This window comes from Phocoena sinus, chromosome 21, assembly GCF_008692025.1.
Source record: "Phocoena sinus isolate mPhoSin1 chromosome 21, mPhoSin1.pri, whole genome shotgun sequence".
In the NCBI taxonomy this organism is placed as follows: Eukaryota; Metazoa; Chordata; class Mammalia; order Artiodactyla; family Phocoenidae; genus Phocoena; species Phocoena sinus.
Genome location: NC_045783.1, coordinates 16,816,060 through 16,888,148, shown reverse-complemented (window position 1 = coordinate 16,888,148; position 72,089 = coordinate 16,816,060).

Genomic DNA, 72,089 nt, shown 5'->3' with positions numbered 1-72,089 from the left:
GTTGTTGTACATATGCATGCATGCATACACACACACACACACACACACACACAGATGACAGGCCATGACATACATTATGTTCCAAAGGAATGGGGCACACAAGTGCCACATTATTGAGGAGACAGAACAGTGAGGACAGTGGAGGCTGGACAGGCTTGACCAAGTATGTAGGGCTTAAACCTGACATTGAGGGATGAGATGTCCTCAGTAGTGAAAAGAGTCCAGGAGGACGAGAAGTTCAGCCAAGTTGTATCTGAGTAGTATATATATATTTTTTCTATGCAAAAATCTCCTCCCAAAGGGTCATGTGGAGGAATGAACACAGCATGTACTAGAGAGAATAATAGGCTCTTTTGGCATAGAGTGTTAGTTTAGGTGAATAGTGGCACAATTTTGGGGATAGTGGGTTGTATCTTGAAGTGTTGTAAGTTTTGACCTTTGGCAGTAGGGAGCCATTGGAGGTTTGATCCAAGGTTTATGGGCATTTGACCAGAGCCCATTTCACCATGGGATGGTATGCGTCTACTGTAAATGATTGGGCTTCTAATTTGATCACCAGTTCTCTAACTTATGCATAACACTGGTAAAATTTGTGAAGGACTAGCAGTATTCTCTCATCTGACTGTGGCACAGACCAGCCTCTCTAGACTTCTGTGTGCCCACCGATCTTTGTTAGTATTAGAATAGTTATAAAACTGTAGTTCTATAGTATTAGTGTAGCTACAGAACATGCTACTATTTATATGCTTTTATACTAAACTCTGTATGTTTGTCTGAGCTTCTTTCAGGTGGGAACTGAATCACACTTACATTTTTATCTTCCACGTTTAGTAAAGTCTATACCTTAAAAAGTGTGTGCTAAATGAAAGAGCAAATGCACCAATTTTGTAATTTCTAAAAGAGAACTGATCATTTATATTACAAGGGATTAAAATCATGGAAATGATTCAAAATGCTTTAGAACATAGAGACCAAGTCTCCATGACCATGGCAAAACAAAAGTTTAAGATGTTTTTTCAGATAATTTAAGCAAAATATCTGTTTCCATCTGAACCACTGCAATTTCCCACTTTGCCTGGTTGAGAAAACTCATTTTAAAGAGAGACAATGCTCATTAGGGACAATATTAAAAAAAGAAAATTAGGGAAGGTCATGGGACATTTTGTTTTACTTTACAAAACAGTTTGTAATTTGAGGGCAAATCTCTTGGATCTATGGATAGTCTTGAAACTGTCTCTAGCATAACTATTTTAATACTTATGTTTATGTAATAAGTATTTTAATACTTATGTCTATGTATTTTCTGTAATACCCAGAAAATAATATTCATCAGAGTTATTGGCCAATGGATTTTACTCTGTGATAATATAACAATTCCATTTCATTTGATTCGGCGTAATTTATAGAGTTCCTCTAATGTACTATGTGTGTTTATTACAAGGCCAAGTTCCTACCCTGTCCATTTAGTAGTTTGGGTAAAATGCAGCATGAACATTTACTGTGTCATTTCACATCCCCTCCCTTTATTTTCAGGTAACATGTGATTTTAAATTTTGCCAGAAGTGTATCAAGTATTGTTTTCAGATTTTTTAAACTCAAGAGCCTTCATTTAGATGATTTATTTGCTTACCTGTGCTTTGTTTGATTGTGGTTCCTAAATATTAAGAACTTGAATGGATTTTCAGGAATTTGTTTTGGGATTTATTCCTCAAGCCCCTGACAATTAATTACCCTTGGTGTATTTCCCCCTCTCTTCCTTAAATTTAGATGAAATCTCCCCTTAGTGTTGGTTTATTTTGTATTCAGTCACCTGATAGAGAAAACACTCAGTGTTTTTCAAGTTAAGTGTTCTATCTTTTTCATTGGTATGATGCTTTGATTGCACTGCTTAAATTGAGGGTTGAAATTCTGTTAAGAAATTGTAAATTATTCCAGTTCAACAGGAAGGAGGATGGTTTTTCAACTACACATATGAGGCTACAGTTGAGAGACCATGGGAAACATTTGAGGCATTAAGAATTAGACAACTGTAATGTTTTATCACTTCTGATATTTCATTTGGTATTTACAAGATATACCCAAAGGGACTCTCATCTGTTTTGCCATATGGAAAGTTTATAAATGTTAGAGTACAGAGCAAGAACAAAATGGGAACAAGAAAGAATTTTAAGGTGGTTTAGGTACTCAAGAGCAGCGGCCTTTTGTTGAGAGAAACAGCTGTTGCTTTAGCGGAAGGTAAGCACAAATTATTTTCCTCCTTGTTCCTTTGGGGTCTGGTAAAATATCAGAGAATAAACATCCCCACCATCTATTTTATTTTCTGTCATTTTCTAAAGGTGACTTTATTCCATGAGAAAGAGCTAACTGATGGAATCAGTCATGTCAAATCATTTAAGTGGAGAATTTTTATTTATTTCTTAGTTAAAATAAAGGAAGAAGAAAGTCAGGTATTTAAAGCCAATTTCCGAATTACATTTCCTGTCTGTACATTGAAGCTGGCATCATCTAGAAAAATATTTTAAAAGAAAAGAAATTGAAGGTGGGACTAAATTTCTGAACATAAAACAAAAAAATTATCTAAAAACTAAGAAAACTGAGTATCCAATACAAGTCTATCCAAAAAGAAACAAAATATCAGTTTAAATGCGGGAAAAATGTTTCATTTACAATTTAGAGGTGTTGAGATCAAATCAATAAACAGAAACACTAATACATGTTTCATAAAAAGGACAAATGTCAAAACATGATATAATATGTTTCACAGGAAAATACTTGCCTCTATTAAGAGATGTGACTTCCAAAGCTTCTGAGAATTTGTAAAAATTCGAAGTCATATAAAGTGTTGACGATTGCTGAAGTAAAGTGAAAAATTCTACCTAGGATTTAGAAGGATTGGCTTTTTTTTTTTCTATCAGCAGCAATTCTAGTTTCTTTTAATAGTTTTGTTTTCAAACAATTCCACCAGTTTTCATGTATTTATAATTTCTTTCAGAGACTGACCTGAGACATTTTTCATTTCTGTTCTGTTGAATATTCATTCAACACATATATTTTTTAATTTTCTTTACTTAAAAAAAATTTTTTTAGACATCTTTATTGGAGTATAATTACTTTACAATGTTGTGTTAGTTTCTGTTGTATAACAACATGAACGAGCTATACGTATACATGTGTCCCCATATCCCCTCCCTCTTGCATCTCCCTCCCATCCTCCCTATCCCATCCCTCTAGGTGGTCACAAAGCACCAAGCTGATCTCCCTGCCCTGTGCTATGCTGCTTCTTCCCACTAGCTAACTATTTTACATTTGGTAGTGTATATATGTCAACCACTCTCTCACTTCATCCCAGCTTACCCTTTCCCCTCCCCGTGTCCTCAAGTCCATTCTCTATGTCTGCGTCTTTATTCCTGTCCTGCCCCTAGGTTCTTCAGAACCATTATTTTTTTAGATTCCATATATATGTGGAGTTAAGTGTTTTTCCACTACAGGATCTTCCTGTTATCTTTATGTGAATAACACCCCCCACCCCTCCAACACACACATGCATGTGCACGTTTCTGCAATTGACTTGGAGTCAGATCAAATTTTTATTGTTATTCTTTTGGCTATGGCTCTATTGCTTAGTATATTATTTCAGCATATCTATATGTTAATAGATAATGCAACCGACTGCCTTTGATATTTTGTACAAATTAATACAGTATTATCTTTTCTCAGTACATGCTGGTAGAATGTTCAGAAGGTAATTGGTATATGAGAGACTGTCTTTAAGAACCTATCTACCATCTAAGTCTTGTCAGCGTTTTTCTTTACTCATGTCGGGGGGAAATCCCTCAGAAGAGGCACAGCAAACATAAAAGTTTTTATTACAAAGCTGCCAGCATTTGACCTTAAGAGCAGGTCCAATTGACAAAGGAGCTGCAGGATATGAAACATTCTCATTACGATGTCATGGCAACATTACTGAAATTATTAACTATCCAAGTGGTATGATGGATGTTATAAGGTGGCAATGTCCTTGGCAGAACATATTGCTTAATTATCCTCTTTTAGTACCAGCACACACTCACGTTCCTATGATCAAGTACTATTACAAACAAATATGAAACGAATTCATAAGGAGAGAATATTTAAAGATCTTACCCAATAAAAGAGCAGATTAAATGTCAGATCTTCATTAAAGGTTCTTTAATCAAAATTCTTTTTGTGGTTTTATGACAAATTCTTCCATTTTGACACTTGAACCAAACACCCCTACATCTGAAAGAAACTGTTCTGTCACTTGAGGTAAAGGGTAAATTAATGATTTTTAAAAGTGGAATTTACGGTCTGGCAGGTAGGACTCATGAGTAGAATCTGGAAAGCCTTTAATTTTAGTGCTGGAATTAACATCTCCTATCTCTGATCTTTTATACAGCTATGAATCCCTGTGTCTTAGTTTCCCCATATGTTAAAATCAGAATACAATAAAATAGTCTGAATACTTATAATGTTATATATAGTAACATTTGTCAAGTTCCATCAAGATTCTTAACAGTTTGTGGTTGACTTACGTAATTTGGAAAAAATACTGTGCATTTAAACAAGTTACTTAATGTAATTGTCTATTTTAATTAGCGACTCAGCTAGTTAATATTAGTTGAGTAATGTTTAAAATGGAATGGCCAGTGGGATATGATTTTATTCAGACTGCAACAAAACAGAATTCAGTAGAATTGTGTTTTTTAAACGAGAAGTATGTTACATAGTAAGGAAAGTCCCAACAACAGGGAGCTTCAAGAACACGCACCCTACGGAGCCTCCATGTAGTCTTGAGGTATCAGATCCAAATATAGCACAGCTTTACCAAAGAGTGAGCTCATTTAGTGGAAGAATGCTTTTGTGATACTGAAATTGGAAATAATTTATTATCTATTTGCCTTTGTGCAGCTGGTTGTAGGAATGTAGAAATAAACCTGGGAAGTCAAGTAAGTTGGTTATCTGAAGCCAAACCTACGTGTCAGTCAGTTCCATACCTTGGGAAATTGTATGCTTTCAAAGCTAAAGTTAAGTATTTGACTTAACTGAAAAGTTTTGTGAGAGAGATTACAACATAAAAACCACTATATTGGGTTTAAATATGGGAGAAGTAGTCTTATTGAAAACTCTCTTTTGTCTATTAACTTGTATTGTTAAAAAATGATTAAAGAAGACAATTTAGGTGATTAATATAAACTTTATTTAATACCACATGAAGTGGAGAACTGCAAACTGGAGTGGGAGGTAAGAAGCTTTTATAGGATAAAGAATAAAGAACCAGGAAGAGAAAAATAGAAAATATCTGATTGGCTGGGGCCAGAGTCAACCTTGCTTGGGGTGAGAAGACCCAGAGTTGGCTTGGCATTTGGGGATTGGCTGACTGGATATACTTCATTTCTGGTCAAACAATGTTGCTATTAATTATGGCTTAGGACGAAACAATATTCAGGCAATTATTTTAGGCAAAGTAATCAAATTCTAAATCATCGAGGCTAATGATTTATTCTCAATTGAGTATGTTAATTAAATTTTAGTTTTTCTGAAACCAGGAATCCATATCTGATAAATATTTATTAAATAATATATTTTGATTAATGAAAACATCCCAGTCCTAGATTCTTGGTACACAGGTTTTGGTGCTTTTGAAGATCAAATGAAATCAAATAGATTGTTAATTTTGAAGAGATTATAAAATATAAAAATTTTATAAAACAATATTATATAAGGACCTAAAATAGAAAATACTGAGCAGCTAGAACCCATTTGAGTTTGCATTGTCATTAAATCAAAACATTTTTTTAATGGTATACTGCTCCCATAGATCAAATATGGCATCTGAGAAAGTCTCATATGCTTTCCTTGTGAACTAATTGTAGAAATATGGGCTGGCATATAATACATTTACAGAGGTTTCATCCCATTTGAACAGCTGTATTCAGGATGTGTTGATGAATCAATATTAGTTTTAGGGGAGTGTCCAGTTCTTTGATCATGTTCCATTCAATGTGTATTTTTTTAGTATACTTTGATTATTGAAGGTACTCAATTAATATGTGTTCAATCAACAGTGGATGATTTATATAAAGTATAGAAGGTATGCTTATTAGATGATGAGAGTCAAAGAAGTAGATAATAGAATTCAGAATGCTATTTTCAGGTTGGAATAAGAGAGTGAGATGAACCAGGTAAAATTTTATAGGGATAGAAGCAAAGTTGTGACTATAGTTTAAAAAAAATAATGTAAATATCAGGTAGTAACTTGACAGCAGTTCCTTTGAATAAGACCCAGAAGATGGAGGCAGTTTGTGACTCAGCTGCTAAAATTGTTAACTTACAGGGTCCAAGACTTAATTGTATTTTAATCATTAGAAACTAGACCAGTGCCTAGGACATAAAGGACACTCATCAAAGGATTGCTGAGTGCAGCAGACTGAAGTTTCCGAAGGTGATCACAACAATATCTTCTATCCCACCTGCTCTTCTGTAGTGTGACCCCATCAAGAAATAAAGACCCACCCCCTTCTCCACCCACTTCAGTGTGGACAGGTGTGGTTACTGCTTTGACCAGTAAAATAAACATGGTCAAAATGACATTGTACCAGCTCTGGACATAGCCCTTAAATGCTCTCACAACTCTGCTTCTTGCTTCTTAGAGGTCAGCTGCCATGTTAGAAGTATGACTACCTTGGGACCATCAAGCAATGAAGAGTTCATGCCAAATGATAATTCCCTTAGAGACAGAGAAGGCAGGTGGGGAGAGGGAGAGAGAGGGGGCAAAGATCAGTGAGGTGAGCAAAGAAGCCACATTGAACATACATCCCACTTGAGCCTTCAGATGATTACAGCCCCAGCTGCATTCTGACTTGCAGCAACTTGGCAGACCTTAATCAAGAACTGCAGATAAGGCTGGTCAAACTACAGAACTGTAAAATGAGATAACATATGGTTGTTTTAACTCACTAATGTTTGGGGTTGGTTTTTATGTAGAAGTAGATAACTGGAACACTGAATGATTGAAACAATGTATAATTAGATTCTAGATGGGCCTTGATGCTGATGGCATCCATCTTCAATCTCTTTTTTCTAGGGAAAGAGAAGAAAAATGGGAAAGACAGTATGCTAATGGTATTACATTGTAAAGGGCCCTTAGTGAGAGACTGGGTAGATTTGGTTGGCTTTACTCCATAGGGCAGAACTGAGAGCATGAATAAAATATGCTGGGAGGCATCTGCCCTTAAGAAGAAGATGGAGCGTTGTGATGACTAGACTTATTGCTAATGAAACCAGCTGCTTTGCCAGTCTGTGAGTTACTTGTCAGGGGATTTTTATCTACCTAAGACTTAAAGGGTCACCAACCTTTAAGATGCAGAAGAAAGGAGTGCTTTATAGGGTGGAGAGTTGACAGGTGGGGGTGTGGGAAGGGTGAGCCAAGGCATAAAGCCATGATAATGCTAATTAATTCTAGAAAAAGTGTGTTCACATTTAAGTTGCAAAGTACATTGTTGATCTCACCTCAGAATGTTGAAGATTTCCCATTTAGACATAATCTATTACATATATATTTCATCTGTAAAGAAATGATAACTTACAGAAACCATATTTCCTGTCTGTTAATTTGTTTATGTGAAGCCCAAATATTATATTACTTTGTGAAATAAAAAATTAAGGCAATTATCTTAAAAACTTAGACTTAAGTACACTTTCATTTTTCTATGGAAAATGTAGTATAGCTCAATTGTTTTCAAACTTTGGTGCACATAGAATTAGTAGAGGAGATTTTTAAAAAGATCCCAATCCCAGGTAGTAGCCACACTAATTAAATCAGAACCTCTCAAAATATATACAGTTGATCCTTGAATAACGTGGGAGTTAGAGGTGCCGAGCCTCCAAGCAGTCGGAAATCGGAGTATAATCTATAGTCAGTCCTCTGTGTTAATGCAGTTTCTCCATACCCGGGGTTCCATATCCATGGATTCAACCAACTGTGGATCATGTATTGAAAAAAAATGCATATATGTGGACCCATACAGTTCTAACCCATGTTGTTCAAAGGTCAATTGTAGTAAGAAAGAAAGGAATAGTATTGTTAAAAATAATATCCACAAAGCTTGTAAAGAAGGTCTTCAAGGAGATAATTATGACCACATTGGAGGAATGCACTCCTGAAAACAAAGACCCACAACCATTTAAATTTTTTGGAAATTTCTCTCTTCTAAGAGATTCCTTTGTAGCAAGAAACAAGCTGAAGCTCAGGGCTGCAATGAAAAGCATTAGACAAAATGCTTGGGTTTTTATTCATTTTACCTCTGTCTTCTATTTTTCATATCTGCAAATGTAGATTATTGGTGTTACCACTTGGGATACGATGAAAGTCAGTGTTTTAACGTTTTTGAGATTCTTCGAACCACCTTATTATGAGGAACATGTAGGAACACACATGCCCCATTAAGCAAGGTGGTGGACTCAGCCCACTAAATTTTTTTTAAGAGTTGATGTTCATGGTATTTTAAAACATAATGACTTCTAATAATTTTAGCATGAACTATGTTGTTCAATGCTTTATGTTTTTCCCCTAACACTAAATGGCCTTCAAAGACTGCTTTATTTTGCATTTAAGAGCTCGCCTGTGTAAGTTGTTAACCAAACATTTCTGTAAGTGAATATTGTTTTTTTGTTGAAATAATCATTCCCACACATGCATAAACTGTGGCTTTTTTAGCTGATAGCAATTCCTTTAACTCGTGCATTACTTTAAGAACTACACATATTTTCTTAGTTATGTATTAACATGCTAGAAGAGTTATTTATTTGAGACAAGTTTAAAAGCTAAAGATTGAAAAACAGGCAGTGTTTGTTTTAAGTGTAATTTTGCCTTGGCATCAACTCTCTTTTCAATATTTTGAAGATTAAATAAGATAATTTATGTTGCAAGGAAAAACTAAACCAAATTTACATGACAATGTAATTTAAAAATGACTTATTTCAGTAATAAGACAAGTTTAATTTAGACTCTGTCTCCTATAATCTAGTCTTACCTGAGAACTCATCTTTCCTGCTTTACTAATGCTGACTAGATGGGCTGCTGATGAAGGAATTGGGAAATGTGTTTTGAAATCTACTAGTAATTTTTTTTTTTTTAGTTTTATGTCAAGAGTCAGCTTCCATTCCCTCCCAACAACTATAGTATACTTCACAGGTCAGAACTACATAGATCCTTTTGTGAAAGGAGGAACTATCCCAAGATTGGCATTTGACTTTGATGTGTAAATGCTTTTTAATTCCAATGAATGCCATCGTTAACTTAAACAGTATTTGTTGGAGCCATGGATAGACTCAAATAGCTCTAATATCAATAGTACATAGGAAGTAATAATAGGTATTAGCCAAAATAGCTTCAGAAGAATGAATCATTTGCCTAGAGGTAAAAGATTAAGAAGTCTGCAGTGCTTCTTTAATGGACTCAGTGTACTATCAATGTTTTCCCAAAATTTGATTTGAAAACTAGATCTTTAGTAGGTTGTCATGTTAATACACAAAGAATACTTGGTGTTGTATCAGCATCCACTTTATTGGTAAAACCTGACTCATGATTTCTTCAGTGTTTTTAACAGACATAGAACTAACATTAAACATAATTCCTAAAAATATTATTAAAATCGAATGGTTAACATTTTGTAAACTTTAAAATTTTTAGAAGAGGGTAGATTTCACTGAAATGGACTCAGAACTCTTCATGTAGTGCCAAATACTTAACACATACTCCTATTCTTTGATTTTCTTTAGATGTCGTGTTGCATTTAACTTCTAGCATATGGTGTCCCTATCACCTAGAATAGTGCTTGTCTATCTACCATGTAGATAGATAAAAGTTGTTTGTGTAATGAATGAGAAAAATAATTCATTGGCTATGCAATCCTATTAACAGATCTAACATGCATTTGAATTGAAGCAGGTTCAGAAACTACACGGCCAAACTTTAGAATGACAAATAGTAAACTAGTGAATTTTTTTTATACAAGCTCCCAGTCATCACAAACACTCTGCTTTATAAAGGTGAAAAAGAAAAAAAAAACACACAATGGTAAGAAGATGGCAAACTAACTTTCAGGAGTAAGAAAGTCTCCTGTGATATAGTTTGAACACCATATTTTGTTGACACTTTTCTGAGTGATATTAGAAGCACAGATATAGAGCATTTCTGGCCAAACAACCATGACATACACTGTAGATTTGGAATGAATGCTCTTAAGATAACATGTTTCTCTCTCTCAAGGGGCAGCTGACCATGTGTATCACCTCTTTTACTTTATCATCAAGAATGACTGGGAGTGTTGGGGCCAACAATTTTGATGGGCATTGATCTGTTTCAGAAATGAATTAACTCAGAGTTTTAAGGACTGAGAAATGACTTTAGGCTTTCCCTTTCAAAATGATGAAATCTCATTTTCTGAGTTCAGAGATGAGAAAAGAGAAGTGGACATTGAGAGAAGCAAGGTTAAAACTCACTTTGAATTAAGTCTGAAGGAGAATTTTTGTTTCCTCCTATATTGTATTTACCAGCTGATAATCCTACAGTGGAAGTTCATGTTTTCCACCTAGTGAGAGTTAGGACAGGAATATGGATTGTTAATTTGAAAATTACCCCTGTCATAATATTTTTTTCATTTTGCTCCCTTCCCCCTCAATATAACCAAAAAATATATAGCTTTCATAAAATACTATAGTGAACATAACCCTGGAATTCTAGTCTTATAACTACTTTCAGATGGAGTTATAAAAATGATATTTCAAAATGTTAAAAATAATCAGTGTGAGTAAAAATTAGACATTGAATATTTGACTGCAGTGTTATTACTTCCTCTCGGTGGTGTGTTTCCAATTTTAGGGGCTGTGGGGGAAAGACGAACTGCACGTGAACGTGATCTCCCAATATTGGCTCCAATCCTTCAGAAGAGCTAATGGTTTTATTTTCAGGCTTAATGCCCTTGAGATTCCTTAATAATTTCACATTCCATCAGAAATGCCCTTACCTTCAAAACCATGTATAATGGATTCATTTCTTTTGATTTGTAGAGTGGCAGAGGATATAAAATTAATACTTATCACAAATATTGCAAAACACCTTCATTAAGCCAATTACTAAGAATGGCTTTAATGGATAGTGTTTGGGCACCCATGGTCTCCATCTATTTCTCCTACTCTCACTGTTGGAACTAGAGTGTGGCTCACTGAACAAAAGGATTAGTATGTTCAGACTTTCTAGCTGACCTATTCAAGGAGAATGGGCTGTGAGACGAGAGAAGACGATGAATGATCAAAGTAGATTATAAAGGGAATGTTTAAACCTTAAAAATATGGCACAATTATTACAAACACTGAAAGCTACTAAAAGTGATATATAATAAAAATGTTCTGGAGACATAGAAAAGCACATTTTAGAGGCAAATGAAGAGAACCAAAATGACAAAATAGAGAGCAAAACAACAAAACTTAAAATTTAGGTGTGTCTGTATGTCAATAAATCTCTTCTCCAGTTTGAAAACCAACTAAGTGTCTATGTGTATTACATTATATTATGTTAAAAAGTTTTTAGAGTTCAGGGACTCTTTTTTCAAGTCATATACACTTCCTTGCCTAATATTTTATCATTTACTTACTTTGTAAATCTATTGTATTGATTATACTGTGTTAAGCACTTGAATCTCACACACATTATCATAATTCTGATTGAACTCTCCTATAAAATATTGCTGAAATACAAATGTTGCCGTTGTACTTTTTGAATTTTATTCAGGAATAAAATTTCAACAAGCCTGCTGAATAGATCAGTTTTTTAGAAGACTAAGGCTTTCCTTGAAATAGAAAGTTGCAGAGTTTTCCTTTTAAAAGTTTCTTGCATGTATACATCACTGGGTGTTTCTTTTCCTTCATTATCAGAGATAGCTGTGACTCTAGCCTAATGTCAGAGGCATCTGTTTGAACTAGGCACGCTTTATCAAAGTCAGGAGAGTGGAATAAGGCTGGTTTTCACCGAGTGTATTTGTTAGGTTCTTGAATATTAAGTCACAAGCTGAATCATTGTCTAATTTCTTTCATTCTTTCCTTCGTTTTTTTTGGCAAGTCAGGAAATGGCTCTGCAGAGATAAATTCTGAATTATCCATTAATGGGTCACAATTTGTACTGAAACCTGTCTCTTTTCACCTTTCAAAAGGAAGCTCATCTTCATTAATGTGATTTTTCTATGAGGTACATGAAATAATCAAAATGCTACAAGAAGATGCATGCCTTGGGTGACCCATGAAGCATCATCAGTATGTAGCAGCATTACCTCAAACACGGAATATAATCGCTACATTGTAATACCAGGGAAGCAGAACATCTAATTTGTGCACTCCTGGGCTGTTAGGAGATTTTTGTTCCATATACCAATTTGTTGAAATAGACAGTAAACATATATTCGGTTTTCCACAGACACTTCGGCAACTCTTTTCCCAGGTACAGTTGAAAAGATTAGGCCCTGTTTTGCTGTCACTGCACTCTAAACTTTATACCCTTCCTTTAGCATACTGACTATCCATCTGGATGTTGGCTGACTGATTTCTCAATAAATTTCCTGTTCAAACCGTGGGTTGCCAAATTGAATGCACTGTATGGAGTGTGCAGTATTATCTGCAGGAATCCAACATTGACACTTAGAAGTGTCATCTGAGCAGGGCGAAGGTAACATATTGGCATTTGCTCTCCTTAGAAATATCTTAGGAAAGAAGTTGTTAGTGTTTTTGAAATATTGTTTGCATCTTAGTGCATGCCTTTTAACATATCCCTCTCACCAAATAATGATAATAGTAATAACAACAATAATATAAAAGTTAAAAAAAAAGAGATCTATAGCTTCCATCGTGAAACTACAATTAATTGCAATTAACAATTTGTTCCTATAATGAGAAACAATTGAGTGATAGTAGTGGTCACAGTTCACACACTGCGGTGAGCTGGGGATAAAAGTTGAAGGTACTTCGAACAAGGCAGTACTCTTCTTGAGTACTATTTTGAGCAAGGTATTTTTCTTAATTATATTTTGTTCTAAGTGGGTATGGGAGAAGTAAGGCTGCATACTTCCTCCTGAGCTGCAGTGTCTTGAGGGGACAGATCCTCACTCTTTTCGAGTCCCTGTTGGTGCTGGCTGTTCATTCTCAATATCATTCCCCAGAAGCCCTAACCCCGTTCCCCAGGAGCCATTTATAAAGTCTTGGTAACTCAATTTTTCCCAAAGACAGAATCAATTGTGGCTTCCCAGAGCAAACAAACTTCCTTCCCAAATATCCCCAGAAATAAACAGTATTTATCTGAATCCTGGAACACACTGGGATGATGCTGAGAGTTAGGAACTGCAGAGGCAAGTCTAGGAGTTTATGATGTGCTCAGCTGCAGATCCAATCAGTGAGATCCCCACAGTTGTCCTTGGTGTACGTACAGGGACTTACATCATTTGAATTTCCTTCGAATCCAGAGTCTAAAGGAGGCTGGGTTCCTCAGAGGCAGGTAATAAACATCAAAAAGCAATTTTTTGAGCTAGTCATTAAACATTCTCACAGGAATACTGAACTTCTGGAGTGAGGGAGGAGAATGAATGAATGAAGTCACACACATGGTTAACTCTGATCACTGAAGACGGGTGTTCTAAAGTATAAGAACGACCCTCTGACAAGGAAAGATCAGCATCTTTCAGAGAGGGAGGAGGTGAGATGTCCCAATCTAGCAAAGCCCATTTCTTGTGTCCTTACCTTTAATTCTCTGAGTCTTCATTTTGTTCAGTCCCAGCACTGGCCTAAGTTATCAGCTTCCCATTGAATGACTTCCTTTTTTAATAGGTTGTGCTGGGTAACAGCAGTAACCTCCCAGGTCTCAACAGCTTCACTCATTCTTTCCCACCACCTTTTCATTCCTTAGCCTGCAAGTTCACTCATAATTTGGCCTTAAACTCCAGGTAGGAGTGGCTCACCTAGAGTCCATGGACCACTGATGGGTTCATAGTTAAAACTGTACTTTCAGGTAATTGGTTCTCATCTTGGTCCTATGTATTTTATTTTACACATTTATAAACATTGTTCTAAGAAATGTTATACTCGCTTCACCAGACTACCAAAAGATGCTCATGGGCCCCCAAAAGTTGTATCTCCCTCTCCTCACTGTGACACTGCTTTGGTAACTGGTGTCCTTCCATCTTACAATCAGCCTTCATTCCTCAGAGTCTTTTTTTAAAATTGAGGTATTTACAATATTATATTAGTTTCAGGTGTACAACATAATGATTCAATGTTTTTATAGATTATATTACACTTAAAGTTATTATGAAATAATGGCTATCTTTCCCTGTGCTATACCATATATCTTTGTAGCTTATTTTATACATAGTAATTTGTGCCTATTAATCCTCTACCCTCTCCCTGCTGGTAACCACTAGTTTGTTCTCTACATCTGTGAGTCTGTTTCTGTTTTGTTACATCCATTTGTTTTATTTTTTAGATTCCACATATAAGTGATATCATACAGTAATTGTTTTCCTCTAACTTATTTCACTAAGCATATACCCTCTAGGTCCATCCATGTTGTTGCAAATGGCAAAATTTCATTCTTTTTTATGGCTGAGTTGTAGTCCATTGCATATATAAGTATGTGTGTGTGTGTGTGTGTGTGTGTGTGTGCATGTGTATGTATAAACACACCCACCCACCACGTCTTTATCCATTCATCTGTTGGTGGACACTTAGATTGGTTCCATATCTTGTCTATTGTAAATATTGCTGCTGCGAACATTGGGTGCATGTATCTGTTTTTTTTTAAGGATATTTTAATTAATTTATTTACTTTGGCTGCAACACATGTCACGTGGGATCTTAGTTCCCCAACTGGGGACTGAACCCATGCCCCCTGCATTGGGAGCTTGGAGTCTTAACCACTGGACTGCCAGGGAAGTCCCGGGTGCATGTATCTTTTAGAATTAGTGTTTTCATTTTTTCAGATATATATACCCAGGAGTGGAATTGCTGGATTATATGGTAGTTCTACTTTTAGCTTTTTGAGGAACTTCCATACTGTTTTCCATAGTGGGCTGCACCGATTTATATTCAGAGTCTTTATTAACAGAGGTCTGTGGCCTAAAAGATATCCTTCCATCCTCCAAGGTAGAGCTCAAATGCCACCAAAACTTACCTGTTGCTTGATTTTGTCTTTATCTCATTTTTACGAGTTGTTTTTATATTCCTCTTTTCAGCAATAGTATAAAGTTTTATGTCTGGGGTCACATCTAATTCATCTTCATTTTCTGGTCATTGCTTGGTACAAACTAAGAGCTCAATCAAAATTTGATGAATATTTTAATGATAAATCATCTTGTAGTAATGTAAGAACCTGATTTTCCTTTCCTCCTAGTGGACGATTATCAGTCCTGTAGCTGCCAGCTCCAACTTGAGCCAAGCTGTGATTCTGGGTCCTCCTGGGCGTTCCTGGAGAGCCTAAGCCGGATAAACAAGATAGAGTAGGGAAATGGCATAGGAGAAGAAGAAGACAATGACAAGACAGAGAAATAGGAAACAGAGAAAAAAGGAAAGAAATTGTGGAGTAGAGGAATACCCTGCTCTCTGTCTCAGGGACAGAATTAAGTTTCTTCTCCCAGTTCACACACAGACGTTTCTGATTTCAGAGACCTTTCCCCATTGTTCATAATTATGTTTCATGTATTCCTTAAGAAACTTAAAAAAAAACCCTGTGGACCTCTAACAATCTGTACAGAATGCCAGATAAAAAGATGAGATTTACTTTCCTGTATTTAAAAAGCCTCCAACATAAGTGTTGTCAACAGTGTGGTGTGGTTCATACATCCTTTGCCTCTCTTCAAGGCCCCTACATGCCACTGTGGATGGAACGTGAAATCTGTTGTCAGTTTTATCTGAGACTGGTCTTACCTAGAGGCTGGATGACTATTTTGGCATAATCTGGACATTGACAGAAAGCTGGTTTTTCCCCCTAAATATCTGTAGTTTTCACTCCAGTCTGAAATTGTGTCAATCATGGTATACTATGATTGATGCTTCCTACAGATCACCCAGTCACCTGCTAATACATAAATACACTTGCAAGAACTAACATAATAGCCTCCATGGCTCCTTTCTAACACCCGGGGCCACTCAGGCATGTCCATGGAATCCTTGGCTTTTGTTAGAGGCCCTGGGACAGGAGAGTGAGAGCAGAGGAGTGACGCTGGCGAGGACAGCTCAATGCCTTACTTTAAGAAAGTCTAGAAAACCAAATGATACTATATGTTATCCTAAGTAATAAGGGATAAGACACTGTAGAAGGTGGGAGAGCACTGGAGAAACATTAACTTCAATTTTACCCTGATTTTCTGCACAAAGTTTGGGTAATGTTGAGATCTAAGACTTTGAAAACCATACCTGTCTTTTTTTTAAGTTAAAAAAGAGAAGTGGGATGATAAATTAAAAGAGAAAATAAGACATTTCTTCTCTTTCCTTTATGTGGCAGGTAGGGGTAGTAGAGAGTTAAACATGTATAATTCAAAAGGCCTCTGATTTTTAAAAGGAAATGGTTGCAATTGTTAATCTGGGCAAGTTCTTTCTGTAATTTCTGGACATGTAAAACAGTTGAGGTTTGAATTTCAGCTTCAGCCCCGTGTTTCCATGTTAGAGTTGTATGCCTGTGTGTGTGGGTGTTAAAGAAGGAGGTGGTATTTTCACAATCCATTCTCTCAACATTCCAGGTTGCTCAAGTCCCATTATAACTAGGAATACTTCTCCACATGCTCAGTCAGGTCTTCCTGCCCCTTCATTCTCATCAGAAGATAGAGAGTTGTCCCTAAAGACTGTTCTATTTTATCAATTTATCAGTTCCCCAAACCTGAGTTAGTATTTTCCTTCTATTTCTCTATCCTAGGGTTTCTCAACCTTGGCACTATTGACATTTTGGACTGGATAATTGTTGGTTGTGGGGGACTTTCCTGTGTATTTTAAGATGTTTTAGGAATATCCCTGGCCTCTACCCACTAGATGCCTATAGCATCCTCCCCGATTGTGACAACCAAATTGTTTCCAGATCTTAACACATATTCCATGGCAGAAGGGCAGAATCATTATCAGGTGAGAACCACTGCTCTATTCCTTTCACAACAAATTAATTTAGGAAAGTCTTCCCTCTGCTGTGTTTACTGATAAGGTACTTGCTAGCTATTCATTTATACATTTAAAATATACTTATTGCGTAGCTACCTATGCAGGTAAAAAAAATACTAGTCTGTGTGCTAGACTATAAGTACTCCACTATCTATTCCTCTTCAGTTGTATTGGGCAAGTTCCTAGGTAATGAAATTCTGATATAGTTCATGTTTCTTAGTTGCTCTGGAATTCGATTGGTTAAAATAGCCATTAAAATAAGTGCATTTTTGATTAGGACTGGGCTGACAAAGGGCCTGGAGTTATGAAAGGTTGGGGAAAGCATACTCAAAACCGAGTGCAGAGTCAATGAGGCTTAATCCCTCATTGAGTTTATGCGTCCAACACAACGAGAGACAGTAAAGAAGATTTGAACACTACAGGATATCTGCCATGACACTCCCTCTGAGTTACTTAGAGATCAGCTAAATAATATTGCTTTCTGCTGGGACCTCAGATGCTGGTACACTCTGATCCCATATGTGGAATGATTATAAATTTTTGTAATGGGCTAAGCCAGCTGAGACTTGGTGGGTAGACTGTTTGGAAGTGTGGTTGGATCCATTATCAGAGCGTTTCAATAGACTAAGCCCTAGGATATGACGCTTAAAAAATCAGCAGGCCCAGCAAGCACACCACACCTGTTTAAACTGAAGCCTGCAATGTGTAAATAAAAAATGGGAATGGATTAGTCTTTTGGGGCCGAATCTCCAAGTTGAAATTCAATAGAAATTACAGCAAGTAGCAGCTTTCTAGATTATTCTTTTATGTATCATGCTGTTCTTTAGTCTGTATTTTTAGTGCTTCCACTTACTGACTTCATCCTCTTTCCTGCTATTTCTAATACATCTCCAATGACGTATTTTCAACAAGAATTCGATTATCTGGAGAGACAGATTGCTAAATGGCAATTTGAGGACTATTTTTTTTTAAATTTCAAAGCTGACTCATGATTCTAGCTCTGGTGCTGTCAGAAGAGAATCACTGTCAACAAACTGTTAAAAATGAAACTTAATAATCAGGGAGAAAAATGAAACATCAAGTAAATCTCCTTGTTCTTACTGATTGCCTCATTTAATTGGCATCATTTTATTGAATTTTTAATAGAATAAAATGAGATTTTAATGTAATCTCATTGAGTTTAGACCTAATTCAATATATTAATTTATTATGAATCTCTCCTCATTAATTTATTTTGTATGAAGCTGTGCAATAAAAAGTTTCCCAAATTGTCAGTTATTTGTCAACTTTTATAACTTTCTCCTAAGGAGTTATTTGTAAAAAAAACTAAAGTGAAATCATTCAATTGTATTTTGTTTATTCTTGTCCTAATTAAGGTACTATGAGTGGTTAAGATGGTACATGTTTATATTTGCTAAGTTTTTATAAGCTTGGAGATTGAAATTCAATTATATTAACCCTTTAAACATATAGAACAATGGCAATAGCTACATAATCCTCTGATGTACCTGACAATGGAAAAGTGAGTGATAGGTTCCATTTAATGGTGTGATCTGAAGTGAGTCTTATTGCAAATCGTATACTTAATTTCAGTCACACCATATAACTCTTTTTTTAGGGGAAGTTTTTGATTTCTCTGAAAAAATGCTGAGCATGCTTTTGTCTATTGACTATTTTCTGATTATTTTATTCCAATGTGTTTAGCAAATTGGCATCAGACTTCTCAACCAGAACACTTAATGAACTGCAAATGTGTAGAGTCCCCACTATTTTAATAAGGGGATGATAAAACTAGAAAGATATTTCGAGTTGCCCAGAGGAAAAGTTACAGAAAAATCAACTAATTTATTGGCATCTATGAATAGAAGAGCTTTTGGTAAAATTCACAGTGGTTCATGTGTCTATATTTTTCTATGGAGTTTATCTTTAAATACTTCTAAAATTATATAAGTAATATATTTTTATTATTGAAATGTTTTATACATAAAGATATAAATAAAAACCACTTATAATTTTAAACCCAGAAAATCACTGTTGGTACTTTAGGTAACCATATAGACATTTCTATCAGTGTGTTTCAAAGAAGATGAGGAAAAAACCGTTCATAATATTTTGTAATGATTTTCCACTCAATAATATATTACTTGTCAGCAAATATATCACTAGGAACATCATTTTTTAGTGACTGCATAGAATCTTTTTGTGTGGTTCTGCTAAAATGTATTTAATCAATCCTCAGCGTTGCTTATTTAGTATATTTTACATCTCTTTGCTATATAAATAAAGCTGTGACAAACACTTTGCACATAAAGTGCTGTATACTTCTTTACTCTGACCTTTTGATAAATTCCTAGCATGAAAGTGAATTCATAACGCTGATAAATGACTTTGAGAGAACTTCAGAATCTCACGACAACCTATTTCAATTCTTCCTACTTTGATTCAATCAATGAGATACTATTTCAATAGCTATTTAAAAGAACAGGTTACTTTTTTGGGGGGTGGATGGACATAAAGGAAAAAAGAAGAGAATGAATTATTCTCCTGCTCCTGCATCCAGAGCAGAAGACATTTCCCATAACATGGATATTACTTATGGAGGATCTGGTGTCAATTGTTGTCTTGATCCTTGGCTAAGCTACATTGTCTTCATTATCCCTGTTCACGGAAGAGAAAGAAATATACTATTGGGTCTTAGCACATCACCTTGGCACTGTGACTTTCACTCTCAGATTATTTATAGAGCTTACCCTACTGTGTTAGTTTCTTGTGGTGGAGCTTAAAACAAGAGCAATTTATTCTCTTATAGTTCTGGAGGCCAGAGGTCTGAAATCAAGGTGTTGGCAGGGCTGCACTCCCTCTAAAGGCTCTAGAGGTTAATTCTTATTTGCCTCTTCCAGCTTCTGGTGACTCCAGACATTCCTTGGCTTCCTAGCTTTGTGGCTGCATCACTCTAATCTCTACCTGTAATCATGTTGCCTCCTCTTTTCTGTGCATCTCTTATAAGCATATTGTCACTGGATTTAGGGCCACTTGGATAGTTCAGGGTGCTCTCATCTCAAGGTCCTTACTTAGTTACATCTGCAAAGACTCTTTTTTCCAAATAAGGTAAGTCATGGGCTTTGGGGATTAGGGCATGGACATTCCTTTTGGGGGACGTCATGCTATACTCAACATCAGAGAAAGGTTAGGGTCTCATTAGTCCCTCTTTTCTAAATCTGTTACAGCATAAAGGAAGAATGGGACCTATTCCAAAAGTCACATTTTCTCTTGAGATCAAGGCTGAAGAGAGGAAGTTCTAACTATAATTGACATAACAACTTCATTATGCTCATGGAGATATATTTAATAAAACAGCATATCTTTTCCGGATGGATTTTATTGACTGGTCCTAAATTATCTTGATTCATTTTCTATTTTGAACCTCCAAATATCCACTGTCTGAATCCACTGACTGTCTGGGGTTTAAAATTTGAAATTCTAAATAAGGTTCCTTAGCTTTCCTTTATAACCTAACATTTTTTTTCCCCAAGATACTTAGGGATGGACTTAGACAAGTCTTTAGCTTTTTCAAAAGGACTCTTTGCTTTATTTTCTCCCTCTTCTAGTTATAGGAAGAAGAAAAAGGAGCTAGAAAGAGAGGGTAAGAACACAGCATCTCTTTGCTCTCTCTTGGTTCCCTTTCTGTTGACAAAAGTCTGGATCCTCTAAGACACAGCACAGGTGCAAGAGCTTTGCAGGCTGGCTGTACAGATGAGCATGAAGTGCTCCCCCCAGAATTCTGAGGTGGAAGAGGTCCATGAAGCTGCCCCACTTTAGGGTGTCTTTTTGAAGTGGGGGTGATAATAATGCATGATAAAATGACTGGAGCTCAAGCAAGTGGACCCAATCTTGTGTCATCTCCCAGGCGAGGCATCCTATGCTCTCCATTTGTTGGTGGGACTCTCCCTGAACTATTTCCTAAAGTATGATTCCTCTTTATTTACAGATAAGTCTTAATTATACAGAATTGTTCTCTCAGGCTCCAGCTTATCCTGGTATTATAATTATGTAACTCAGCTTTGGAGACAGGTCCATAATTGTCTCAGGGGAGTTATAAGAAGTTCAAGCATTCTTACGGATTTAAGTTCTTTACTTTTGTATCAAATATATATGAATATTAAAAAGCTAGTTCTCCCAGAGATTTACATTAAAATGGCTTTTGCCTAATTGCTTTTTCATCTTGACACCCAATGTCAAGAAAACAACAGTTCTTTCAAACTCTAGGTTTGAAAATTCAGATAAATAGCAATATTGACAAATATTGAGAACTTTATATATCTGTAATATTTCTTTCAGGGAACACTTATGTGCAATTCAAAAGTACTATTGAAGCTTTTTTTCAATCAGTGATTACTCTATTAGTAAGTATAATAAGTTTAGCTTTTTTCCTTTCAGTTATATTGAGATATAGTTGACATACAGCTCTTTATAATTTTAAGGTATACAGCCTAATGACTTGACTTACACATATTGTGAAATGATTACCACATAAATTTAGTTAATATCCATCATCTCATGTAGATTAAAAAAAAAGAAAAACATGTTTTTTTCCCTTGTGATGAGAACTTTTAGGATTTACTTGCTCAGCAACTTTCAAATATATCATACAGCAGTGTTAACTATAGTCATCATATTGTACATTATATCTCCGGTACTTATCTATCTTACAGCTGGAAGTTTGCACCTTTCCACCCCCTCCTCCAATTCCCCCACCCCACCCCTTGCCTCTGGTAACCACAAATCCGATCTCGTTTTCTATGAGTTTTTTTTTTTTTTTAAATCTAGATTTCACATATAAGTGAGTATTTCTCCTTTTCTGTCTGACTTCACTTAGCATAATGCCTTCAAGGTCCCTACATGTTGTCTCAAAGTTTGATTTCTTTTGAGAATATTTTAAAATAACAATGGATTAAATAAGTAGCTCTTTCTCTCTTGTATAAATCTGAGTTGGTGCGGCAGCGCTGCCTCACAAGGTCGTGAGGGGCTCAGGCGCCTTCTTTCTTGCTGCCCCGCTGTCCCCAGGTGCGGCAGGCACTCTTACCTGGGGAAGGCAAAACCTTCCCTTCTGTGTAAGGCCTGCTGGTTACGTACTGCAGCAGTAAGAAATGTGCACGCGTACACTCACATGACATGTGTGTCTGTGTATGTTTACGTGATGTGGGCGCCTCAGGCAGTCCGTGCTGCTCTGTAGAAAGTTTACCTTGCACTTTGACTAGATCAGCTGACCAACTGTCGCTGGATACCACACTGTTGGTCATCCTGTGTCATCAGTAGCACGTTGCTAATGAGCTACTTCTTTAGCCCAAGAAGTAAGAGACCACAGTGGAGCAGAAATTAGAGCACACTAGACTATGTTACTCCATTTGGGAAGGGCTGCACCTGGTGAGGTGCTGATAAATATTGAACAATTAGCTCTCTGAAGAAAGGCCCTCATTTGTAGCGTTTGCCAGTTTTCTTCATGTAAATACTCCCATCACGGACCATTTCAAGTTACCAGCATCATGTCCCTAAAAATGGAGACAGGAAGGTACATGCACGATTGACTCTCATGAGCTGGTACAAGCCAGCTCCTGTATACCACTGCTGCACCTCGACACAGTGAGCAGATCTGGTTTTTCTTCAGGACGTGGCTAGGACAAGATTTCTCCATCTCAGCATTGTTGACATTTTGCGCTGACAAATTCTCTGTCATGGGGGCTGTTCTGTGCATTGTAGGATGTTCAGCAGATCCCTGGCCCTCACCCACTAGATGCCCGTAGTATTTCCCTTGCTGTGACACCTAAAATATCTTCCGACATTACTAAATGTCCCCTGTGGGGAAAACTGCCTCCAGCTGACAGCCACTGGCATGGAGGACAGGAGAGTTGGCTCAGTGTGAAAGCTGTGCAATTGTTTTGATGGTCTTGCTTGCATTTGAGGCCAGAGAAAAGGCCTGATGTTTACCGTGAGTTGGATAAATGGCTGTCAAATAATGGTCTATGCAAAGCCAGTGCTTTCACATATTTCTGAATGTGGATTTGTGCCTCTTCTCTGGCTGACGTGTGACACGTGGAGTGCCTGCATCCTGTTTACTATACAAGGTTGTATTTTAAATGGTAGTTGAAACATTTTATTTTTTAACATCTTTATTGGAGTATAATTGCTTTACAATGGTGTGTTCGTTTCTGCGTTATAACAAAGTGAATCAGCTATACATATACATACATCCCTATATCTCCTCCCTCTTGCGTCTCCCTCCCACCCTCCCTATCCCACCCCTCTAGGTGGTCACAAACCACCCAGCTGATCTCCCTGTGCTATGCGGCTGCTTCCCACTAGCTATCTATTTTACCTTTGGTAGTGTATATATGTCCGTGCCATTCTCTCACTTTGTCACAGCTTACCCTTCCCCCTCCCCATATCCTCAAGTCCATTCTCTAGTAGGTCTGCATCTTTATTCCCGTCTTGACCCTAGGATCTTCATGACCTTTTTTTTTTTTTAGATTCCATATATATGTGTTAACATACGATATTTGTTTTTCTCTTTCTGACTTACTTCACTCTGTATGACAGTCTCTAGGTCCATCCACCTCACTACAAATAACTCAGTTTCATTCCTTTTTATGGCTGAGTAATATTCCATTATATATATATGTGCCACATCTTCTTTATCCATTCATCTGTTGATGGACACTTAGGTTGCTTCCATGTCCTGGCTATTGTAAATAGAACTGCAATGAACATTTTGGTACATGACTCTTTTTGAATTATGGTTTTCTAAGGGTATATGCCCAGTAGTGGGATTGCTGGGTCATATGGCAGTTCTATTTTTTGTTTTTTAAGGAACCTCCATACAGTTCTGCATAGTGGCTGTATCAATTTACATTCCCACCAACAGTGCAAGAGGATTCTCTTTTCTCCAAACCCTCTCCAGCATTTACTGTTTGTAAATTTTTTTTTTTTTTACAGCATTGACTAATTTAATCCTCACATCCATGGTGGCATTGGTACTTTTGTTTTTAATTAATTTTTTTTTTTTTTTTTGCTGTGTTGGGTCTTCGTTTCTGTGCGAGGGCTTTCTCTAGTTGTGGCAAGCGGGGGCCACTCTTTATCGCAGTGCGTGGGCCTCTCACTATCGTGGCCTCTCTTGTTGCGGGGCACAGGCTCCAGACGCACAGGCTCAGTAGTTGTGGCTCACGGGCCAAGTTGCTCTATGGCATGTGGGATCCTCCCAGACCAGGGCTCGAACCCATGTTCCCTGCATTACCAGGCAGATTCTCAACCACTGCGCCACGAGGAAAGCTCCTGTTTGTAGATTTTTTTTTTTTTTTGCGGTACATGGGCCTCTCCCATTGCGGAGCACAGGCTCCGGATGCGCAAGCTCAGCGGCCATGGCTCATGGGCCTAGCCGCTCCGCGGCATGTGGGAGCTTCCTGGACTGGGGCACGAACCCGTGTCCCCTGCATCGGCAGGTGGACTCTCAACCACTGAGCCACCAGGGAAGCCCCTGTAGATTTTTTGATGATATCCATTCTGACTGGTGTGAGATGATATCTCATTGTAGTTTTGATTTGCATTTCTCTAATGATTAATGACGTTGAACATTCTTTTATGTGTCTGTTGGCAATCTGTATATCTTCTTTGGAGAAATGTCTATTTAGGTCTTCTGCCCATTTTTGGATTGGGTTGTTTGTTTTTTTAATATTGAGCTGCATGAGCTGCTTGTAAATTTTGGAGATTAATCCTTTGTCAGTTGTTTCATTTGCAAATATTTTCTCCCATTCTGAGGGTTGTCTTTTCGTCTTGTTTACGGTTTCCTTTGCTGTGCAAAAGCTTTTAAGTTTCATTAGGTCTCATTTGTTTATTTTTGTTTTTATTTCCATTTCTCTAGGAGGTGGGTCAAAAAAGATCTTGCTGTGATTTATATCATAGAGTGTTCTGCCTATGTTTTCCTCTAAGAGTTTGATGGTGTCTGGCTTTACATTTAGGTCTTTAATCCATTTTGAGGTTATTTTTGTGTATGGTGTTAGGGAGTGTTCTAATTTCATTCTTTTACATGTAGCTGTTCAGCTTTCCCAGCATCACTTATTGAAGAGGCTGTCTTTTCTCCACTGTATATTCTTGCCTCCTTTATCAAAGATAAGGTGACCATATGTGCATGGGTTAATCTCTGGGCTTTCTATCCTGTTCCATTGATCTATCTTTCTGTTTCTGTGCCAGTACCATACTCTCTTGATGACTTTAGCTTTGTAGTATAGTCTGAAGTCAGGGAGCCTGATATCTCCAGCTCCGTTTTTCTTTCTCAAGATTGCTTTGGCTATTCGGGGTCTTTTGTGTTTCCATACAAATTGTGAAATTTTTTGTTCTAGTTCTGTGAAAAATGCCAGTGGTAGTTTGATAGGGATTGCATTGAATCTGTAGATTGCTTTGGGTAGTAGAATCATTTTCACAGTGTTGATTCTTCTAATCCAAGAACATGGTATATCTCTCCATCTATTTGTATCATCTTTAATTTCTTTCAAAAGTGTCTTATAATTTTCTGCATATGGGTCTTTTGTCTCCTTAGGTAGGTTTATTCCTAGATATTTTATTCTTTTTTTTTGCAGTGGTAAATGGGAGTGTTTTCTTAATTTCACTTTCAGATTTTTCATCATTAGTGTATAGGAATGCAAGAGATTTCTGTGCATGAATTTTGTATCCTGCTACTTTACCAAATTCATTGATTAGCTCTAGTAGTTTTCTGGTAGCATCTTGAGGATTCTCTATGTATAGTATCATGTCACCTGCAAACAGTGAGAGCTTTACTTCTTCTTTTCTGATGTGGTTTCCTTTTATTTCTTTTTCTTCTCTGATTGCTGTGGCTAAAACTTCCAAAACTATGTTGAATAATAGTGGTGAGAGTGGGCAACCTTGTATCGTTCCTGATATTAGTGGAAATGGTTTCAGTTTTTCACCATTGAGGACGATGTTGGCTGTGGGTTTGTCATATATGGCCATTAGTATGTTGAGGAAGGTTCCCTCTATGCCTACTTTCTGGAGGGTTTTTATCATAAATAGGTGTTGAATTTTGTCGAAAGCTTACTCTGCATCTATTGAGATGATCATATGGTTTTTCTTCTTCAGTTTGTTAATATGGTGTATCACGTTGATTGATTTGCATATATTGAAGAAGCCTTGCATTCCTGGTATAAATCCCACTTGATCATAGTGTGTGATCCTTTTAATGTGCTGTTGGATTCTGTTTGCTAACATTTTGTTGAGGATTTTTGCATCTATGTTCATTAGTGATATTGGCCTGTAGTTTTCTTTCTTTGTGACATCTTTCTCCGGTTTTGGTATCAGGGTGATGGTGGCCTCATAGGAGGAATTTGGGCGTGTTCCTCCCTCTGCTAAACTTTGGAAGAGTTTGAGAAGGATAGGTGTTAGCTCTTCTCTAAATGTTTGGTAGAATTCGCCTGTGAAGCCATCTGGTCTTTGGGTTTTGTTTGTTGGAAGATTTTTAATCACAGTCTCAATTTCAGTGCTTGTGTTTGGTCTGTTCATATTTTCTATTTCTTCCTGGTTCAGTCTCGGAAGGTTGTGCATTTTTAAGTATTTGTCAATTTCTTCCAGGTTGTCCATTTTATTGGCATAGTGTTGCTTGTAGTAATCTCTCATGATCCTTTGTATTTCTGCAGTCTCAGTTGTTACTTTTTCATTTCTAATTCTATTGATTTGAGTCTTCTCCATTTTTTTCTTGATAAGTCTAGCTAATGGTTTATCAATTTTGTTTATCTTCTCAAAGAACCAGCTTTTAGTTTTATTCATCTTTGCTATCATTTCCTTAATTTCTTTTTTATTTATTTCTGATCTGATCTTTATGATTTCTTTCCTTCTGTTAACTTTTGGGTTTTTTGTTCTTCTTTCTCTAATTGCTTTAGGTGTAAGGTTAGGTTGTTTATTTGAGATATTTCTTGTTTCTTAAGGTAGGATTGTATTCCTATAAACTTCCCTTAGAACTGCTTTTGCTGCATCCCATAGGTTTCGGGTCATCGTGTTTTCATTATCATTTGCTTCTAGGGAGTTTTTGATTTCCTCTTTGATTTCTTCAGTGATCTCATGGTTATTGCGTATTGTGTTGTTTAGCCTCCATGTGTTTGTATTTCTTACAGAGTTTTTCCTGTAATTGATATCTAGCCTCATAGCGTTGTGGTCAGAAAAGATACTTGATACAATTTCAATTTTCTTAAATTTACCAAGGCTTGATTTGTGACCCAAGATAATGATCTATCCTGGAGAATGTTCCATGAACACTTGAGAAGAAAGTGTATTCTGTTGTTTTTGGATGGAATGTCCTATAAATATAAATTAAGTCCATCTTGTTAAATGCATCATTTAAAGCTTGCGTTTCCTTATTTATTTTCATTTTGGATGATCTGTCTATTGGTGAAAGTGGTTGTTAAAGTCCCCTACTATGATAATGTTACTGTTGATTTCCCCTTTTATGGCTGTTAGCAGTTGCCTTATGTATTGAGGTGCTCCAATGTTGGGTGCATAAATATTTACAATTGTTATATCTTCTTCTTGGATTGATCCCTTGATCATTATGTAGTGTCCTTCTTTGTCTCTTGTAATAGTCTTTGTTTTAAAGACTATTTGGCTGATATGAGAATTGCTACTTCAGCTTTCTTTTGGTTTCCATTTGCATGGAATATCTTTTTCCATCGCCTCACTTTCAGTCTATATGTGTCCCTAGGTCTGAAGTGGATCTCTTGTAGACAGCATATATACGGGTCTTGTTTTTGTATCCATTCAGCCAATCTATGTCTTTTGACTGGAGCATTTAAACCATTTACATTTAAGGTAATTATTGATATGTATGTTTCTATTACCATTTTCTTAATTGTTTTGGATTTATTATTGTAGGTCTCTTCCTTCTCTTGTGTTTCCTGCCTAGAGAAGTTCCTTTAGCATTTGTTGTAAAGCTGGTTTGGTGGTGCTGAATTCTCTTACCTTTTGCTTGTCTGTAAAGGTTTTAATTTCTCCATCAAATGTGAATGAGATCCTTTCTGGGTAGAGTAGTCTTGGTTGCAGGTTTTTCTCCTTCATCACTTTCAGTATGTCCTGCCACTCCCTTCTGGCTTGTAGGGTTTCTGCTGAGAGATCAGCTGTTAACCTTATGGGGATTCCCTTGTGTGTTATTTGTTGTTTTTCCCTTGCTGCTTTTAATATGCTTTCTTTGTATTTAATTTTTGACAGTTTGATTAATATGTGTCTTGGCGTATTTCTCCTTGTATTTATCCTGTATGGGACTCTCTGTGCTTCCTGGACTTGATTAACTACTTCCTTTCCCCTATTAGGGAAGTTTTCAACTATAATCTCTTCAAATATTTTCTCAGTCCCTTTCTTTTTTTCTTCTTCTTCTGGAACCCCTATAATTCGAATGTTGGTGCGTTTAATGTTGTCCCAGAGGTCTCTGAGACTGTCCTCAGTTCTTTTCATTCTTTTTTCTTTATTCTGCTCTGCAGTAGTTATTTCCACTACTTTATCTTCCAGGTCACTTATCCGTTCTTCTGCCTCAGTTATTCTGCTATTGATCCCTTCTAGAGAATTTTTAATTTCATTTATTGTGTTGTTCATCACTGTTTCTTTGCTCTTTGGTTCTTCTAGGTCCTTGTTAAACGTTTCTTGTATTTTCTCCATTCTATTTCCAAGATTTTGGATCATCTTTACTATCATTATTCTGAATTCTTTTTCAGGTAGACTGCCTATTTCCTCTTCATTTGTTTGGTCTGGTGGGGTTTTGCCTTGCTCCTTCTTCTGCTGTGTGTTTCTCTGTCTTCTCATTTTGCTTAAGTTACTGTGTTTGGGGTCTCCTTTTTGCAGGCTGCAAGTTCGTAGTTCCCATTGTTTTTGGTGTCTGCCCCCAGTGGCTAAGGTTGGTTCAGTGGTTGTATAGGCTTCCTGGTAGAGGAGACTAGTGCCTGTGTTATGGTGGATGAGGCTGGATCTTGTCTTTCTGGTGGGAAGGTCCACGTCTGGTGGTGTGTTTTGGGGTGTCTGTGGCCATATTATGATTTTAGGCAGCTAGTGCTAATGAGTGGGGTTGTGTTCCTGTCTTGCTAGTCGTTTGGCATAGGATGTCCAGCACTGTAGCTTGCTGGTCGTTGAGTGAAGTTGGGTCTTGGCATTGAGATGGAGATCTCTGGGAGATTTTCGCCATTTGATATTACGTGGAGCTGGAGGTCTCTTGTGGACCAGTGTCCTCAAGTTGGCTCTCCCACCTCAGTGGCACAGCACTGATGCCTGGCTGGAGCACCAAGAGCCTCTCCTCCACATGGCTCAGAATAAAAGGGAGAAAAAGTAGAAAGAAAGAAAGAAAGGGAGAGAGAGAGTGAGAGAGAGGGAGGGAGGGAGGGAGGGAGGGAGGGAGGGAGGAAGGAAGGAAGAAAGAAAGAAAGAAAGGGGATAAAATAAAATAAAGTAAGATAAAATAAAATAATTAAAATAAATAATAAAGAAAAAAAAAATTTAAGTAATAAAAAAGAAAAAAATAACAGACAGATAGAACCCTAGGACAAATGGTAAAAGCAAAGCTATACAGACAAAAATCACACACAGAAGGATACACATACACACTCACAAAAAGAGAAAAAGGGGGAAATGATATATATATATATATCATTGCTCCCAAAGTCCACCTCCTCAATTTGGGATGATTCGTTGTCTATTCAGGTATTCCACAGATGCAGGGTACATCGGGTTGATTGTGGAGATTTAATCCGCTGCTCCTAAGGCTTCTGGGAGAGATTTTCCTTTCTCTTCTTTGTTCGCACAGCTCCCGGGGGTTCAGCTTTGGATTTGGTCCCGCTTCTATGTGTATGTCGCCTGCGGGCGTCTGTTCTTTGCTCAGACAGGACGGGGTTAAAGGAGCAGCTGATTCGGGAGCTCTGGCTCACTCAGGCTGCGGGGAGGGAGGGGCACGGAGTTCAGGGCGAGCCTGCGGTGGCAGAGGCCGGCTTGATGTTGCACCAGCCTGAGGCACGCCGTGCGTTCTCCCAGGGAAGTTGTCCCTGGATCACGGGACCCTGGCAGTGGTGGGCTGCACAGGCTCCCGGGAGGGCAGGTGTGGAGAGTGACCTGTGCTTGCATACGGGCTTCTTGGTGGTGGTAGCAGCAGCCTTAGCATCTCATGCCCGTCTCAGGCGCACTAGCCCCTTTAGGCTGTGTTGACGCCGCCAACCCCAGTCCTCTCCCTGGGATCCGACCTCAGAAGCCCAAGCTTCAGCTCCCAGCCCCCGCCCGCCCCGGCGGGTGAGCAGACAAGCCTCTCGGGCTGGTGAGTGCCGGTCGGCACCGATCCTCTGTGCGGGAATCTCTCCGCTTTGTCCTCCGCACCCCTGTGACTGCGCTCTCCTCCGTGGCTCCGAAGCTTCCCCCCTCCGCCACTCGCAGTCTCCGCCCGTGAAGGGCCTTCCTAGTGTGTGGAAACCTTTCCTCCTTCACGGCTCCCTCCCACTGGGGCGGGTCCCGTCCCTATTCTTTTGTCTCTATTTCTTCTTTTTACTTTTGCCCTACCCAGGTACGTGGGGAGTTTCTTGCCTTTTCGGAGGTCTGAGGTCTTCTGCCAGCGTTCACTAGGTGTTCTGTAGGAGTTGTTCCACATGTAGATGTATTTCTGATGTATTTGTGGGGAGGAAGCTTATCTCCGCGTCTTACTCTTCCGCCATCTTGAAGCTCCTCCCGCCATTGACTCTGTTTACCATAGCCTTCCCAACTTCCTTTTCCTCTGTATCATGGCATTCTCTTCCCCGTGCCACGTGGGGAATTGTGCATGGCTCACCATGGTTGCAGACCCTGAACTGCAATTCACTGTTGATCCTGAATAAACCCATCTCTACTGCAGGAATATCTGGCAGTATCTTTGTTTCAGCTCAACACCATGGAGACATCAGAATAAGTGTTAGGTTGATTAATGGACAATTGCCACATTTAACTTTCTCTTAATATCATTTCAGACATTTTGAATACATAGGGAATGATAACAGTTTTGATTAGTTCTATTTCAGTGGTTTCCTTTTCTGTTAATTTAATATAAATATTTATAATTTTGTTCTCCAAATACAGGTCTGATTGGCAGTTTTAGGAACTAATTGTTGAGAGGAGGAAGATTATTAAAAATACAACCAGAAATTTGTGTTCTTCTGAATGATGGTGTTTTTAGATATTCATTTAAACTATGAAATATGTTTCTGCAATCTTGTTTCACATGTGACACAACAGATTCCTCGAACTACTTTTTTTTTAGTTTGGCATCTTATATTTTACTTCAAACTCTTCATTTCTCAAGGGTATCTTCACTTAATTGTCACCAAAAGCAGAACTTTGTTCCCACATTGTCACTTTTGCCAACTTATTTTGTGGTTACTGGTAGTGACATATAATGCAAACTTTTGCAATTTTTATCTTATTTCACTACTTTGTCACTTATGTGCAGTTTCTCATCAAGTTCTGTTGTTTCTCCCTTCTTAGTTTCAGATATATTTCTTTTACCAATTCCCTACCCAAGTGTGCTGGAAATGGGGCAATTACTAGATTTCTGGCTCCTCTCACCCAGTCTATCCTTCACAAAGCAGCGAGGATCATCTGCTTTACTTCTTCCGTTTGCTTCTCTCCTTCCCTTTGCTTTTCTCCATCACAGAACATTAATTCCTATTTGGATCAAATTGTCTTTGACTTTCGAACTTCAAAGCCCACTATGATTACCTCTTATCTCTAGACAAGACTATCTAAACCAAGTACTTATGAAGGAGTAAATAAAAACATCAAAAACTTGAAACTACCTTTTTGTTAGAATTACTATTTTGATTTATATTCTACTAGTTATATTCATGCAGATATCTTCCAATGAGGTTGGTTTTCTTGGGTGCAATCACAGCTTGCTCATTTATGGAATGACTAGGCTGTGTGTGTGTGTGTGTGTGTGTGTGTGTGTGTGTGTGTGTTCATGTTCTCTGCACCTGTGCAATGGGCCCTGAGAGAGTGTTGATAATCTGACCTCACAAACAAGTGGGGTCTGACCAGCCATCCATGGCAAGTGGCTGACTCTGAGCCCTGAGCCAGGGGGACTGAGGTCAAGTGCAGGGGTAGAGTGGGGTGACCAACATCTTGAGGGCAGAAATGAAGGATAGCCAACAAGATGTGGTTAAAAGTGAACAAGTCAGGAATCAAAGAAAAAGATAAAATCAAGCCTCATATCTCAAGAGGCTGGGTGCTGAAGAGAAAACCAGTTTGAAGCAGTGAGACTGTAAGTACTGGGTAGGGAGAGCAGGGTTGTCAGAGAAATAGAAACTGAAAACTGGAGATTTCCTGATAGGTTAGCACAGATGCTAGGAGTCTTTTGACAATTAACTGGGGCCTTGACAACGGACAGGGAGAGAAAGGGCACCAAACTGGTTTAGACAACTAACTACTAGAAATTTTAGTTCGGGTTTTGTGGTAATATTTGTAGCTGACTTTTAATGAATATATATGTGCCAGGCACTTGGCAGATATTTCTTTAAAGGCCTTACTGATGCTAGGACATATAAGTAAGAAACATGTAAATTTAATGGTTTTTAGTGGTAATTATAATAATAGCAAAAATATCAATATTTACTTAGTTCTTAATTTGTGCTAGCACATTCAGACTCTAATCCATTCAGACTCTAATCTGTGGTAGACTGAAAAATATGGCCACATGATTTTACAGCCTTATCAAGAGATGTAATCTACTTCCCCATCCCTTGACTCTGGGCTGACCCTATGACTTGCTTTGACTAACAGAATGTGGTAGAAGAATCTAAACCTTAAGACACCTTGTAGCTTTTACCCTCTCTTTCTTGGAATATTGCTGCCACCATGTGAGGAAGCCTATTTATCCTCCTTGAGGATGAAAGACTACATGGAGAGGGGGGCTGAGCTGTTCCAGCTGAGTCCAGCCCCAGCCAACCCTCCAGCTCCATCACAGCACAACATGAACCCATGAAAGACCAACAAAAGAACCACTCAGCCAACCCAGAGACTTGTGACTTGTGAGAAATATAAATCAGTAAGATTTGGGGTGCTTTGTAAGGTAGTATTAGATAACTGAGAAATGTGCAGTTGTGATAAGCCTGCCCTTTGACATATGTAGTCACCCCAGCATACTGATACAAATGATTAACGATGTGAGGTCCAGGACAGAATCAAGTGACATGTCACTAAACACCTGTCTCTAGGTCACTTAAGAATTTTTCAATAATATAACTAGACAAAAATAGTGCTATTGCAAAATAAAGATTGACTACCACTTCTTATTTTTCAAAGAAAATGTAACATCCTGTAAATAGATAGTTTTTACCCAGAGATTAGGTCTCACATTCAAGATGCAGTTGCTTTAGAAAGAATTAGGACACAGTGTTTCTCCAATTGTTGTGCCCTGATAATCTGCATCAAAAGCAACTGGAGTTCATGTTTAAAACGCCACTTTCTAGACTCACCATTAAAAAAATGTAATTATTATTTTTAATTTTTAGGGTATATTTTCTTGACAATATTCTTTCTGAATGTAATGTATACGGTACCCACTAGAATGGTTGAAATGGAAAATACACTCTATTAAGTGTTGGCAAGAATGGAGTACAGTTAGGACTCTCATACACAGCTACTGACAGTGTACATTGCTAAAACTCTCTGTCAGTATTTACTAAAGCTTAACATATCTATGACCCAGGAATTCTAATTTTAGACATATTCCCAATAGAAATATATTTATGTGTTCACTGAAAGACATTATTAAAATGTTCATAACAGCCCTATTTGTGATATTCCCAAACTAGAAACTACTCAATGCCCATCAGCAGTAGAAAGGATGATAAAGTTGGACTACGGTACATCAATAAGAGTAAACTAACTACAACTATAAGCTACAACATGAATGAGTCTTGCAAACATACTGCTAAACACAAGAAGCAAGTGTAAGGATAAATACAGTATGATGTATGCATTTTTAAGTTAAGAAAAAAGCAAAACTAATCTATGGTGTTTGAGATTCAGGATAGTAATTACCGTTAGTTGGAATAATGACTGGGAAGTGACCAAGGGAGGCTTCTGGGGTTCTCTGTTTTTTGATCAGGGTGCTGGTTAGATGGATGCATTTGTGCAAATTCATTAAGCTGTAGTACTTACAATTTGTACATTTCTCTAGATGAATATTCTACTCAATAAGAAGTTTACATTTACTAAACAGATGCCGGGGCATAAAGGATAAGTTGCTGTAAACTTTCTTTGTATCTTTCAATAAGCTCTACCTATATTACTCTTTAAGTGCTTCAACTTGAATGTTTGAAGATCAAAGAGAGATACATACTTTTAATTAAAAATGTATGTGCCAGAATAGCCAACACAATATTTAAGGAGAACAAAGTTGGACGACTAACACTACCCAACTTCAGGACTTACTGTGAGGTTTCAGTAATCAAGACAGTGCACTATTAGTGAAAGAATAGATAGATAGATCAATGGAAAAGAGTAGAGAGCCTAGAAATAGACCCACATAAATATAGTCAACTCATCTTTGACAAAGGAGAAAAGGCAATGTAATGGGGCAAAGATAGTCTTTTAAATACGTGGTGCTGGTACAACTGGACATCCACATGCAAAAAAAAAAAAAAAAAAGGGAAGCAGCCGCAAGGCACAGGGATATTAGCTCGGTGCTTTGTGACAGCCTGGATGGGTGGGATGGGGAGAGTAGGAGGGAGGGAGACGCAAGAGGGAAGACATATGGGAACACATGTATATGTATAGCTGATTCACTTTGTTATAAAGCAGAAACTAACACACCATTGTAAAGCAATTATACCCCAATAAAGATGTTTAAAAAATAAAAAAAAAATAAATAAAGAGTCTAGATACTGACTTTACACCTCTCACAAAAATTAACTCAAAATGGATCATAGACCTAAATGTAAAATGCAAAAAGTAAAACTCCTAGAGGATAATGCAGGAGAAAACCTAGATGGTGTTGGGTATGGGCTTTTAGATATAACACCAAAGGCATGATCCATTAAAAAGGTAATTGATAAGCTGGATTTTATTAAAATTGAAAACTTCTGCTCTGTGAAGGATAAGAATCTTAAGAGAATGAGAAGACAAGCCACAGACTGGAAGAAAATATTTGCAAAAGACATATCTGATAAAGCACTGTTCTCCAATATAGACAAAGAAGTCTTAAAACTCAACAATAAAAAAACCAAATAGCCCAATTAAAAAAATAGGCTAATAACAACCTTAACAGACACTTTACCAGAGGAGATGCTCAGATGGTAAATCAATATACAAAAAGATTCTTCATATCATGTCATCAGGGAAATGCAAATTAAAACAACAATGGAATACCACTACACACCTGTTGGAATGGCCAAAATCCAAAATACTGACAACGCCCAATGCTGGGAGGATGTGGAGCAACAGAAACTCTTACACATTGCTGATGGGAATGCAAATTGGTAAAGCATTTTGGAAGAGAGTTTGCCAATTTCTTACAAAACTAAGCATATTCTTACAATGTGAACCAGGAATCATGCTCCTTGGTATTTACCCAAAGGCACTGAAAACATATGTTCACACAAAAATCTGCACACGGATGTTTATAGCAGCTTTATTCATAATTGCCCAAACTTGGAAGCAACCAAGATATTTTTCAGTAGGTGAATGGATAAATAAACTGTAGTATGTTCAGACAATGGAACATTATTCAGTTCTAAAAAGAAATAAGCTATCAAGCCATGAAAAGACATGGAGGAACCATAGATGCATATTACTAAGTAAAAGAAGTCAATCTAAGATGGCTACATACTGATTCCAACTATAAGACATTCTGGAAAAGGCAACACTATGAAGAGAGTAAAAAGATCAATATTTGCCAGGGGTTGTAGGGAGGGAGGGATGAAAAAACAGAGCACAGAGGATTTTTAGGGAAGTGAAAATATTCTGATATTATACTGATAGATACATACCATTACAGAATTGTCCAAATCCACAGACTGCACAACACTAAGAGTGAACTCTAATGTAAACTATGGAATTTGAGTTATAAGGATGTGTCAGGTAGGTTCATCAGTTGTAACAAATGTATCACTCTGGTACAGGGTGTTAATAATAAGGAAGGCTATACGTGCATGGGGGTGGAGCTGTATGAGAAATGTTTGCACCTTCCTTTAGATTTTGCTGTGAACCTATAACGGGTCAAAAAACATGATCTTTAATAAAAAGTATATGCAAATGCATTTGCACATATATATTCCTTTTATACCTCTCCACCCCACCATCTACAAAGCAGCTCACAATTATTTTTGTAAATAAGGGAGAAATAATGTGAAATCCAGAACATATTATTTGTGAGAATTACAATGATGAATTGATTGTTTTTCTATGGAGTCTTTTGACTCCCTGATACTGGCAGACCTTAGCCTTTACAGGCTCAGGCCCTGGGTAAATGGCACTGCCAACTGGCCTGCCCCTTCTCCATCATTCGAAGAAGATCTATTGCTGGTCCAGGGATCCCTTCTGTGGTCTTAGAGGTTGTCTTTCTGTATTAGTTTTAAATTTTATCACATTTCTCTTATAAGGGAGGTTGAAAAAATCTTTCCATCTCCATATGTTTTCAGACTATTTTTAAATGTCTTTGAAAATTATCTTTTCTTGTCTTTTGCCCATTTTCTATAGAATTTCTGGTCATTTTCTCTTAATTTTAAAAGTTCTTTGTATATTAGGAGGATTAACACTTTATCTGTGATTATGTTAATATATTTTATCCTCGTTTATTTATCTTTTGATTTTGTCATGCAAATTTTTTATTGTTAAGTAATTGAAAGTATTTCATTGCATCTGGATTTCAGTAAGAGTTGGAAATCTTTCCCTAGTCCCAGGTAATGGGTACAGAGTTTCTGTGGAAGGTAATGAAAACGTTCTGGAAATATATTGTGGTGATGGTTGCACAACATTATGAATGTACTTAATGCCACTGAATTGTGCACTTAATGATTAATTTTATGTTATGTGTATTTACCACAATAAGAAAAAAGTTAAAAAAGAAATTTAACTGTGTTTTTAGTACTTATATAATTTCATTTGTTATATTTAGATCTCTGATACATTTGGATTTTATTCTTATATATAGTGTGAGGAATTGATCTAATTATATCATTTTCTAAATGACTATTCAGTTGCCCCAACACCATTTAGTAAAAAGACTGTCTTTGCTCCAGTGATTTGAGTACCACCATTATAGTGTATTAGATTTCCATAATAGCTGGGTCTATTTCTTGACTCTCTATTTATCCCATGGAGCTTTTCATAAGCCAGTTCCACACTATTTTAATTTTAGATGCTTTACAGTATATTTTAATGTATGCTTCCTAAGTATCATACTGTCTGAGTTTTTGTTGCTACAATTTTCCATATCTCTTACTTCAAGGTTTTAGTCTTGTATTCTCCTTGGTATTTGCATTTTCTTGGTCACCGTGCGCATATTCTATTCAGTGGTGATTGGATTGACATCTTAAATCCTGTTTGGCAGGAAGATGGTTTCATGTTTAGATCCAAGATGAAAAGGAATCTATCGAGCAGCATGACATTTTCCGTGTTAAACAACACCCAGAATTCACTTCCTGGTTGAGATTTTGGGGGCCATATAGGCAGTACATGAAAACACACATACAACAAAAAAAGGAAAAGATGACAGATTTTAATGACTGACTCTGGAGCTAGACTAATTGGCCTCCAGTTACAGCTTTACCAGTAACTTTCCCTGTGACTTTGGGCAAGTTATTTATAACCTCTCTGTGTCTCTGTAGCTTCATCTGTAAAGGCAATAATTTCAATGATCTGATCAAGTTGTTAGAAGGAATTAGGTGAATTAGTATTGGTAAAGTGCTTGAAACAGTTCCTGGCACATGCTAAGCCCTATGTAAGTGCTAAAGATAAACATATAATAAAATGCAATGAAGTGAAATGAAATAAAATTAAAGATGATGTATAACTGAATAGGTGAATGGTAATAGAGAGAGTGAAGGCAAAGATGGGTGACCAGAGCTCTCTTCCCTCTGGAAAGCTATTCAGTGATAGGACATGGTGGAATTTGGAGCAACTCACAATTATCTAAAATTCTTACACTTGAGGAAAAGATATAAAATAAATCTGTTTCTACTCAAAATTTGCATAAAGTGAACCAGGATGAGAAGGATTTACTGTATCTTATGCTCATATAATCATCATATTTTTATAATGGTTTTCAAAAATGTGGGCAGTAGATGATTCTTTAATGTTCTGCTTGTGTAGAGACATTATGAAAACATAAATTAAACCTTGACTGATAAACACCTGAATAAGTATGGAATTTACTGATAAGACAACTGGCATCCAGAGGTGGACAGTGAGTCTAGAATATTTGCATTTGAAAATGGTGCTGAACTTTTCATCATTGGGATACCAGAGGGATCTTAATCAGGGTCACAGATGATTTCTGGGGTCATAGAACATAGGAAGTGTTTGTGTACAAGTGCTTTTGTGCATTTATACATTTTTCTTGGGTCATTCAGATGATCATAGGAGTCTGTCCCAGCAAAGGTTACAAATCACTGGTGCAGAAACTGTGATCATCTGATTCTCTGGTTATGATTCTCTGGTTATGATTAGGTGAAAGTATTTCTTTTAAAAGAGGTAATCTATTCACCATTTTAGGATGAGTTATCTAAAAATTACCTATTTTATATGACAAAGGAAAAGAATGAAGAAAATGAAATGCATACTAGTTATCCCTAAAGTGCTTTTTATTTTTTACTTGCTTTTATTTCTTTTCTATATTACTATTACGGCATTATATTAATTTTTTAAGTTTGGAAAGCACCTACGTTTACTACCATACTACCAATACTTGACTTTTTAAAGTTTTAATATATTTAAAAGAAAATAAATTTAAAGATTTTTAATAAATTAGGTGTCAGGTAGATTATATTATCAAAGAATTTCATTTCAGGGTAATAAGTAGGGTATTACATTTTTTAAAGGGGGCCTTGGCCTAATAGGATTGGGAACCGTTATGCTATGCTGTATGCAAATAATTGGGTAAAATCTAATACTTCACAAGCTGTCCCCAGAGACCTTACTGATTTAAAGGGCAGGGAAAAAATGATTCTAGGTAAGCTCTGTGTTTGAGGGGAGAGGTTACTCAGTTTAAAGAAAAAAATACATAGTTCTATACCAAAGGAAGAAAAATGTGGACTCTAGATCTCTCTCAGTCTCTGTCTCTGTCTCATCTTTCTTTCTATCTATGTCTCTATGTGTGTGTTCTGTTCTATCATACCTTATCTTTCTCTATATCTTATACAGAGCAATACTTACACAGAGCAGGCATATAATATATTTGTTAATTTATTCATATTCTGCACATTCACCAACTCTCTTGTCCTTATCCTCCCACAACAGGGTTCCATAGTACTAACAGTGGAAAGGATAATAAATGAATCTAAATTTAATCCCCTTTTGTTTAAACTAATCTCCCTCTAATTAATGGCTGCTTATTCCATTATTGCTAATGAATCAGGAGACTGCCCTCTACATCCTCGCAGGAAGCACTCTATTAAATCATCAATTTGAAAATCAAAGGAGAGACCATCGTCCAGCTTCCCATTGTTCGCCTGGTAACTTTTTGTCTAATGAAAAAGGTGTCTGAAATACAAAGCCTTCTCCCTCTAATGCATGCCTCTTAATTCTGGGTTGCATCCTAGCTTTTTTCACACATTTTAAAATCCAAATGTTGTAAGGGTTACTACCCTAGAAGAGCCAGTGGATTACACAGAGGGATGGAAGGGGTAGGGCAGGGTAAAGGAGGGAGTGGGGAGGGTGAAGTAACAGGAAAGCTTTAAAAAATTATCCATGACCCAGCCCTCCCTGAGCATCCATCCCCACCCCTGTCCCCTCCACACACCTGAGATCTGGTTCAGGAAGACTGAGACTGGGTCTGAGTGTATGCACTTTAGAAGCCCCCTCTGGGTGACTTCTGTGCCACAGATGACCTCAGCCCCCAACACACATACACAACGTGAGAACCTCTGTAAGAGGCCCCTACCACAGCCATACAAGTATGCTCTCTTGATAGGACATTGCTTTAAAAAAAGAGGTAAACTTTTACTCTTTTAATTGTTTGGAACTTCACTCTTTCAAACTACTTTAAGTAAGCTGACAGCTGTGGAGTCATAATACAAAACATTAAGTTTTAATAGCTTCATGTGTTGAAAACCTCCTATGTACTGGGAGCTGTGCAGGGTGATGGAGTGTACAGAGGTAAGGGACATGGGACTGCCTTGCAGAGACTCCCAGGCCAGGTACTCAGAACCACTTGTATGTAGCAAACTTCAACAACTGTCAAATTAAACAGAAGTCTTGACGTATATTTGTCATGTGTTGCTTAATTGAGATTTCCAAATGGCATTTTTAGTTACCTCCAGAAGAATCGTTAAGAGGTACAAACTACTATATATAAAATAAATAATATACAGGGATATATTGTACAGCACAGGGAATATAGCCAATATTTTATGATAACTATAAATGGAGTATAACCTGTAAAAACATCGATCACTATGTTGAACACCTGAAACTAATATATTAATAATACTGTAAATCAAATACACTTTAATAAAAAACCCCAGAAGAATCTAGTTATGTATACTTCATGAAAACACTATACTTCATGAAAACACCAGTGGTTAAGACTTCGCCTTCCAATGCAGGGGGTGTGGGTTCGATCCCTGGTTGGGGAGCTAAGATCCCACATGCCTCACGGCAAAAAAAAAACAAAACATAAAACAGAAGCAATATTGTAATAAATTCAGTAGAGACTAAAATGGTCCACATCAAAAAAAATCTTAAAAAAGAACACTGTTGGTCAAGTCATACACCCTAAAACATAGCATCAGTGCAGAGGGTAACAAGCTGACATATGAGGCTAAGCTATTGAGATGTTAGCTCTGTCCTTAGAAAAGTACCAGGACATAGGAGTCACTTCATAAATATTTTTTGAATGAACAAATAAATGAACCTAATTGACATTTTTCTTACTAACCTCTTTGAAATTTTTTACATATTTCAAATTATAGTATTATTATTTGCTTTTTCTCCACTTTCAGGAAAACCTCAGCAGCTAATACGCACAATTTAGAATGCTTTGTGCAAGGATAATAAACATGCCCCATCTCTATCTGTGGGTGTTCTCTTGGTTTAGACTGAAAAGATACAGCCAAGAAGATAACAAGGAAGAGTGAAAAGAAAAGTCCATGTGTACTTAATATTTACCAGTGTAGTAAATTTTTCCAATATAGAATGAAGACAAAAAGTTGGTTTAATTGGATCCAGTCTCTTTGCGTTCTCTTTCCCTGTTTTTCCCTGAAGAAGAGACAGCGGGAGCAGGGACCTAGCCAAATAATGATTTAAATTTCTTGGGATGCCAAGTCAAGAGGTTGCTGAAGTTTATTTCTCTTTCTTTCACGGAGGTGAATCTCCAGCTCAGGCACATGAACTGCACTGGAAGAGCAATCAGTTATAAAGAAAAGAATACATGGGTGTCTGCCTCTGTTAGCTGGAGAAATAATCGAAAGCATGAGTGTTGTGGGGTTTCTCTAAAACTTCAAAAGTGTACATAATCACAGAAAGGAGGATGCCACCTGTTTGTTGTTAAGGTCATGTTTTATTTTCCTGCTTATTCTCTCAATATATTCGGTGAACTTAGGTTTTTTATAAAGAAAGTTAATTATTATTTATGCTAGGTTTAGATCAGCAAGGAATTTACTCATTTCCCCCTTTCCATTAGTAGTAGAGTGGTGTTAGATAATAGATTAGAACCATTTGTCAATTAATCACCGTCACCCACTCTTAGAAATTACTCATTGGCCAAAATAATCAGAAGAAACACTACTCAGAAAAGAAAGAATCCATCTTTTGTATACCTAATAACATGTTGGCAGCTTTGCAAAGTTTGGTAACAATACATTTTGTTCTGCAACGTGTAAGGGGTGCATTGTCAAATAGAATTTATAGATCATTTGCTCTCGGCACCCATCTGTCTGAGCATCTGTGGAATCTCTAATGTTCTGCATTAAAGGCATAGAATGGACAATACTGAACTTCAGAACTTGAACCCTAGACGCAGGCAAGTGCAGAGATCTGCCCACAGTAATCCAGTTACGGAGCAGCAGAATTGGGCCTGGAATGCATCTCTCCTGATTCCTGGCCCAGTGACTGTTTGGCTGCACGGTGAGTATTCTGTGTAGTCAGTATCAGTCTTTGCTAGAATAGATGCAGTTCATATTATTCCATGAGTGGCTTCACGTGCAAATTTCACAAGTATATATTTAGGACAGATTACGTTCTAGGCTACTTCAGTTAACTATCCCATAGTTTCCTCATAGTGTTTATTCCATAGGTTAGTTGATTAGTTGCTTTACTATTTTGAAGTAACAGCAAGCTCAGCCTACTAATTCCTCATTATTTGTGAACTTAGTTCAAGATATTGTGTATTAATTGTTTGCCATATGAGAATCAATTATTAGGTACCAGGATTACAAAAGAAGTATAGGCCCTTGCCTTTAAAGAACCTGCAGATGTGTTATACAGAAAGAACAGGCAGAATGATACTGATTAGAAAACACCTTTTCTCCTCTCAGATGCTGCATTTAAAAAAAATTTTCCTCCCATTTCTTAGGCTATCTTTTTTAATATGCTTCTTCTCTTCCCTCTACTGGAAGCGTCTCTTAAGTGTTGGGGTTCCTTAGGGCTCTGCCTTAAATTGTCTGCTCTATTCTCTTCCTGGATTGTCTCATCCAATCCTGCAGCTTCTATTATCAAACATCATAGCACTTACTAGGGTCCATGCATAGACTTCAGGGGCCTGGGACTCCCCTAAAATTATATGCAAAATCAATGTGTATGTCCACAGCTTTCATCAGGTTCACAAAAGTGACCGAGACTTCAAAGCTCTGTGATGTGCATAATTCCCAGGTCTGTATCTTTCCTGAGCCTTAGATGCCAAGTCCAATTGCACCCATGGCACCATCATCACATGGGGAGCTCACAGCTGCTTGAAGCCTAAAAGGCACAATGCTTTTCACAGTTTCTCATACCCTCCCAACACCTCCCTCCAACCCTCCCACCCAGCTTTTGTTCCTCCTTTTATGTTCCCTGTCATAGTAAATGACATAATCACCCACCAGGTTGTCCCAGCCAGAGTCCAGGGACTTTCTGGGATCCTTCCCTCTCCCTCACTCCACACATACAACCTTGTGGCTTCTTTCTAAATACCTCTCAAATCCCACTCCCCCCATCCATTTCCAATGCCACTTCCTCTCCCAGATGTCATCATGCTTTGTTTGATGCAGCAGGCTCCTGGCTGGTCTGCCTCCTGTCTTTCTTCAATCCTTTCTATGTACCGAGGTTAGAGTGTATTTTCTTTCTTTTAAAAAAAAATATTTATTAATTTATTTATATATATTTTGGCTGAGTTGGGTCTTCGTGTTGCTGCGTGCGGGTTTTCTCTAGTTGCGGTCAGCAGGGGCTACTCTTTGTTGCGGTGCACGGGCTTCTCATTGCGGTGGCTTCTCTTGCTGTGGAGCACGGGCTCTAGGCACACGGGCTTCAGTAGTTGTGGCTCGTGGGCTCTAGAGTGCAGGCTCAGTAGTTGTGGCGCATGGCTTAGTTGCTCCGCGGCATGTGGGATCTTCCCGGACCAGGGCTCGAACCCATGTCCCCTGCTTTGGCAGGTGGGTTCTTAACCACTGCAACACCAGGGAAGTCCCTAGAGTGCATTTTTAAAAATAAAACATGCCCACACCACTGCCTGGCTTAGACCTATTAGTGCATTTCCATGAACTCCAGAGTTCAGCACCACAGCGAGTATGGACCTTGCAGAAATTGTTTCACTCTCTTCAGTATCATTACATGCTGTATAACCCTTACCCTCTTTGCCGTGTCCTTTCTACAGCTACTCCCATGCTCTCTCCCATCTCCTGTCCTTGAAATTTGCTTTCACCTCTTCTGCCATTCTCCCCTCAACCCCTCTCACGCCCTCTACCTCAACTCCCTGCCCTTTCCCCAACTCTTCTCATTTACCAGGCTGACTGCTGTTCATCCTTCAGTTCTCACTTCCTTGAGGAGGCTGATCTAGTTTTCTCACGTAGGTAAGACCTCCTGGCTATAGGCTTCCACTCCCCGCACACCCCCTTTCAGGATACCCAGCTCTTAATCACTGTGGTGCTTTGTTTGTCCCTCCTCCTCCAATGACTATAAGCCTAGTGAGGGCAGGGGTCACATCTGTCTTGTGTACTATTGGATTCCTAGCATCTAGGATAAGGTTCATACTCAGTAGGTGCTTTGTAAATATCTAGTGAATGAATCAAAAGCCAGTTTGGGGCTTCCCTGGTGGCGCAGTTGTTGAGAGTCCACCTGCCGATGCAGGGGACACGGGTTCGTGCCCCAGTCCGGGAGGATCCCACATGCCACGGAGCGGCTGGGCCCGTGAGCCATGGCAGCTGAGCCTGCACATCCAGAGCCTGTGCTCTGCAACGGGAGAGGCCACAGCAGTGAGAGGCCCACATAACAAAAAAAAAAAAAAAAAAAAAAAGCCAGTTTGTATTGAAGAGTCAGTAAAGTGCAATTAGAAGTCTGTGAGGAAGTCACACCATTGGTTACATTGTCACCCAGCAAGTAGGAAATGGATAGGATGTGGCATAGGCAAGACACGAAAGAGCAGAACACAAGAGATGGGAAAAATAGTATTAAATTCTGGGAAAAGTGTTTGAGTTGACTCAGAGATGAAAAGGCAAAGATGTGATCAGTGGCTTAGAAGAGAGACCAGAGAGCCTGGCTCATGGGTGGTTTATGTCCAGTGCAGGCAGTGGTTGGCTAAAATTGTAGACATTGGGTGGGAACAGATTGCAAATGGCCTTGAATACTGGAGTGAAGAGGAAACCCACTGAAGGAGTTAGAGCAGGGTATTGACATCATGCAAGTGATATGACATTAGACAGCAGCAGTATTTCTAAAACTGTAGCCATTAGTGAATACCTTTGGGATTTTTTTTTCTACATTTGAGTACCACTTTTACTATATATTACTTCATCTTTTTCCTTAAATGATTTTTCTACTTAAATGGTCTATTTTAAAAGGAAATTACATCACTACTATACTTGAAAAATAAATACCACTTGTCATTAGTTGAAATAAACATAATAAAATAAATCCAAGAAAAAATGTTGAATTCTAGGTCAGTACTGTTTTCTTCCCAAGTTTCTAAGTATGACGTCTGTTCTCTTTTGGTTATAAAGATAAATAAGTATTAAAAAGGTAATAAGGATCTATAACAAAACAAATATTCTCCTTCATGTAACCTTAATAGAAAGAAAATTAAAAAGGGAATACATGTCTCACTATATGATTAGATATTATTTGGTTCCATATATGGGTGCCACATAAAATCATCTCCACTTCCATCAGTGTTACTTGCCCTCACTTTGGGCAGCAGTGGTGTAGAGCCGGAGCCTGCAGCCTTTTTCTGTAACTATTTTAGGCTGCGCAGGCCATGCAGCCTCAGTTGCAAATAGTAACTCTGCTGTTATAGCATGAGAGCAGCCACAGATAAAACACAATCAAATACGTGCGGCTGTGTCCCCATACAACTTTATTTCTAAAAACAGGCAGGACATTTGGCTTGTGGGATGTCCAGTTGGGGCTCTGTATCTGCAGGTTCTACATCCATGGGTTCAACCAACTGAGGATCAAAACTATTTGATAAAAAATTCCAAAACGCAAATACATGGTATTTGCATTGTATTAAGTTTTATAAATAATCTAGAGGTGATTTCAAGTATACAGGAGGATGTGTCATAGTTTATGTACAAATATTATGACATTTTATATAACGGACTTGAGCATCCACAGATTTTGGTGTCTGGGAGGGTCCTGGAGCCGATCCCCTGTGAATACCGAGGGATGACTATAATGTCCCGATTATATAAATGGTTTACAAATCTATGCTGTGGTAAGGATTACTTATGTTATGTGTTGAATTGCGTCCCCCCCGCAAAAGAAAGATATCTCCAGTACTTCAGAATGTGACCTTATTTGGAAATAGGTTCTTTACAGAAGTAACCATGTTAAAATGAGGCCATTAGAGTGGGCCTTAGTTCACTATGACTGATGTCCTTATAAGAAAAGGAAATCTGGACACAGAGACAGACACACATAGAGGGAAGATGATGGGAAGACACAGGGAGAAGATGATCATCTCAAGCAAGGAATGCCTGAGGCTACCAGAAGCCGCGAGAGAGATTTGGAACAGCTAGTGCACCTAGTGCCCTTAGAGGGAGCGTGGCCCTGGCAACAGACTTCCAGCCTCCAGAACCGTGAAACAATAACACATTACTGTTGTTCTAAGCCACCCAGTTTGTGATACTTCATTACCATAGCCCTGGGAAACTAATACAACCTGTTTTTTTTAAATAAAAAATTTGGTGCCCTGCCAAAGACCTACTAGATTAGAATATTTATGTGTAGGGACCAGGCATATGCTTTAAAATAAAAAATAAAGCACCATAGGCACCAGAGTTGACTCTAAGCCTGCAGTTGGTTTGCAGCCTCTGGTCTTCATGGTAGAGCAGAGGAGGAAGAGACCGAACTCAGGCTACCTAAGGGGAAGCAGCTATAATAATCCACATGTGTGGCGATAGGGGGCTGGATTAAGATTTGGGCAGTTGGAATAGAAAGGAAAATGCTTTGATCGGTCTGACAAGAGGCACACAGTAAATGTTTGGGGAATAGCAACTAGAGGTAAAACAGATGCACTTGTCCATCCCAGAGGAAATTTATTACAGACAATGAAATATAGGCATGAGGTCTGTGTTAGAGATTGATATTTTAAGATCATCCCCATATTTAACATGAAAACCAGTGAGTGCTCACAGGGAAAGAGGAGTAGAGAGATGGCTCACAACTGTGACTCCATGCCTTAGTTGGATGGTGAAGGGAGGAAAGAGAGCCAGTGGAGGAGACTGAGCAGGGATGGCCTTATGGGCAGGATGAGAAATAGTTATTAGAGCAAAGGTTTTTAAGAATAAAGGAGTAATTAGAGTGAACTTTTATAGAGAGATCAAAGGAAGGGAACATAAGGAAGCACTAGATTTGGGATTCATGATGCCTTGCCAGCTTTGACAAACCACTTTCAGCAGAGTGTAGAGTAAACTCAGATTTGCAAACATTAAAAGTTTTGTTGTAAAAGGAACAGGCAAATGTAAGGAAGAAAGATTGTCAAATACACATTTTTTCCCCCCAACATGGGAGATCTGTGCCTGTTTGAAGGCACAGAGGAAGAAACAAGTGAAGACACACCGAAAAATACTAAGTGCCTTCAGACAGAGAATGGCCCTCCCAGCACCTTGATCAGAAGTGGGTTCCTGTTCCCCTTGGAAATGGAACAGGGAGGGATTCTGTGGTTGTCAGTGTTGTCCCTCTGTTCCCAGTTTCTGTTTCTCAGAGAGATTAACAGTGCTCCTTTCTTCCCTCCCTCCCTCTTTCCTTCCCTCCCACCCTCCCTCCCTCCCTTCCTTTTTTTCCTTCTTTCCTTTCTCTCAGTAAGACCTGTTTATCAAATACTGTTCTAGCAGCTTAGAGTCTGCCATTTCTTTAAAAATTTTCCTAATCTTTGCTTTTATAGTCTAGTCAATATTAAGACAGGGGTTGCATTTGTCTGGAAACATCTTCTAAAGGCTCTGAAAAATTTATGCATTATAATTTAGTGAAAATGCTATTCATATTAGTTGATATATGTCTCTATCAGTTTATCTTTCTATTTATCTAATACATATTCCATCTATTTCTAAGGAATGATTTGAGGTGGCTGTTATATAATGATTAGAAATTATAAATGGATAGTTATGAATAATCATATATATTACTAAGAACAGTTTAAAAATGAAAGCTAGAAAATGACAAGTTAATTACTTTAGTCATGAAAATGCACAGCAAGAGATTCCAGGATAAAACCCACCTTTGACAGGGGAGAGAACGACTCAAACAGGCTTTGCTCCTGGCTGACTGGATGGGAGCATCTAATTTTACCAGCTGACAATAAGATAGAGCCAGCTGAAGCTTAGGCCAGAAGAGATGAGGTACACCATGTAAGCCCATGTGCTTGATTATGACATCAGTGACTTGTTCCAGATTTCAAATACATGGCTATGGAACAAAAGGGTTTGAGCTCATTTTCTCAGCATCTATTCCAGTATTGACATGAAGCAAAAAGCAAAAAAAAAAAAATTTTTTTTGAAGTCTAAAGTATTATTACAAAATAGATAGCATCAAAGAGGACAGAGGATGCAAAGAGTTTGCACACTAAGCACTCACCAGCGGCCTGCCAGGGAGCATGTGGATTTTAAAATGCCACTTCCGAGCAATAAAAATGAAATGTCCCACCATCTTAAAGGTTTGGGACTTCTAATAGAGTAAGCATTTGATTAATGAAAGAACATGTACTGTAAAGAACAAGGGATCATAAAAAGCTGGGTTTTAACAGCCTGAGTACCTTTTGCAGCTTTAAGTTCTTTATCACCTTGTAAATCACCCCTGGAGAGAAATAACCAAAGTGAGACAAGGCAGACTTCCATTACCAGCCTGTCCACCTTGGGACTTTGGCTCTAGTTTCTCTACCATATTCTCTTTGCTAACACTCTGTGGTACCTTGCCTTTATTATGAGGAAAGGAGGGCTGGGTCATTGTGGTGGCTCTTCTTTCGGTAAATGTCTCAGAACAAGTATGCCCCCTCAGGATGTACCTTGCCCCCCCCATCGATGCCTCTGTTCTGCAGGCAAGCATGCCTCCACAGGTAGAAATGAACAACCACGGGTATTAACTAGCCCGGACCCCCAAATCTTGTAACTTACAACAGCAAAGATTAATTTCTGCCAGGTTGGTCTGTGGGTTGGCTGCAGTGGAATTCAGGTCTGATCCACGTGCGTTTCATTTCCAGGGCCCATGTGGAAGAGCATCGGCACAGGGCCACGCTTTTCTCCTGGTGTAGGAAGGAGCACAAGAAGGTGAGTGAAACCTCACGAGCTCATTTGGAGCCTCTGCGTGGGCGTGGTATACTTTAAATCAGCTCACGTCCCATTGGCCAAAGCAAGTCATGTGGCTAAGCTCAAAGTCAGTGGAGGGAAGAAGTATATTTTACCCACAGCAAATCCTGGCCTGGATGAGGAGGTAAGGATCAATTAGGACCAACTCATCTCATTGAATATACTGTGGATTATGCAGGTAGGTTGGTCATGTGGGTACCTAATTAGAGAGCCTGGATCTTCACTGATGATCTCTGACAGCAAAGTGGGTGTTCTAGAGAGGAGATAGATGCTTTGCATGTGGTATATCTTATTAAAATGTCAGGAAAGAGCCCTGACTTTCAGAACTTTGACTTGCTTAGTTTGCAGACTTGGCCTCAAGCAAATTCTTGGCAAATTATCTACTGATACTAGGAGCTGTGCTAAGTGGGTTATACACGTGATTTCATTTAGTTCTCACAATAATCATCTGAGGTGTCTGCAATTATCCCCATTTTTCGTGTGAAGGAACTGAAGTTTAGAAGCCAAGTTGCACAAAAGGTCAGCATGCTAGGAAGTCCAGAGCTGGCGTTTGAATCCATGTCTGTCTGACTGCAAATGACTGTGCCATGTTGGAAGAATGTTTCAGGCTTAAATTTAGTGAGAAACTGACACCCAAAATATACTTGTAAAGTTTTGTCTCATGTTCATATCCTTTGAATCTCAGCAATTCCACTTCAAGGGATTTAACTTAAGGATGATATACTAGATATAAAAAAAAGCTATTTCAAGAATGAACATTGATATAAAACTATGGACTTTGAGTGATAGTGATGGATCAGTGTAGGTTCATGGATTGTTAACAAATAAACCACTGCGGTATGGAATGTTGACAGTAGGGGATGCTGTGCATATGTGGGGACAGGGGCTAAATGGGAACTCTGTACTTTCCACTCAATTTTGCTGTGAGCCCAAAAGTGCTGTAAAACATAAAGTTTATTAATAATAAAAAAAAAGTAGGAGAATGCCATTGTCCACAGAGTGGAAAAAAAAGATACTTGTATAAGGATGCTCATGGCAGTGCTATTTATAATGGAGAAAAATTGGAAATAATCTTAAAGGATTAGACATAAGGGATTTGTTTGATACATCTGTAGGTGGCTATAAAATTACTACTTAGAAGAATATTTAATGGAATTGAAAGTGTGCATGGTGAGAAGACCTGAACAATATGCACAGTGCAACCACAGATTTGTAGAAAGAATACTCAGATATGAACTGTGAATAATTCTGGGTAACATATATGCCTTTAGGTGACCCATCTCCACACTTCCACCAATTTTGTCACATGAACATACTTTGGCTTTGTAGCTAGAGACTGTACTCTCTCAGCAACACACACTCTCCCCAAATGGCCTTGTAGCCAGACTCAAGCTGGGAAAATCTTACTTTCATCCGTGCCCTGTGAGTACCTTAGAGACCTTCCAGGATAATGCCCTCTCTAGGCCCCAATTTGGGGTCCAGGGGTAAGCAGTATACAAGGGGCAGATGGTCTTGTGGGAATTGTACTTGCCCTCAAATGGTGATTATTACTTGTTCTTTCTTCATAGATTAGACATACTTTATTATTATTATCATTTTATTGCAGTAAAACACACATAAAACTTATTATCTTAACAATTTTTAAGTGTACAATTCAGAGGTATGGTATTTAGTACATTCATATTGTACAACCATCACCAGACATACTTTATTTTAAAGCTCATTGTTTATACTGCTTATAGAAGTAATACATATTCCTCACAGAAAATGTTTAATGTTAAAAATAATCTATATTCCCATCTTAGACATATAATTTTTAAAAATTGAAGTCATATCTTGTGTGTATGGGTATGTACACATACACAGATACACACACATATAGCTATATACACACACGATGTTTTGCATAGATTAATTACAGTAAATGCATAGTTTTATGGAGGCTTCTACTTCCTTTGCCTCCTGTTTTGGATGACAACTTAGATGAGACAACAGGAACATAATTCCACATGAGGATACTATGGTACTTAGTGTTAACACTTAAAATTGGTTTGGGTTTTAAATAGGAAGAGGGTCTTTTAAAGACAGACACCAATGGCTGGTTTGGGGATTAAGTAGCTAGTGTGTTTATCAAAAAATAACAAAAAAATTAAAAAAAAAACTAAAACAACAACCAGAACCACAAAATCCAGAACACTACACCTCATTTATGTTTGTGAGGAAGGGGAATATCTTTCTCACTAGTAAATTCTTCTCAAGGCAGAACAGACAAGAAGTAAGAACTATGATTATTGACTGTTTGTCAGTGGTAAAACCTTCTCCAGAAGGAAAACAGTGCCTCAGGCTCTGTAATAATAATTGTATTGCTGAGAGCTGACACTTACTGAGTGTATGCTCTGTATATCAAGCATTTTCCTACCCGAAGCATGCTTTGGGGCATTTTGCAACAACTGCCTTCTGCGTTTTGTTGATTTAATTTATTCATTAAGTTGCTTGAAAACATTGAATTGTTCTAGATCAGGTGTTTGTTTTTCTAATGAAGGAGTATTTTATAGCTTAATTTAATCTATTGGGCTCTTTTTTAAAATATTTAGCCCATGAGCTATTGGATGCTCCTAGAGTCATCTAGTCTTTATTATAACTTTTTCTTATATAAGATGGTAATATCAAGTTTATTTTTACCTCAGGATTCAAATTGCTTTTAATGAGCAATTTAGGGTGCGATTAGAGTGAAACAAGGTTCTAACTCGGGGTGAGTAGATAATAACTGATCTCTAGAATGCTTCCAAACAGCTATTAACTTTTTAATACAATGTTAAAAGCTTTGCCAAACTAATACAAAGTCACTGCGTTTATATAAATATTCTAGAGGCTGACCCATTCACAATTCTTGAGGATACAAAACTGTCATCTTATTTAAACCTCTGAAGTTTTGCAAAAATGTTGTCCTATTGTCCAAATACTGTAGATCTATACTTATAAAGTACAGACAAAAGAAGACCAAATGAATTTGACAAAGATTTTGAAATGGGGGTTCTGACAGTCACATTTTATTTTAATCAAAATAAGAGCTATCAAATCCAAACAAATAATGCAATTTTGTTGCTCTTTGCAACAAAGTTGAACAAAGTTCAGAAAATTGTTAGGCAAGGAATCATACAATTTGAGAATAAGAATTGTCCTCAAGCTACAGATGAGGCACCAGAGGCCCAGAGAGATGAAGTGTTTTGTTGAAAGTCACACAATAGGTGTTGTTCCATTGACTTGTGACTCTTAGCACATTGCCTTCTGGTATTCACTAGAAAGTCATTTGAAGGAGATATTTTGAACTTTTTTGGAAAGATCACTGCTCTCTAATATTCACCCTTATTGAAAATGCCTTATTTGGAAAATCTACATTAACTTTCATAGAAATGAAACTGGGAGTCTTCAAAGTTAATGTCCCATACAGAAGTTAACTACATCCTTTGCTCACCTCGCACAGGTAAATCCTCTACAAGTAAACGAAGGTGTGGGAGGAGAAAAGTATTAAGAAAGAACAAGCATTATTCTGCAGGAAAAGTGAGAATATCTGTTGCTCTTGTGTAAAGTAAAATAGATTTTCTTAGTAACTATATTCACAGAATGAGGAATAGCATAAAAGAAGAGCTTCATTTGCTGATGGATAATGGCCCTTCACTAATCCATATGGTCCCAATTCTAACTGATTGTGTACCATATAATCAATGTACAGTATCACTAGCCACCTCACTTTTTAAACTTAGAAAGAAAGTGAAAGTCATGACTTCAGCCCTCATCACTTTTCTCCTCATTTTTCTTGTCTTTGATAAAGTGCACAATTCAAAAAAAAAAAAGTCCAAAGTGAGTCGCTGAAATCACTGAATATTTTTCAGCTACTGGTTTCATCCTCTCAGTAGAGAACACAATAGTGATATGGATGCGACTCATATGTAATGCCCTCTTTTTTCTTGTTATGTAAACATTCCAAAAAGGGAAACAACATTAAAAATTGAACCCTGGAAAGACGCATCGCTATAAATTATGATTTAGCAGCAAAGTCACTGCAGGAGAAAGAGAACCTGTCTTTCTTAACCTGATGGTATTTGCAATAAAATACAGGAGGATGTGGCACTGCTCTCCTTGATAAATTGAGCACTAGAAAAGCCATGAATGTGAAGTTATCTAGCACATGATAAATCTTCGGTAATAAGTAAAAATCCAGTAGTCAGAAGAAGGAGGAACTGCATGAACGGAACTTTACTTCAAACTCTGTCTCTAACTTTGGGCAGGATTCCTGGCTCTCTGAGGACTGTATAATTAGGTTCTTTAGTTCATTATTAGTACCACAAAAACCCTCACTGGGAGCAAAAAGTCATGGAGTGTGCAAGTTTCACCTTTAAAAATATGCCCAAAGGATTTGTCAAGGTAAATGCGGAGTTAGTTGAAAATTTGTCGTTCCTTCCAAATTAACAAGGTGGCACAGTCTTCCAGTTGACATTCTGAGAGGTGGTTATGTGTAGGCACAAGGTGAATCTTTAAAGCATGCTTTCAATTTGCCTCTGCAAAACCTGCTTTGGCCTCCAGGCAACAGTGAAGATCATATTTTAAGATAATTTGCAAAGTTCTAGAAAGCATCATCAGAAAACTCCGGTTCTCCCCTTCATAAATAAACTTATCAAAAAAGATATATTAAACACCCCCAAGACTAGCAGGTCATTGATGTTTCTGTGACAACAAAAGGAGAATTTAAATTCAGTTCAATTTATTATACTACTTTTTGAACAAACTCAAAGATTTAGAATTTTGTTCATAATATTTTCTTATTGTTGAAAGTGTAACTCTCTTGTGATTGAGGTGAGTACGAGTTAAATTAAGCAATATTCTATTTTGTTATAAGAGGATTTCCAATGCCCAAGTAGGTTGCTGAATGGACAGATCAATACCAAGTGCTTCACCTTTGGCCTCCTGAAGTTTGAGTCAGTAACAGTGGCTGGGTCTGCAGGTAAGGCACACCAGATATGAGAAAAGGGTTGTAAAAGTTCAGCGAATAAGTAGGAGAAATAAAGCACTGGCATGATATTAAAGATAAACTGTTTATATTTGCTTAAAATCTTATTCTGCATCATGTTATTCAGTATAGCTACAGAAAAAAGAAAGTGCTATTTTTCATAGCTTGATGAATTCCAAATGCCCCTCCTATGGGTCTCTTTTACTCCCTCATTTTCCATTGACTTCAATCTTTGGTGAAAACAGCAGCAGAAATGAACACACTTAGCCATTTATTTCCATACGTTTTCCTCCTCACCCTTGCTGATTCTGAGCCTATGGACTGTGCTCCTTGCCTCAGCTGCAGGATGTGACAGGGTGAAAAAATGTAAGGAAGTTGGTCTCCTTCAATTTAGTTTCTAAATATCTGTGATATTAGGGAAACAGGGAGGACTCCAGTAAGCAAAGAGAAGAAAGGGATTACTTTTCTTTTATCCCCAAGACTAGAAGTTCCTCTGGATGGGGTAGAGTGGGCTGCTGTTAGAATGGTAGCTCTAGAGAGAGAGAGAGCTTTACTTTCTATATCCCAGGCATAGCTCTGCAAATCCTCAGGAAGCTTTGTGAAATCTAAGAGCAGAGAGGACATCCACGTGGAGAGAGCTATGAAGCGGTGATGGAGAGGAGATGGCTGCAGAGTGAGTCTGGGCAGACAGTGTCATAGGCAGAGTCATGAAGTTTCCCATGATATTGGTGGCACAGAAATGTACGATCAGATCCTGTGTCTCCATCTATGGCACAGAGGTAGCCAAGAGATCCACAAACCAGTTGAAACATGAACAGAAAAGTGTGACCAGTGGTGACAAGCGTATATGGATGGGGATGAAGTTCCCCTACATGATGACAAACATCTCATCTGTTGCTGGACCGGATAAATGATATCTAGGACCATCTACATCCCCTGTACCATGGTTTCCCGGAACCTAGATATAATTTTAGAAAAGAGGGGGAAGTAAATTGACTGCTACTAATTTTCCTCAATTCCAATGAAATTAGAAACACAAAAAAGAATTTTTAAATAAAAATAACTCTTCTCCACATTAGTTTGCAGAGTGAGGTTTCTGTCCTCTGTGTTTTCTGACTTTCAATAAACAGCTTAATTCCTTAGGGAATACACATATCTGATTGTTTATGTGGGAGGCTTCATGGGATCTTGGAAAGGGGTTAGATAAGGGAAGCAGAAAAAGATATCTAGTCTGTTCTGTTCCTTCTCCTCTCTTGGCCTCAGTTTTCCCACATGCAAAATGAGGGACCTGGACAGAAGGATCCCTGAGGACCCTTCCAGCTCTGACGATGTGGCTCTGTGGGTCTATACTCTATCTTACTGGACAAATTGTTGGTTAGTGCTTCCGGAGTCAATGTTGCCCCTAAAACACTTACTAGGGGCTTGGCACTCAGGCGGTCAACGAATATTAATTTCTGTCACCCTCCCCCTCAGTAGCATTATCTGATGACTGCTTTCCTAAGATCTAATTCACATGAAGGGCCATTATCTTCTCCTTTCTCTAAGTTTCAAGTGCAGGTCTTACCCTGGAGAAGCCATGCAATGGGCTGATTTGTATTTGTCCGAAGGATCCTCTTCTGCAGTTCTTTCATCTGTGATTGAAAGGCTTCTCTCTGTGCTCTGAACAGGAGTGGTGGTTAAAGGGCTTGGATAGTGGCTAGGAAGGTCTGCTGTCTCACTGGTGACACATGAAGAGAAAATTAATCGGGGACTCAGAGTGGCACTTTGTTGACCTGAGTTTGTGACCAGGATGAGACAGGGCTTCCTGTAATCCTGTGGAGGTCAGCCAGCCTGCTCTTCATGGTGCTCCTTACTGGGCACTCAGGCCACTGGCCCCGTGTACCATTCCAACAGGAGCTACGAAATAGTTGAAACTGTCCTCTGTGAGCTCACAGAGGTACAGGGGAATGCCAGATCATCCAGAGACTGAAGCGCTCTCTAAATCCATGTTTGCAAGTGCTCTTGCGTGAATGGTGCATCCACAAGGGATGTGGGGTTTTCACTTCTGCTTTGAGTCCAGCTATTTTACTTCAGAGCTGCCTCTGTCTGTATGTCTGAGCCTTTCCTTGTTAGAAGGCTTCAGTCAACTATTCCCCAGGGAGACCCCATTTTTAAGAGGGTGTTCCTGGGACTTCCCTGGTGGTCCAGTGGTTAAGACTCTGCACTTCCAGTGCAGGGGGTGTGGGTTTGATCCCTGGTCGGGAAACTAAGATCCCACATACTGTGTGGTGTAGCCAAAAAAATTTTTTTAAAAATAGGGTGTTCTTTTTATGGATCTGGCTGGGGGGCAATATTTTTTTATGGCTGTCCCGGTCTTTTACCCATGTACAGGGTCTTGCCCATGTGCCTAGGCTGGGGTAGATATGGACTCACAAAGATGGTGTTTTGGTTTGATTCTACTTCTTTGACTCAAAATTCCCCAACTAGGAGCCTCAGTTGGTTTTCTCAAAGTGTGTTCTGCAGATCACCTGCATCATAATAAATATAAGGTGTTTATTAAATACAAATTTGGAGGATCCCACTTCATGATTCAGAATCTCTGAATTGTGCAGTCCCTAGGATCTGCACTTTAAACAGACACCCTGATGCTTCTTTTGCGTATTAAAGTTTAAGAGACACCACTTACTGATCCTCTTCTACCTTTAAATCTCACTGCTAAAAGCTGCCTTAGCTTATTCATACTTCTTTCTAGGAGAGCCCTATATTTTTCATCGCTAGGGGGCAGCTAGGGTCGGTTTACAGAGTAGCTCACATGCCTCACTCACTCCAGTAGGCCCATGCCAGTTAGTAAGCTGGCTAACCGCACACTTGTACCTTTCTGAGAGGGTGGGCTGTTCCGCAGTGCACGTCAGTCTGGCTGCCCAAGTATTTCTTAGTGATGACCTGATTTGCTCCATCTTATTCTGTTCTCTCTTGGCATTTCCTAGTCACACCTCATGACCTGAAGTTGCACTCAGTGAATTCCGATGACATTATTGTTTGAAGTTGCCACGTCAACTCCCTGTGTGACAGCTACTTCAGTCTCCTGCTATTGCTTGTCCTTGGTACATGTCACAGCCAGTGAGGCATCTCTGGTTCTGAGCTGGCAGATTTAGAATTCTACAATGTTATTGGGATTAGCCCTTAGACACTGTCAAGCTCAGAGGACCTTGTTGGTAGTCTGGTAAAGCCCTGTCTCAGAAAAACATTTTAAAAAGCATAAGCTGGGCTTCCCTGGTGGTGCAGTGGTTAAGAATCCGCCTGCCAATGCAGGAGACAAGGGTTCGAGCCCTGGTCTGGGAAGATCCCACATGCCGCGGAGCAACTAAGCCCGTGCGCCACAATTACTAAAGCCAGTGTGCCACAACTACTGAGGCCCGCGTGCCTAGAGCCCATGCTCCACAACAAGAGAAGCCACTGTAATGAGAAGCCTGCGCACCGCAACAAAGAGTAGTCGCTGTTCACCGCAACTAGAGAAAGCCCGAGTGCAGCAATGAAGACCCAGCACGGGCAAAAATAAATAAATAAATTTATATAAAAAACGTAAGCTGACATGCACATGATCATAAAATAATGAATTATGTCCAATATGCTTATCAAACCATTTTTAAGAATGTTGTAACACAATATTATATGTGCCTCTTTACTAATGTATTACATAATAAGAAATAGCTGTGAGTTTGATGATTGCTATAAATTTGAAGAGCTGATGATCATAAATATTTTGAAATATCTTTAAAAACTGTACTGTAATGTGAAAATATCCATAATTTATATTGGAACCAAATCACAAGTACTGCTAATACTATTGTGGTAGACTGCTTATATTCATAATTCGAGGAAGTACTATAAATTTCAGTTAGATTTTAAAAAAAGATGCATTTTCCCATTTGTGCTTGTGGTCCCCTTAAATGAATTTTCAGAAACCCCTATCTAATTTGATTTCCCAATTTTACCAGGAAACAAAGGGCCTGACACGTAAAACAAATTACCAAGATCACAATTCATAGTTGGCCAAATGGGATTCAATCTTGATCCGCTTAATCCATTTCTCTTTTTTCTATGCTCCACTGCTTCTTTTTCCTGAATTGCAGGATGGACTTTATTTGCGATTCCGCTTTATGATTCTCCCACAGTTCTGTTTTCTTTGTGTTACATTTGATTTTAGCAATTCCATACAATTCTCCTTCTCAGAAGTGCTTTAATTTTATTGAATATTAGTGCATTTGGATTTCTCCCAGTTACTTTATTGTTTTTGAAACATTTTCTAGACTGGAGTCCAGTTCATATTGTATTAATCTTTAGATTTTGTTTTACTTAATTTTTTGTACATATAATTTTAACTCTGTAACTAGGCTACATGCTTTTTGAGCTTAAGGAACTGATATTATGTATTTTATCTTTTTGCGTCTTTCATAGCCCTTAAAAATGTGTTTGGCTGCAACTATATGTATACAGTATAGTGGACATCACATCAGTTTTCCACCCAGACAGACCAGAGTATGAATATAGCTTCACTTTTATTTTGGCCCAGTATTAACCCAGCCATACCTTCATTTCCTTACCTAGTAATATCTACCTACACAGAGAGTTGTTTTGTGGGAGACACTGTGCAGCAGGTGGTAGGACAGCATCTGGCACACAGTAGAGGTTTGAAAAGACACATTATTATTCTTATTTCTCAGTAACTCTTTGTTTGATTTGGTGCTTCTTACCTGCTGGTATTCAGGGTGTCTCTCTTGTACTTTTTCTTATGGTAGTCGTAGAAAACTGGAGCTAAATAAGGTGAAACTTGTGGAGTAGAGCAGCATTGTGCTCACCCATACATTTTAGTAACTATTTATTGTGGATGTGTCATGTCTGTTTGTCTTCTTACTCCTTCAAAAATTGATCCCATCAAATACAGGTCATGTTTTCTCCTCAGTTTTTACAGCCCTGTTTACTAGTCAGTGAAATTGTTTATAATGCTTTCAAAGGGTCAAGAAGAGGAACCATTGCAAAAGGGGGAGAATTATGCTGGTATTTTAGAAGGCTAATATACAGCACTCATTTTTTTTCCCTTCTGGAGTTCAGAATATATTGAGACAATATATTGAGAATGGAGACGAAAATTTTAAAATATGTTATATATTTTAAAAATTCTAATCATGCTGGGAAATGACTTTAGCTCTGCTAATACTTCCCCTAATCTGAACTTTGCTTCCCCAAGCAAAACAAAAAAAAAATACAAAGCTGGAGTGTATCCTCCTGCACGTGCAAACAGAACCTGCCCTGATATATCATCTCTCTCTTGGCTCCGCGTCGGAAAAAAAGGAGAGGAAGTTTCTTTGCTGAGCACACTGTTTCTTCTCCCAAACTCAATAGTGAGACCAGCCACTCCTTGTCACAGAGAAAGGACTAAATGAAAGAGGCAGAGAAAGGCTATGCATTCCTCTAGGTGAGTTGTCCTCAAAATGTGGACCATGGGCCACAAGCATTAGCATCTCCTGGGCATAGTGACAATGCAAATTCTGGTGCCACATCCCAGACCTTCTGCAGTGTTGGCTTAGCAATCTGTGTTTTAGCAAGCCCTCCAGGTAACTCTTATGCAGGCTTCAGTTTGAGGACTACTGTCCTAACTACGTGGTCCTCAACCCTGGTTACATATTAGCATCTCTTGAGAAGATTTAAAAATTATGCATTTTTGGGCCCCACAGGCAGAAAAAGTTTATAAATCAGGATCCCTTAGGGCAGGGCGGTGAGGACTGGTATGTTTTGAAAGCTCCTCAGATGATTCTGACATGCGGTCAGGGCCCAGGGCTACTGCACGGTCTAGCTCATGCCTGTACACATGAAAACAGGAGTCCTGGGAAGGGCACAAGGAGCAAACGCTGGTTGTGACTTTGAACTCTCAGTCCTGCCACTTGGGAGTTTTCTTTCTTTCCATCTCATACTTGGCATTGTGAACATTAGGAGGTCACCTACCATGTAGCTCTTGACCACCTTGTGGGGTCTGGTGACGAAGAGCCTTGTGGGGTGGTGGGTTCCTGAGGCACAGGACACTCAGTGAGTCACAGTGGTACCTGTCCAAATACCACTGCCACCTCTAAACTTGTCACTTAAAATATAGATGACTTTGTTTCACGATTTAGCAAACTCTCAAGTTGGCAGAAACTAGCTAATGTGTTTTAAAATGAATGTTTCTTACATCTTTGAAAGGAATCCCAACTCAAGACTTTTTTGACACCGAGATTATGCTTCAGAAGGCCAGTAAAAAACTAGAAAAGAAACCAAAAACTCTAAGGTTTGTAGGATGACTATATTTGGAAGAACAAAAGTTCTCGTTGGAGATGGTTTCTGTTGACAGCGCACAGAGAGGTCTCCTGAGATCTTTTTAAATGCGTTGTTATATGCACGTTAAATTCTGGGACAGTTTTTTTGCCCCACAAAAACGTTTTGCAAATCCATTCAGTACTTTGCTTCACATAGAATGGTTAGGGAGTGAGGTCACGTGAGCTAAATAAACATCTCTGTACCTCCCACCATTGCTCTGGAGAACCCTCAGGCAGCTTGTCTGTGCCTTCTGCATGGGGTCGCCTCTAGAAGAGCCCTTTCCAATAGAAATATGTGAGCTACAAATGTGAAACTCTATGTAATTTAAGATTTTTCCAGTAGCTACATTAAAACAAGTAAAAAGAACATGTGCAATTAATTTTAATAATATATTTTATTTAACCTAATGCATTGAAAATACTTTTTATTTAAACATGCAGGAGTAATAATTTCATGCTGAAATCTGTATAAAAATATTCTTTTTTTGAACCAAATCTTTGAAACCCACTGTGTATTTTATACCGAAAGCACATGTTAATTTGAACTGGCCATAGTTCAAGAATTCCTCAGTAGATTACTGGCTGTTATATTGGGTAAGGAGTTCTAGAATCTGGTTCAGTCATCAAGTTTGCCTCACATCTTTCTTACAATTTGCTCTCTAGCAATTAACTTAATTCTGAGAAGTAGCTTAGTGTTTCCCCTTGATATTCTTTATATATAATTAAGAGAATATCACCAATAGTTGTTTTCATTAGAGTTAAGGAAATGTTTAAAAAATCCTAGTTCCCTTTTGTGCTTCTCATTTATTTTGAAAAATAGCATTTCTGTCATAGTAACTTTGGCAGTGCCTTTTTTCAAAAGGCCTTTGAGCCTGTAGCCAGACAAGGTTGAGATCGCCTGGAAATGCTAACTTTAGAGGAATGTGGGCTGATATTTAAATATACCTAAAACATCAGTAAGCAGTAGTCCAGCAATTCTACAAACAGCGGCTGGAATGACGTCTAATTGTGCAAATAGAGATGAATTGTGAGTGGACAATTTTTACTGTATTTCTTAGGCTACGGTTCCTTCTCTTTGGTCCATTGGACTTAAAATACTGACCAACCGACCACTGCTTGTATGAAAGATAGCCTAGTATCAACCGGGATGGCTGCAGAAAGGAGTGCAACCGCTAACATATTATGTAATGTATTACAGCAACAAAGATTCAATAATTGTTGATTAATAGGATATTGACTTTTAAAAAAATTTAGACTTGCACCCCATTTAATATGTTTGCCGTTAGTATCTGCTGACCAGAATTACAAACTTCCTTTCACTAATGGTTTTCCATTATTTTGGAAAATAAGAGGTCAGAATCTTATTTTATTAAATTTGTAGCACACAATTACATATTACATATGAAAACTGGAATTTTTAACTTGACGTAAGAACTAGTGGATTATGTGATCCAAGCTGAAAATATCATAAAGGAATAGTGTAGTATGTCTAGATGACTTTAATCTTTTTAATTATATAAGTTTCAGGTGTACAGCATTCTAATTTGACATCTGTATACACTACAAAGTGATCTCCACCATAAGTCTAGTTACCATCAATAACCATACAGTTGACTCCCCTTCACCCATTTGCCCACCCCTCAACCCCTTTCCCCTCTGGTAACCACTAATCTGTCCTCTGTATCTGTGAGTTTGTATTTGCTTTGTTTGATTGTTTTGGTTTATTGGACTCCACATATGAGTGAAATCATATGGTACTTGTCTTTCTCCATCTGACTTGTTTCACTTAGCATAATACTTTCAAGGTCCATCCATGTTGTCACAAATTGCAGGATTCCATTCTTTTTTATGGCTGAGTAGTATTCCATTGTGTATATATACCACATCTTTTTTATCCATTTACCTCTCCATGGACACTTTGGTTGTTTCCATATCTTGGCTATTGTAAGTAATAGTACAATGATGGATGTATATATCTTTTTGAATTAGTGTTTTTGTGTTCTTTGGATAGATAGCCAGAATGAGGCTGACTCTTAAGAAGAAATAAGCAAATGCATTGATATCATGAAGAGCCAACTACAAAACCAGGTGTGCCCTCCTGGTATGCTTTGTTTAAATCTTCACATCCATTTTGACAGTTGATAATGGTGTTACCTTGGACTTTTTCAGTTTCAGTATACTGAATGGAGTCAGGGAATAAATTAACTGTATTTCATGCATTCTAAGCTACACATTTTTTCCCCCTTACATCTTAGTTATTTTGAAATTAGGATGTATCTTACAATTGATTATAGCTCAATATTAATTGCAGTTAATATTTCTTTGAATTGCATAAAATAATGATGAATCTTACTATCTTTGGTGTACTAGATTAGATGAAATACAATTACATAGAACACATTGTGTGCTAGACTCTATGCTAAGCATATTCTAGAACTCTTATTTTATCTTCACTATAAGTCTCTTAAACAGATTGGAAAATGGAAGTGGAGAAAAGTGACATAACCCACCTATTTTCATACATTTAAAAAATTGTGGAATCCAGATCTCTGATGGCAGATGCTTCATGTTGAGTGTCTTCAGATATCTGTGCTCTCCTGCCTCCCTGTGTTTGAACCAAATTCTCTTCATGCTTGAAACATCTTTTCACCCTCCTTCTCCACCTCCTAATTCCCCTTGAAATTTGGATAGATTCCACCTTCTTCAGGAAGCCATCACTACATATCTGAATTAGAAGCCATGTTTCCACCACGCCCTGTTCTTATCTCTAAATCAGCGGTCCCTAACATTTTTGCCACCAGGGACTGTTCTCGTGGAAGACAATTTTTCCATGGACCGGAGAGGGGGGTGGCGAATGGTTTGGGGATGATTCAAGGACATTACATTTATTGTGCACTTTATTTCTATTATTATTACATTGTAACATACAATGAAATAATTATACAACTCACCATAATGCTGACAGGAGGCGGAGCTCAGGCAGTAATACGAGCAATGGGAAGCAGCTGTAAATACAGATGAAGCTTCGCTTTCTCACGCGCCACTCACCTCCTGCTGTGCAGCCTGGTTGCTAACAGGCTGCGGACTTCTACGCAATCCTGTATGCTTTAACACCTGGCAGAGGGTTTGATATGGAGTAGACCTTAGGTATGTATTTGTTGACTGATTTAAGGTTATTACAGCAGTAGCTGGCTGTTATGGTTCCTCCATGCTCTTCTTTTTTTTCAGTTTCTGCCCTTTTTCTTGAATTTCTAAGTATTTTACTCCCTGTTCCTTTTAGGCCACTCTTTGAAGTTCTTGAAATCCTCATCAAACATCATGGTCCGAATTGAATTGTGCTCCTCTGTCCTCTGGCAATTTCCATGTAAGAAATACATAGAAACATACATAACCTTGGATATTTCCATACTTCCACAGAACACACTTTTATGGCTAAATAATACACAACTTCATTTTCAAAGTCTTTATTGGAAATTTTTACATGATCAAAGACTACTTGATATATTCAAGTTGTATTTAACTACTTGGCTTCATATTTGATTTTCTTCTTTTGTATTTATTACCAGCTTCTCAGAAGAAAAGCAAAACATTCTTTTAGGCTATTACCAAAACATAGATAATTTAAAAGTGAACTTCAGGTTTGTGAGTCCTAATATAAGGCTTGTTGGCTCAGGGCAAAAATCAGGGAAAAACTGCTTAGTTCTTGAGATGTGTAAAAGTTTTCATTTGTTCCAATTTTTAAAAGAGTAGGACTATAAAACATAATTCAACAAATAGACTTGAATTTTTTATTATATAAAGCATGGTGAAAAGAATGGAGGAAAGGAAAAGAGAAGAGAAAATGGCAAAGGAAATGGAGAAAAAGAGAAAAGAAGAGAAGAAAAAGAAAGAAGAGGAATAAGTGAGGACAGATGAATAGAGAGAGACAAAAAGTCAGAGAAAGAGAGATGCAGGAAAATAAAGTGCAAGATGATTGATTGGTCAGTATATCAAGTGTGAGGAAATGGCCTCTGGTGTTGACTTGGCCCCTGGCCTTCAGTCTATTACATATATTCCCACTATGCTTTGAAATGATTAACTCTTTGGCCCATATTCACAGATAATTCACTGCTTTAACTTTCAGAGATTCTGCACTAAATGGGATGTCATAATAATCCCACAGAGTATAAATTAGTCATAAGCAGCAGTGTCAGTGATGAGAGAAACATTAATTTAAGGTCCAAATGAAATCAAAGAAAGGGTTAGGTCTACCTATGTACATAAGGTTTCCTATTCTGACTCAAAGACTCCTAGAGTTGGAGTACATTGATCATTTGGAAAAGAAGCCATCTATAAATTCAATACATATCTGAAAAGCATAAATGAAATGACATTTCTACAGATCAATGCCAGTAAAATGCTGAATGAACCATGAGAGAATTAATGTGCCTTCAAAAGTGAGAAGTGCAACCTTCACTGTCTTTAGGATCAGAACTAAATAGGGGTTATTTCAGCTGTGTGACTGCTGGTTGTGTTTCTTGAGTTACAGTTCACTGTTAAGTCACTGGCCCTGCAAACTATTAAGGCAGCATACTGTGGAGTGACAGGCTGAGTCTATCATGCTACTGGGCCCAATTTTCCTTTTTGATTTTCTTGGCAGACTTTGGGTTCCCTTAAGGAAACTGTGTGGCACTTGCTATTCTTGGGAGATTATTAGAGGTGGGTAATCAATCTAGTTACCCCTGAGATATCGGAGAGTATGCCATTTATGTGTTTGAAATTTTTTATTTCCTTCATTTGGTAGAGTAAGATCAAAGTAACAAGAGTTAGGAGATGTATAGTGATGACTTTTAGTGTTGCTATTTATTTTATGAACATTAGACAGATATATTATAAACACATATACTTAAATATATTCTAAACACATATATTTACATATATTCTAAATATATATACTTCTCATATATATATTTTCATATACATTTGAATGCCTTATTGTATACTGTGCTTCCAGTAACTACAGGGACAGGTAATTTGACCAGCCTATGGGTTGCCTAGACATTTGGCTACACATTATTCTGGGTGCACCTGTAAGTGTTTCTGTATGAGATTAACATGAGTCTGAATGAAGCAGATTGCCACAGATTGTGGGCGGGCCTCATTCAATCATTTGAGGGCCTGAATAGAACAAAAAGGCTAACCCTCCCCTGAGTAAGAGAGAATTCTTAACCACCTGTCTTTGAATCGGAACATCAGCTATTCCTGGGTTTTGAGCCTGCCAGCCTTCGGACTGGAACTCTGCTCTTGCCTCTTCTGGTTCTCAGGCCTTTGGACTTACACTGGAACTACACCATTGGCTCTCCTGGGTCTCTAGCTTGCTGACTACAGATCTTGTGACTTGTCAGCCTCCATAATCACATCCGCCAATTCCTTATAATAAATCTACATATGTATGTATGCACGTATGTATGTAGGTATGTATTTATCTCCCATTGGTTCTGTTTCTCTGGAGAACCCTGACTAATATGGGTTAGTTCTCTCTCTGTTATTCTCTCTCTTCCAGCCCTTTAGACACCATGGTTTCCCCACACTCTCAGCTCTGTTGTCTCAACTCAGGGAATCTGTTGAGCTCCACCTGAGTTCAAGCTCCCTTCATCACACCCTGGAAATTCTCTCACATCAGTAAACTGGGCAAGTATAGGCCTTACCTCATCTGTTTCTCATCTCTCAGGGATTACTATACTTTTTTAGCTAATTCAGTGCCCCCCAAATTATCGTTTCATATATTTTTTCTGTTCTGATTATTTCAGGTGGAAATCTATTTCATCTTATCTAGAAGTAGAAATATTTGATCAATGATCTAACTTATATTTAGGGGTCATCAGGAAAAATCTAAAGTACTTTCTATCAAATAAAATGTAAAGATAGAACTATGTAGTACGATTTACAAAAGATTTTCATCCTTGTTCAAAATAAAACTCAAAGTGTTAGCACATAAAATGGTAAAACCTCAAATATCTGGAAGGATTTTTTCTATAGAATAATGTACTCTGAAAAAGTTTTGGAGGCTGACTGTCAAAACCCACAATTTCCAATTATTTTATTTGTAGGCACAGCAATTAATATGTAGGTGTATTTTGAAGAAATATTTCCTGCTGAACAAACAGAATTCAGTGGGATGGCTGAGAGCAAGGAAGCATGGCCAGAAAATGCATTACATGGATGAGCCTAGCCTTTGTGAATACTGTCCTTCAACTCTTAACTCCTAGGGCAAAAAATTCCTGTGAGATCCATTAATAGGCATTTATGTCTTGAAGCACATACATAGCCACCACATAGCTCAATATTTTTTAATTTTTTAATCTTTTAAAATGAAGCTTTTAATTTTTGAAAATGAAGCTTCAAGAATAACTGCTGCTGACCTGCACTCTGTGGCCTCCACAGATTCCAGACAGGTTTCATCTGTGCCTTTTCTTCCAAAGTTTATTAGCACATGTGCATTTGAAACTGGTTCTTTCTTTCTTTTTTTTTTTTTTAACATCTTTATTGGAGTATAATTGCTTTACAATGGTGTGTTCGTTTCTGCTGTACAACAAAGTGAATCAGCTATACATATACATATGTCCCCATATCTCTTCCCTCTTGCATCTCCCTCCCTCCCACCCTCCCTATCCCACCCCTCTAGGTGGCCACAAAGCACCGAGCTGATCTCCCTGTGCTATGCAGCTGCTTCCCACTAGCTATCTATTTTACATCTGGTAGTGTATGTGTGTCCATGCCACTTTCTGACTTCATCTCAGCTTACCCTTCCCCCTCCCCGTGTCCTCAAGACCATTCTCTACGTCTGTGTCTTTATTCCTGTCCTGCCCCTATGTTCTTCAGAACCATTTTTTTTTAGATTCCATATATATATATGTTAGCATACGGTATTTGTAAACTGGTTATTTCTTGAATCCAGTTAACAGAGAAACCAGTATCCATGATCAATGGAAGAAGAGAAAATTATTTATCTCATCAGCAGTTATCTTTGAGTGTTATTGAAGAATACTTTCATGACGTATTTTGGGCATTGTGGGCCACTGTAGCTGTCTACCTGACTGCCTCACCATCAGCTAAATAGTGAACAATTCTGTTTTTTTTCATGATGTATAGTACCTGATATTACTTGAGTTTTAGACGTGCTCCCAATCTCCTTGTATCTAGAATAATAGGTGCAATGTTTCTGTTAGTTTATAAATAAATTCATATGAAATTGTGACTATATATTCATGAAGACTATTCATGGGGAATATTTACTGCATGCTATCTAACAGAGAGATAATTAGTTCCTCCACTGGATTTGGAATGCTGTGAGGACAGGGACTGAATCTTTCTTCCTTTCTGTAGTCCAGTTATTGATAATAACTGTATTACAGTGAACACAGGCATTCATGGATTGTGGGCACACCAAAGCAAGATATTAATGCTGGTAATGTTTGTGGAAAGAAATATTAAATGTCACACCTAAATATTATTAAGGAGCAGGACGAGGTACGTAATTCATGAGGCCCAATGACAAATGAAAAAGTGAAGCGGCTTGTTAAAAAAATATTAAGAATTTCAAGACAGTGACAGTGAAGCATTAAGCCAAGTGTTGGGCTCTGTGTGACTATACATGTCACACACACGTGAAGCCAGCCCTGTTAAGGACTATAGGAAATAAAATCCAATTTCAAGTGCAAAGAACAAAAAGCAAAACAAAACAAACAGTACCACTCAGGTTTTTCAGTTGTCCAGAATTAGAGAACCTAGTATTTCTTCCAAAGAATAATACGTTTGTTTGAAAAGAGCGATTACTATATGTTATATACCATTGGTCTAATTAGATTTGATATACTTAATTATATCAATTATGAAAAGTTAGTGGTTGAAGTCTTAGACTTTAAAAAAAAAGTGGGTATTGTAATGACAAGTATTGAGCTTTGTATTTGGAGAAATGTTGAAGTAACATTTCACTGCTGATTGAATATGCTCTGGCTTTTTGAGCATCTTGAATTGGTTGCATTACTTTTATACTTCTGTTTTTGTATACTACCAAAGTGAAATACAAAAACTTAAAACCTTAAGCTTAAATTAAATACTGTAGCTAAGACAATTAACTTGAACATATAAAACTAAGCTTCTTGAAATATCTCAGATGAAAAATATTTGCTTTGGGGGAGCTGAATAATTTTCTGGGAACACATCTTTTCTTTGTTTGATTTTAAAAAGAGCATTCATATATGGATTAATATGCCATAAAATTTTGATTTAAAATCTCTAAAAGCCAGGGTAAGACTGTCTACAAAACTGTCAAGATGCATTTTGGGCTGTCTGCGTCCTTCCATTTTTTTTTTCTTTTCTTTCAAAGAATTTAAATGCAATTGGAATTATAAAAATCGCATTAAGATTGAAAGACTGTAGGATGAGTTTCACCTGGGGTGCTTGTTAAAAAATTCAATTTCTGGGGTTTCATTCCAGATCTGCTCAATGAGATTCTGCAGGCGGATGCCTAGAATCTGCATTTTTTATGCTTTCCAGATGTTTCTTATGCACACTAAAGTTTGAAAAACACTGCCCTCGAGTTTTAACTGCCATTAAAAAGAACTTTTAATGGATACAGCCATAATTTCATATTATTGATTAATAGAATCTGCTTTTAATATATAGTCACTAAAATACATAGCTGTATGCACTGAAATATACAGATGTGTTGCCTTGCTGAAGAGAAGGGCGGTCAACCTCTGACTGCATCATGTTTGAAGTTCAGCTGTGAAATTTGATGACTTTTGGGTAAATCTAAAAGCCAGGCGAAATGTGTGTCTGTATTCCCCATCCCTACTTTCCGACACTATTTCACTGTATTGCGGTTAATCTTTATGCAGGAATGGTTTATCCCTGCTCCCTGAATTTCTATAGAAAGACATGGGTTACAAAGTCAAGAGGTGCAGACTTTTCTAGGCTTCTCATCCAAACAGTCAGTGACATAGAGCTGGATCCGGCGGAGCTCACCACTGATTTAATTTGATCGTTGCAGGGAGGATTAAAAATATTGTTCTCACCCCAGTTAGAATGCTGCTGCTAAGTTTCAGTATATCAGAAGCTTTCTCATTTTCCCAGCGCCAGTGCTGGCTAGGATAAGTGACAATGCTGCAGTATTTGCATTATCTTCCTTAGCTTGCACGTTTTTCAACATGTCAGAGAAGAAGAGGTGATATGAGGGAAAACTCATAGAGAACATAGGAAGGGCTCCTGGCCCATGCTCTGAAGGACTGGGAACAGCGCTGAACCTGCCTGCAGGAATGAGTAAAGCCTTTTATTGTATACTACCTGCACCTCACCTCCATGTGATTTTTATATACTACCAGTGATGCCACCGCTCTGCCTTGAAATTGGAGGCCTCAGTTATGAATTTTATAATAGTATCCAGAAAAAATGGGGCTTCACTTAGTGTTTGCCTAAATTAAAGATAATTAATATTGAACATGTCAGGTTTGTAAAAACACTATACTCGTCGAAGTGTTTGCAGACACATCTTTTCCTCTAACTCTTGCCAAAATCCTGTTAGGTTTGCAAATCAACTACTATTATCCGTATCATGGAAGAGGAGATAGAGGCTTAGAAGCTAATAATTAGTGGAGTCAGCATTGGGCCCCCAAATTTTGAACTTTAAGATAAAAATAAATCATATCTCTGGAAAGAAAATAGTTGTACATTGTACATCTGGTTTCGTAAAAAAAAGTGTGGTCTTTTATTGTTTCCTTAGATCACACTATCAGTGTGCTGTTAGCTACATTCGGCTCTGAGGACTAAGACAGTGTCACTTCTTCCCACTCTAGGGGCTATGAGTGATACTCTTCCAGAATTTAAAATGTGTTTTGGTTATAAGTGTGTCCTGAGGGTGCAACACTCATTGTTCTCCTTTGTGACAGAATACATGTTCAGAATTTTAATAGCCATTATGCTCCACGATGCAAAATGATATGCTCTTTGATTTTTAAAAGTCCTATCTGCTGATCTGATTGGCTAGTATTCCAATCCTCGTCTGTTTATAGCTCTGTAACCAGTGGGATTTTCCAACAGACCTGAGTACTTTTCCTGTCCGGAGCATAAAATAATGACAATGTAGGATGCTGTTGTCAGAACTTATTAGGCATTAAAATTTGAATACCTCATGCTTGTGACAAAGATGAAAATAGGAGTTGAAAATGCCACAATATGAATCTATTCTCACGACAAAGATTGTAATGAGAATGGGAAACGCTGCAGAGTGAACCCATTCTCATTATGTTCTGAAACCAAATTTCCTGCCTTCAGCATGAATTGTAATGTCAGGGCTCCTTAATCAATAATGTTCCATTTGAGGGATTATCGCATCTAGCAAAAATGTAAATTCCACTTCTGAGCACCTATCCTGTAGGAGGATCTGTTTCCTTATTCAGTTAACCAAATTGGAATTAAAAAAACCCTATTTTAGAAGCCTCATTATAGAAGATAAATGTGTGTCTGTGTGTTTGTGTGTGTATTGTGATTGTCACTAATTAAAAATTAACTGATTTAGTACATTTGAAGCAAAGAAGTGTTCACATTGCCTTCCTTTTATTGCAGTATTTACAAAAGACCTGGACTATATGCTCTCTGACCAAATTATTTTACTGTATGATCATAATGCTTCCAGCTGTGATTAGAGGGAAAGAGTTTATAAGTATTAAAACAAAAAATATTTTGTTAGCTTTGTTGTTATTGTTAAGACTGCCTCAGGTATTTTATATTTTTCTTTTTCTTCTTGAAAAGGATTTACTACTATTAATAATGGCTTACATTGCTCCAAGCAATAGTAAGGCATATTACCTTATTTATTTTACTTTCATTGTGATTTGAGAAGTAGACCAACCAAATGTGCTACTAAGTTATTTGGTGTCCTTTTGAAGCTACCAGTATGGCTATGTTTTCCAATTACAAATGTGATAAAATTTAAAAAAGCAACCAATGACACCCAAAGACAATTCTGTCTGTACCACAACTTCAGAAGCTGGCACCTTGCCACACCTTCTGGGAAGATAATGCAATTCAGAGCAGAGCCCTCTTTGAAGTTCCTTGGACATGATAACAATGAAGGGCTGCAAAGTGAGATCACTGGTATCTCAGATACTGCACATACTGATGTTATGAGAGGAATATTTAATCCAAGCATGGCTAAGAAAGCTACATCTTAATTGGCAGTTTTAGAAATCTCATCTCATGCATGATGCCTTTTCTGACATGTTTTCCAAAACTGGAATATATCTACTGACCAATTTCCATGGCTTCCTCTTTTCAGACTACTCTTAAATGAATGCACACTCCCAGTGT